Source organism: Anarhichas minor, unplaced genomic scaffold (assembly GCF_050575085.1).
Source record: "Anarhichas minor isolate MPS153535 unplaced genomic scaffold, ASM5057508v1 ptg000003l, whole genome shotgun sequence".
Lineage (NCBI taxonomy): Eukaryota > Metazoa > Chordata > Actinopteri > Perciformes > Anarhichadidae > Anarhichas > Anarhichas minor.
The window spans coordinates 19,720,963-19,790,000 of NW_027466449.1; the positions used below are offsets into that span (position 1 = coordinate 19,720,963).

At 42.4% G+C, this 69,038-nt stretch overlaps 2 protein-coding genes across 5 annotated transcripts; both read left to right on the plus strand.

Moving 5' to 3' along the window:
• Positions 1 to 37,827: 37,827 nt before the first annotated feature.
• hm13 (histocompatibility (minor) 13) lies at positions 37,828 to 53,340 on the plus strand. Of its 3 annotated transcripts, XM_076101904.1 has the most exons (12): positions 37,829 to 38,190; positions 40,439 to 40,474; positions 44,998 to 45,096; positions 45,203 to 45,285; positions 45,995 to 46,083; positions 46,438 to 46,523; positions 46,672 to 46,797; positions 47,742 to 47,799; positions 47,898 to 48,018; positions 48,224 to 48,326; positions 48,815 to 48,900; positions 51,170 to 53,340. In XM_076101904.1, exons 1-12 carry the CDS (start codon positions 37,981 to 37,983, stop codon positions 51,243 to 51,245), a joined length of 1,173 nt encoding a protein of 390 aa, XP_075958019.1. In that variant the 5' UTR covers positions 37,829 to 37,980; the 3' UTR covers positions 51,246 to 53,340. The 3 variants fall into 3 exon arrangements, with proteins under 3 accessions (XP_075958035.1, XP_075958019.1, XP_075958026.1); XM_076101920.1 differs by lacking the exons at positions 40,439 to 40,474; positions 51,170 to 53,340 and adding an exon at positions 50,367 to 50,651 and having other exon boundaries at positions 37,828 to 38,190; XM_076101911.1 differs by lacking the exon at positions 40,439 to 40,474 and having other exon boundaries at positions 37,831 to 38,190.
• A 1,047-nt stretch (positions 53,341 to 54,387) lies between these two features.
• Positions 54,388 to 58,748, plus strand: mrgbp (MRG/MORF4L binding protein). 2 transcript variants are annotated; one of them, XM_076101934.1, is made up of 5 exons: positions 54,388 to 54,658; positions 56,933 to 57,054; positions 57,172 to 57,259; positions 57,440 to 57,514; positions 57,715 to 58,748. In XM_076101934.1, the coding sequence occupies exons 1-5, from the start codon at positions 54,517 to 54,519 to the stop codon at positions 57,954 to 57,956; spliced, it is 669 nt and encodes a 222-aa protein (XP_075958049.1). In that variant the 5' UTR covers positions 54,388 to 54,516; the 3' UTR covers positions 57,957 to 58,748. The 2 variants fall into 2 exon arrangements, with proteins under 2 accessions (XP_075958049.1, XP_075958060.1); XM_076101945.1 differs by having other exon boundaries at positions 54,392 to 54,658; positions 57,178 to 57,259.
• The last annotated feature ends 10,290 nt before the right edge of the window (positions 58,749 to 69,038 follow it).

Genomic DNA, 69,038 nt, shown 5'->3' on the forward strand with positions numbered 1-69,038 from the left:
ATGAATGTCATTTAAAGCAGATGAATGTGAGTCCTGCCTTCATGTCCCTGTGGGAGCAGGCTCATTAAGCCGCTTTGTATAATGTCTGTTGGAGGGAAAATAGCTCTGATGTGTCTTTATGAATGTGGGACTCAATGGACGCCTGCATGTTCATGTTCACACAGCTCTGTGTTGACTTCACCTTCATGCTGAGATTCATTAAGCAACAATACAACTGGTATGCATCCATGTTGTCTGTTATGGTGTCTCTTCACAGCACTTCACTCTGGTCTATTTTCAGGACTGAGTGAGACATTTGTCCTCATTGACATCTACATGACGTGGACTGATGCCCAGAGCTACTGCAGAGAACACCACACAGACCTGGCCAGTGTGAGAAACATGGAAGAGATCCAGAAGGTCCAGAATCTGGTACCCTATGGAGATGTCTGGATCGGCCTTTCCAGAGATGGATGGAAGTGGTCTGATGGAAGTGACTCCTCATTTAGAAACTGGAAAACTAAACCTACTGGTCTCTCTACGACTTGTGCAGCAGCAGATTTTAGTGCCAATGGACAATGGGAGGGCTTGAACTGTGACGTCATGAGAGCGTTCATTTGCTACAGTGGTAAGCTATCATTCACTCAGTGTTTAAATGTGGATTTAGGTTTACTTTATTAGCAAATAGAGTTTAAAAAATACAGAAAAACATCAAAAGTAGAGCAAAATAAAACCATAACTAACAAGTTATGGATAAAAACACATTGAATATGCAGATCAACTGCAGATGATGGAGAGTGATCGCCTCATTGATGTTAGAATGTGAATGCTAACACCATGCTAAGCTAAGCTAAGGTTTTCTTGCATCCGCCATATTTAAAGATTGAGCTGATGGAAAATGACCATACTTTCTATTTTATCATTCAAAGTGTTAAAAATTCAAGGATGCAGATTATTATCAACCAGAAATGTTGTTGTTGTTTTTTAGATGTTCCTGTTTCAACGCAAGTTGCTTCTGTTTCAACGCAAGTTGCTTCTGTTTCAAAGCAAGTTGCTGCTGTTTCAATGCAAGTGATTAAAGTGAGGGTGCAGAAAAGCAGCTCGTCTCTGGATCTGAATGACGCTGTGGTGATGGAGGACCTCTTGAAGAAGGTACATCTTTCTAACATTAAAAACAGAACAACCAGGTGATACATGTGATTGAGTGCACTACTAAGAACAATGTGAATGTGCTGTGTGCAGTGCACACGTGTATACGTCACTATTGAAGGTAGACTTGTGTCCAAAGAACATGCAAACAACAAAGCTGTTCTAGTGGGAACCAGAGTTCTTCTAAAGCAGAGCTTCCACATGAGGACAGTGTGAGAAAGGATGCAGGATGTAAATGAACAGCGTTTAGTGAAGACTTCTTCTCTGTCAGCGACATTCAGGAAGTAAATGTCTTTGTATCTCAGCTCAAACAGAGGCTGAAGGACCAGGGGCTGAATGACGACATCAAGCTGAGCTGGAAGAAGCAGTCGGATGGAAAAGTCTTCCACAAGGAAGAGAAGAAGACAAAGAAGAAGGAGACGTGTCCATATAAAGATGAGCTTTAATGGTGTTTGAATCCACTCTGGTCAGAGGCTTCCTTTATCCTCCTCCTCCTCCTCCTCCTCCTCCTCCTCCTCTTCTTCTTCTTCCTCCTCTCAATCAATGGTAGAAAGTACCAAAGTACCTAAGTACTGACCCTTTGCTGTGATGTAACGTATTTACATTTCATGCTACTTTAGACTGTTACTCCACTACATTGATCTGTCAGCTATAGTTTCTACACTCTTAGAAATAAAGGTTCCAAACAGGTTCTTCCTGAAGGGCTGAGGTTCTACCCAGAACCATTTGCTTCTGAAGAACCTTTTCCTTCTTCAAGAGTTTCTGAAAGCACAGGTGTTAAAAAAAGCCAGAAATGTGGGTTGTGCTGCACCACGTCATCCCCGGTTCTTTATTAACCTCATGAGGAACCCATAGTGAGTTCTAGATGGAACCCCTGGGATAGGAAAGGGTTCCTGGTGGAGACACGCAGGTGGGATCTTGTTTGGACCCTTAGAAGGTGTAAATGTTCTGCATAGAACCTCCAGAGAAGATTTTGGGTGAAACCGTGACACCATATGAGGGTTCTCTGTGGAACCTTTGGGTGGAAACTTTCACATATGGTTCTGGGTAAAACTATTTATGCTTCGTTTTAAGTAGAACTCTCTGAAAAGGTTCCAGGTGGAACCTTTAAAGGTGCATTAATGTTCTACTGGAAACGAGCTGAAGAACCCTCCATGGTTCTAGTTAGCACATTTGTTTCTAAGAGTGTAGCTTCTTTGCACACTAAGATATTTAATATAAAGTGTGTGATGAGCTTATTAAATATGACGCATTGTTTTGTAGAATCTCAACCTGCTGCAGCGTTAAAATGCTACTTACATGTTAATCAGTAATAATGATCCAATAACATGTTTATGATAGTATAGCTCTCTATCAGAGTTTATTCTGCATCATGAGGAGTGTTTCTCTTGATCATGAAGAACTTTGTTGTGTAATTCTAAAATGTAGGACTTGTTATTTGTAGTGTTGTGTGTTCTCGTGGTGATGATGCTTCTTTTGCTTCAATAAAACATTTGAATCAGCTTCCTGTTTCACCACAGTTCTTCATGTACTTCAGGTCCAAATAGAGTGTGATCCTCTAACAGACATAAAGTGTGGGGTCAAAAACAAGCCTCAAGAACAGCTTCAATGCTGCTTTCCTCTTTTGATTTCACTGAAGATATGATTCTATGTTCAAGCAGCACACTGAGTGAAGTCTTTATTACTGAACTGACTTTCCACCTGAACTACAATGAACTGAGCAACATTTCTCTGGTCTCTGCTCCTCATTGTTTTGTTCATCAAGAACAAGAACGCACAAGTTCATTTCTAGAGTAAAAGCAGGTCTACCAAAGAGCAGAGATCAGGGTTCACATCCTCGGTCCTGTCTGTGCTCAGGTTTAGGAAACAAACACCCGGTAGGCCCGTTCAGTAACCTTCACTGTGGAGGCGTCCATGTTTTACCGAGCAGATGCACTGGGACACAATTTTCACCCGAAATATGTTTAAGAATATAAAAATACATTAACTGTAGAATTAAGATAATTCTATCCTTGAGGAAAACTGATTGTAAAATATGAATATATATAAACTGATGAAACTGTTTCTGCAGAATGCCTGAGCCAACTCGTTATTGCTGTGTGTGTGTGTGTGTGTGTGTGTGTGTGACACACACGGCGGGGCTCGTGCTGGACCTGGTTCTGTTCCTCCGGAGCTCCACGTTTTATTCTGTGAACTTCTTCAGAGTCTTTTTTAGTCTCGTGGTGCAGAACCCGGCAGTGAGCAGGAGGCGGACTGACTGAACCCGGATCGAGAACAGCTTCTAGTCCTCCAGCTGCAAACTTCTGGTTTGTGTCTCTGAACCTTTCCTCTCATAAAGGGGTGAGACAGGAGGTCTGTCTCCGTCTGTCTCCGTCTCTACCTGGACCGTCGGTGACCGGCTGCAGGATGTCGGACTCTGCCTCCAGTTTCCTCCACATCGGGGATATCGTGTCCCTGTACGCGGAGGGATCCGTGAACGGCTTCATCAGCACCCTGGGGTGAGTCCTCGTGCACGAGCTGTACCTGTTTAATGTTCCGATAGTTCACATAAAGTCACAGAGGAGACAGTCAGGAAGTGATGCAGCGTTAAACTCAGCATTTATTAAATCAGCTGTTTAATCCTCATTAAAGGCTCATTGCACTTTTATATCAGTCAGAGTCAGTGGACACGTTGTACTTATGTACAATGTATGTACATATACTACTACTACTTTAATAAAAACTTAAATATGTACACAAACTTCATTTTTTTCTATACTTTTCTGGCCTCTTTTATCTGTTCTTTAAACCCAGAAAGTCATGAATTAAAGGCTCATTTCAACATGTTTAGATGCATCTTTAATCTTTGACTCTCAGGAATAAAACTAAATCTGCAGAAGTAAACTGTTATATGATAACTAATCAATAACTTATGATTGGTAATAGATTATGTTCGTCAGTTTCTTACAGTGTCGTCTTTATTTTAAAATAACTAAGATGAGTAACTGATTATTAATAAAATAGTTGCAGCTGATCAATAATTGTTTCATCTGAAGTCGTCTGACGAGTTCTTCATGTTGTGGTTTCTCGGTAATATGTTTTTATGTAACGGCTGACCTGAAGACAGTGTTGTGTGTCTTCACTCGTTGTGACAGACAGAGAGACAGAGATGGAGAGAGAGAGAGAGAGAGAGAGAGAGAGAGACAGAGAGAGAGAGATTAACCTGCTGGTTTCCTTAGAGTCAAATTCTGAGTCATGAACACAAACCTTCAACGTCCTCTGAGGAGGTTGGTCCTCTGAGGTGGTTTGTCCTCTGAGGAGGTCTGTCCTCTGAGGAGGTTGGTCCTCTGAGGAGGTTGGTCCTCTGAGGTGGTCGGTCCTCTGAGGTGGTCGGTCCTCTGAGGTGGTTTGTCCTCTGAGGAGGTCTGTCCTCTGAGGAGGTCGGTCCTCTGAGGAGGTTGGTCCTCTGAGGTGGTCGGTCCTCTGAGGTGGTCGGTCCTCTGAGGTGGTTTGTCCTCTGAGGAGGTCTGTCCTCTGAGGAGGTTGGTCCTCTGAGGTGGTCTGTCCTCTGAGGAGGTTGGTCCTCTGAGGTGGTCTGTCCTCTGAGGAGGTTGGTCCTCTGAGGAGGTTGGTCCTCTGAGGTGGTCTGTCCTCTGAGGAGGTCTGTCCTCTGAGGAGGTTGGTCCTCTGAGGTGGTCTGTCCTCTGAGGAGGTCTGTCCTCTGAGGTGGTCTGTCCTCTGAGGAGGTTGGTGTGCTCACTGTGGTCTGTGGATAGATTGAAGTTGATCGTATCTCTGCTGAGCGTTGAGTCGGTGTCTGTGGTCAGATAGTCAAATATCTGTCGGATGTTTATTTGTTTAACTACAAAGCACTTTAAGCTGTTTTACATAATGAAGGAAAAGAAGAAAATCTGATGAAATAGATTAAATGGCAGAATGAAGATTTAATAAATGAATATGAGTAAATAATCTGAAATGTAACAGAAACGTTTTTATTTAGACTTCTAGAGGCGACTTTGTGTTTGTTTCAGTTTGATTTATTTAACCCTCCTGTTACCTTCAAATGTACTAACACCTTTTATCCTCGGGGTCAATATGACCCCAGCAATTTAAACCTCCAGAAAATTATTATAATTAAAATGATCACCCAAGTTTATGTGTCAGGTACTTTATGTTTGTTTGTAGACTACCCAAATAGCCCTTTAAATAAAACAACACCCCCCCCCCCCCCTTACACATCCAGAACACCTGTTACTATGGAGAAATATGCAGATCACCATAAAATCTCACTGATTGACCTAAAATTGAAAAGAGATATCTTTTTGGTGTTTTAATGGCTTTATATTATTTATAAGTACATATTTTTGTTATCTATAACATTTGGAATGAAAAACAATTTCTGTTATCAAGAATAGTAACATGTATTATGTTCGGGGTCAATTTGACGCCAGGAAAAACAAACACTGTTATGGGGTAGTGTAGTTAGTGGACCCAAACGCACGCACACACAGCAGGTTTACTCCAGCCAAGACTTTATTTAAATGTGCAGGAGGAGTCAAAGAATGAACAAACAAAAACAAAGACTAACTGTCCAGCAAATTAAAGTCACTCCTCTTACTCCACCGGAGTCAGGAGAGAAGCTCAACCGAGGCCGGGACAGATAGCCTCTCTAGTCGGGAGGGAAACTCGACCGCACTCAATACTGGAGGAACAGGACGGCGCGACTGTGTGGAGGCCTGAGGTCCGACGCAGCAAACAGAAGGCAAACATCCCGTATTGCTGCGAGTTCGTCACGCTCTCGTGGGCCCTGCCTTGCTTCTCTGTCATCAAAGCGTATGACACGGGAGAAAACATGGAAGGTGTTCAGCGACATGATGGCTGGAAATATTGCCCGTCCAGTGTCAGCAGCCCAAAGGCTTGCTGTTGCTTCACCTTTTGACTTGTACACAAATGAGCAACCCAATGTAGGTCTGCAAGTGGGTCACATCCAAGTCTTTCCAACTGTCCGCATACACGCGCCTCCCCTCTAAATTTGTCATCTCAAGTATATCCTTTTCGATTGATGGTGTTATGAAGAGCTCAAATGCTGATTGTGTGTCTTGGACATGGCTGACAGCGTATCTGGTGGGCCTGGAACCATTTTGATGACATTAGCAGCACTAAGTCTACCCTGTTGTCCAAGTGGGGAGACAGACCATAATAACTCTCCTTTTTTGGAAGGTAGTGTGTTTGCTGGTGGTTGAGAGACAACAGGAGGGTCAACACTGAGGGTCTCATTCTCATCAGAGGAGGATGCCTCATAATCAGGGTCCTCCTCAACATCATGCTCTGTCTCAGACACATTCTCCTCTATGTCACTTTCATGGTCAAAGAGATGAGACAACACCTCATTGACAGAAAACCTTTCCTTAGAAGTCATTTTCAGTTGAGAGAGAGCAGAAAGAGAGAGCACACAGAGCACCAAGAGAAATGGTTTAGAAGGCTGCTGTGCAAGCTTTTATAGCACTCACAGGCGCTCAGTCTCACAGTAGCCCCTCGCACAGGGACCCCCCACCCCCCACCAAACCCAAATAGATTCAAATGTGTTACTTTGTAGATTATTTGATAATATTGCAGGTGCAGGTGCAGATCTTGTGTCTGTGACAAGGCACCCTCTGACCTGTGGATGACCTTATCTGTTTTATACAGCTAAAACAGCCTGGGGTCAAACTGACCCCAAAGAACACCGATGCGTACAGCAAGTGTACAGGACATTGAAAACATATTATCATATTCATTTGATGTTTACCCAGTTGTCCCCGTTAAATTAGGAAAAGTCATTAAATATGAAGCGAAATAAATGATGTCAATCATTTATTTAGAGACGTTAAACATTGAAATCAATTGAAGTCAAAGTAACAGGAGGGTTTAAATGTGACAAAGCGTCTCTCTTTTCATCCACTTTCTCTGTCTGCTCTCTTTTTATTCTTCACATGTTTACTTAGAGACCAGGTTTCTCTAATCTTCTTCCTCCAATACAGAAAGAAACACGTTTGGAGATGTAGCAGTCGTGATGGAGTCGTGATCAGTCTGTGATGGAAAATACACAAATCCATATTCAAATCTGCTTTTCCTGCAAGAGGGAGGAGGAGGAGGAGGAGGAGGAGGAGGAGGAGGAGGAAAAAACAAACATTTTACAAACATTTAACCTTCTGAGAGAGGACGTAGAAGCAAATCCAAACTACTCAACTTTTAGTCCATTTTAGAGTCACTCTGAACCGTAGAATTGATCATTATTATCCTTTTTTTTAATGACATGCAGCAAAGGTCAGCGATCAGACTGAAACGTGGGACGTTGAGCGTGTAGATATCAGATTATTGACCTTTTTACAGTTTTATTTATGTCTTAAACCAGTTGCTTGTATCCCTGACAAATCTAACCGTAACCCCCCTCACAGGGGACCAGGTGTAGACAGAGGGATTAAGCTACCAGGGCAGCCAATACCTACAACTTACGAAGGCACAGACGAAGTGATTCTCCAGAACGGTAATATTGTTAATCTGAAACTAATCGGTGCTACACATCTGTATCAATTTTGGAAAAAGTAATGGCTGAGGGTTCAGATTATTCAATTTACTCACCAGACGCACTGCCTATGTCTTGTCACACGGAGGACGGGGGGGGGGGGGGGGGGACTAAAATGGGGAGGGTGTTAGACCCTGAAAACCTACCTCACCTGGACTCAATATATACCAGACCAATATAAAAAAACAACTCTAAACCAGGATGGAAAAAAAAGAAAAAGAGGACAGAATATGTATCTTCTCACAAACCCCCTTGCATGCTCTAAAGGGAAAATAAAAAAATAAAAAAACACATACCAACACAGACACAGACTGATAAAGATGGCAAGGAGTGAGATCAGAAAGAAAAAGCCTGCCTAAGAAAACTCCCGCTGATGGGGCCAGAGAGGGCCCTGGGGATTGCAGTCACTCTGTGCGATACCTGCTTTGCAGAAGTAAGGTTAATGGCTAACCTAGTCAGGAAGGATCCCCCTTACCCTCCAGGCAATTACTGCAGAGGAGGATATGTGGGTCTCACAACATGTGATAGACATAGAACACCTGTCTCAAAACAGATGTTGTAACCAGGACGAATTCAATCCTGACCATGACAGAACTACATGATATGCCATCAGTGCACAAAAAGAGATGACAAATGCAGGATAATGTTGACTCCTGTGAAACAGAATAGGGGACGATGAAACCTTATAAAGACACGCAGTAGGTGATTTTATTGCAGACACCTGGCAGCTGTGGAAACACGTAGATAGGCTGTTTAAGTACTATCCTTGCCCCATTATTAGTATTGCCCATATTATTATTATTATTATTATTATTCCGACCTCAGACTCCTCACACTTCACCCCGTAGGAGAAATAGATCAGAATCTCCTCGATAAAGGAGGCTAGACACCCCACTGCCAACTCCCATTGCCCCCGATCAGACTCGGAATGACGAGGACACAAGTGCAGATGCAACACAGTATTTGCAACTCCCTCTCCCGCACCCCCCAGCTCCGGCCCCAGACACCAGGCCCCACAGAGCCGTAACGTGGGAGTGACAGCTATCAGCACAAAATAGGATAAGCAGGCCAAAAAAACACAGAAGTAAAGCTCAAACATTGAGACATTATGACCCACATGTATGGCCAGCAGGGCCCCCCGTGTGGCAGACAAATGAGGGAAAGCCTGTCACTCCCCTCACAGACAGGGTTTCTTACAAACCACTAACACATCAGCTACATGCCATACCAACAGAACACTGTGGGAACTAAACTTCCACATGGTGTTTTTGCAACAGCTCTACACTTCTGAGTTAAACCTGACTAAACCAAACTGCACCAGCTCTGACTGGATAGGCCATGAGCCTCAGTGTGAGATCTTAAAAAAACCTCCACATCTGCATGCATCTAATTGGCAATGGATGACCCTGTTCAGATATGTGGCCGAAGTGACTCCCCTACACGTACAAAATCATGCGTGACTCACATTTGGCTATGAACAAGGCAAATTAGACCTGATGTTAAAATGCACAGACTGTGACCATGCAAATCAAACTCTGACCTACTCTGACATCCAGTACAGCAAATAATGACCCCAAAAAGAGTGCGCCGATCCCTAAACAGTGAGACACAGACACACACATGCAAATACTGTGCGCTACAGTCAGCACCGCTCCGGACAGAGGGATTTAACTGGACTTTGTTTGTTACATATTCAGCCGCTCCCTTGGATGTGACTCAAGGTCAGAGCCTGAACACACACACACAGGACGGTGTCCACTTTGAGCGTTTTTGTGGGTGTCAAATTACAACAATATTAAAGTAAGTGCATGGCATCGGACCCAGCTTCCAGACTGGGAAACAAATCTAGCCTACTGTTTGAAAGATAGCAAGGGTGAAGGGTCAGATATGTGGCCAAAATTGAGAATTAAAGGGAATAAGATGGAAGACATTCAAGAAAAACAAATTAAGAAAAACAATACTCACCTTGTACATAAGGAATTGACTCATCTTCAGGACCCTATACCAATGGTAGGACAGTCCATGTCTATAATAGTTATGATCTTTTATGACAACATATAAAACCATAACTTATGTGTTATGGAAAACATATAATGATTATTTCAATCTTTAAAATATACCTGAGAAAACTTAGTGTCTCCAGTGCAGATAATCTGCAGGTCTTTATTATACAGAGAAACCAGCCTTCCAGGCTAGATAGCAATCACTCTGTTGTTAATCGTGCCAAATTTAGTAGAAAACATAACGCAAATATTTATCCAAAAATATCTACTTGTCCCAACTACAATAATACAGAATTATATGTACATAGTACTTATAGTTTTCTAATAACTGCCTGAATCAGGCTGTGTAGCTGTGACCGTGCAAACCTAAGCTGAATCTAAGAAAAAAACAGTCTAGACCCGTTATTGCAGGCGACGTGCACCTTGTCAGCACTAGATTAAAGAAGGCCCGCACTAAAACCAAGACGGGAGGTAATGGATCAAAGCCAGAGCCCTTTAAAGGACCAGTAGAATTCACTGCAGATTGGAAAGAGTTTTCCGATGAACTCAATTTAAATGCATCTGACTATGAATTCCTGAACGAAGCAGAATTCGTCCAATTAATAAATAATTTAGGCATAGAAGCAAAATAATCTAATTCATATCCCCGGAATCCCTCTGATTCTGAGGAACCAGTACCTGAACCAGTACCTGAACCAGTACCTGAACCAGAGCCTGAGCCCATGGAGCAGGCCCCAGAGAGACCAACTCCAGCTGAGACAACACCCGTCACGCCAGGACGGCATCAGCAGGTTGAGGACACGGAACCAGCTTCAGCAGGACTGTTGCCCGAACCACCGGTTGAACCCTGTTTTCTGGCCTAAAGTGAGATACATGTGATCTGGGAGAGACACCAGAGCATGTGTGGAGCAACGATGGAGTATGAAAACATACAACGAGATGAGAAGGTGTTCCGCCTTGAGCCAAGAAAACATGTTCGATTGATTCCTGCGACCCCAGCCGCCCTCGAGATCGAGAAAGCTGCGTCTGAGGCTTCGGATGTTGGATCACCGCTGTGGACTGAGCTGGTGTGAAATGTTCGCGTTCAGCAGAGATGGACGACATCTGGAAACATGTTCCTGGTTCAACACAAAGGCCTAACGCGCCGCAGACAGTTTGGTAGACAGGATGTTAAGAGATTGTAGAAAAATATGAAAGCATAAAAGTATAACCATCACAATATATAACTTGTTTACACTTTTTATAACCATCGTGAAATATAAACTGTTTTATTGCATATTTAATGTGATTTAACATATAAACTGCTTAGACACTTTATGTAACATAGTCACTTGAGCCTTATAGCTTCTGGTTCTAACAGGACCAAACCAGTTACAACCAGTTACATTCTGTTGCTAACTCTGGTACAAGATGTCTCCTGTATGTGTGACGCATGTGATTAGGGGAGGTACTAGAAATCAGAGTAGCAGAAAAACTGTGAGACTCGGCTTTTTCCCCCAGCGTAGATACTGGGAGACTTCTTTAATAGACCCTTAGGGGTCTTACCCTCTCAGCGGGGACTAGTAGAACCTTTGTGCATTATTAGAAGACCCTTCTGCTGTCTTACCCCCTCAGAGGTAGAATAGAAGACCCTTTGTGAAAAAGAAACCTCACAGCGAGAGCTGACTGAGAGAGCCTGTTTAAATTGTTAAATTTAAATTGTTTACATTTTAAATCTAAATTGTTAAGTTTAAATTGAGCCTGTTTAAATTTAAATTGTTCTATGTGATTACTTTAATAAATCCACATTCTTGCCATCTGTAAGTGACTGGATCCAAACTAGAGACTCTGGTTCTTTAGAACAGTTTGACCCTCTTCCCCTGTCCATCTACCGTGTGATACAGAAGTGATGACGGACTCTACCAGAGGAACTTAAAGGTGAGTATTCTGGGTGAAGACTTGGCAGTGTTTGTCATAAATGGTGAGAAGTTCACAATAAGCAATAGTAAAGTACAGACGTTCTACATAACTATTCATACTGGGTGCTAGGGTTGCATCCTACTGAGAGCGCCTAGGGCGTAGCTGTACAAGACTCTCAGGAAGACAATAATTCCGAAAATCCTAACGATTTAGCTACGGGGTGAGATAACAGGCCTACGGTATTGTTCCGACAGCTCCGTGAGGAACCTGACCCACGCAGATCTGACACATTTCTACACCGTAGGCGCAGCTACGGAAGCAATTCCGGGGTTAAGTGTCTTGCTCAAGGACACATCGACATGCAACTAGCGGAGCCGGGGATCGAACCGCCGATCCTCTGATTGAAGGACGGCCCTGCTCGGTGGTATACAGGCACTACATATGACCCCATAACATAGTTGAAGGTACCAAAACACGCTGAAAGGTCTTCTCTATCATTCCCTATAATGACAGACGTCCCCAGACACATCCATAGAACTCCATGATTCACCAAACTGGGGAAACTCCATTCTAATCGGTAGTTTGGCTGTGGCTGCAGGCGGGGATGTGAAAGCGGCGTCCTCCTCAGCCATACGTCGACCGTCCGGCATTGGCACTGCAGGAGTGGAAAAACTGGCTGGCCTCCAAGATAAATGATTTTTGTTGAGGGCCTTTTTTAGCTCTTGTCCCCACCGTATATCCCTTCACTCCACACAAGCCACTATAGCCTGATCGAGGCCCTGCAGCCTGTCGTCTATATAGCCTTTAGCCTCCTCACCCATTGCCCCAACTGCAGCTCTAAGCCCCTCTTCACGATTGAGTGTGCTATCAACTGCTTCTTTAAGCAGTCTCTAAGGTGTCAACCCTTAACTGGAGGTCCTGAAGCTGTTCTCTAAAAGCCACTGCCTCCCCATTCTCATAGTCATCAGGCTGCTGATGTTCCTCCTCAGTTGGCTCAAGATACATGGATTCCAACCAGCTGGGTAACACTGAGATGTCACTTCGGTTGTGTCTAGTGGTGACATGACGGTAAGGGTCAGCATCAGCAGGTGGGGGGCATCTTGAACTAACTCCAAGTGAGTGGAGTCAATTTCTCCAGATGTCCCTTTATCCACTGCTGCCCCCTGCTGGTTCATGGTGGACATTATGGTGTGCAGGTATGGTTATGCAATCGGGGAATATGTATGCAGTAGGGTTGAGGGTGTGTGTTGTGTGTTGGCTGTGAAAACTGTACCACCAGCTACCATCACCTACACAATAAACACCTAAATACATTCATCCAAAAAAAACCACTTGGTGTAAACAATGCGATTTTGTAAGTGAGAGTGCGCCTCTCACAAAGGTTGAATTTAATTATTCGTAAGGCCACAACACAACTAACTATAACTGGGATACGTTTCCAACTCAAACATTAAAGAAAAAAGAAACTTGCCCTCCAGGTTAAACAGCAAATTAATTATTTAATCCTTCACGTCCCCATACTGACCCCCACTCTGTAACAATTCACCTAATTATATAAACCTAAAAAAGGAAAAGTATGAACGCTACAATTAAAGGGCACGGGCAGATCTGAATTGGTGGTATACAGACATCTGACTGCATAACATGGTTGAAGGTACCAAAACACGCTGAAAGCTCTTCTCTGTTATTCCCTATAATGACAGACCTCCTCAGACACAAAAGAAACCACACGTTAAATATAACAACATATATTAATATAAAGCAAATTCATACGGCATACAGGTTGCAGCACACAAAACAAAAACCGTGAGTCTCCCGCTGTACTCCGGCACAATAAACTAAACATTTACACACTATCCTCAAACCCAGAGTCCCATCAGTTCCAAAAGTTCCTCAAAGTAACGCAAAACAGTCCGATGACAACCAAACAAATCTCCAAAACAAAGTCACCAACAGGTGGAAGCGTGGCGAGACGCCGTGGTTCCTTTGTCCCCAGAACCCACGCTCCCTCACCACCGCCCGTCTAGCTGGTGGTCCTCTGTGCCGTTTCCATTGAAGCCTTCAGCTTCGTAATCCATGAAACTCTTGCTTCGGATCCTTTTTGCCGAGCAATCGCCGGCAAACCGTGTTCTCTGAGTCCACTAAACGGTGCTTACTTCCCTCTGTCTGCGTCACTTCCCCCCCGTCACAATCTATACAAGCCAGGTAAACATAAAATAATGACAATAACAATAACACCTGAATCCCATCCTGTGTAATAAGTACAGGCAACTAATAACATTCATAAGTACAGCACTTTATAGAGGTGAAGGAAAATAAGCCACAGGTTCCTCATTCACAATTGCTGTAGACACAGGCAGACTCCGGCGATCATTACAATGTATTTAATACATACATAAAATAAGCACATTTTATATACGTTTTTTTAAACTCTTAGTAATCAAAGAAAGGAGGATGGACTTTGTCTTTAAGTGAACAGCAGCTTTGGTAAGTGAAGTGCTTTTGTGTTCTACATCTGCAGCAGCGTTACTAGTGTGTTCATTTGTCTATGGTGTCGTTTTTATGATACGGTTCATATTGTTCCCTCTGATGTGAATAATATCTGAATGGCTCGTGCTCTTCAGTGTGCGGATGAATGTGTGTTGTAGCGCTGCAGTGTTGCTGGATTGATTTGTTGCTTTGTTGTCATGTAAATATATGTGACTGGTTCTTGTGAGTTTGTTCTTGTCATGTGACTAAATGCATTGTCCGTTAGTGACGAAGCATCCCGTCATGTATTCATGTATCTGCACTCTGCAGTTAGTGTATTTGTAGGTGTTCAGCTTCATGTAACATTTTATTTCACTTGTCAAATGTTGCAGTGTTATGTCAATATGAGGTGTTTACACAAAACAAATAATAACCGTAGCTGTGGCGTCATGAGGTTATTAGGTGGTTCCACTGTAGTAGGACAGCACTGAAGGCCCAGGTATAAAACACACGGCCCACCACTGGTGAAAACCCAAGGCCACTGAAAGAGATCGAAGTTTTATGCCTCACATTAGACAGCGACCTTACGCAGGTGTCACTGCCTCTCAAAGTTGCTTTTTATTAGAGAAGTTATGAAAAGTGTCAGATGCAGCGTCTATTACCAAACCTGCTTTACTGTCGTTATTAGGCCACCGTAAACTTGTTATGAGAATTATTCCCCAAGGCCGATCATTCACGGTGGACAAACTCCACCATCTCGTTGCCTTAAATGAAGTAGGTCTGATCTAAGATTCTGGTCATTGCTTTGCGATAGTTGGGACAGCTATTGTTTTTCTACAGCAATAATACAGAAACTTCAGTTCACAACCAACTCAGTCTCTTTGATCCTTTGCATGATCTGTTACGGGTGTAGTTAGGACCCAGGAGCAGTACGACAACACCAGGACTGGTATGATTTGAGTTCTTTATTTGCAACACACGACAGGCAGAAGATTCTCTGGAAGAATCCGACAGATTTCTCGTGGTCAAGGACAGAAGGGCTGAGTAAGTTACCAGGGCAGAGGCAAGGCGAGGTAGTCCGGGACAGGCAGGGTCGGCAACAGGGAATCAGTCCAAGGGAGAGTGCGGGAAAGTTGAGCACGAATGCAAAGAAGGATCTGGCAGTGAGTGTGTCTGAGGCAGGGGTTTAAATAGTGAAGAGGCAGAGTGAGCAGGTGAGAGTGATGAGCTGATGAGGTGAGTGTGACGGGCAGGTGCACTGAATGAACTGATTAGGTGAGTGAAAGGTGGATAGAAGTGACAGAGCTGTGACATGATCTTACAATTTCTGATATCACCCTAGATCAGGGGTCACCAACCTTTTTGAAACTGAGAGCTACTTCAAGGGTACCAAGTAGTACGAAGGGCTACTTGTTTGATACAAACGTCCTGAATAACAAAGTTGCACAGATCAGCTTTTAATAATAATAATAATAATAATATGTGTGCAATGACGCTACAATTATTGTTACTGTTATTACTGTTATTTATCTGAGTAATAATCATTCATCTTCTATGTTCTTGCTGGTCAGTTATTTATCATCATCGTGTTTTGAAAGCAAACATCAAAGGACAGTCACATATTATTACATCATTATAATATTAAAGCCTGATATGCAAATAATCGTTCCAGAAGTTTACATGAGCTGCACGTCTACAGTCACCGACTGACAGAGAGGATCAGAGAAGAGACGAGGATGGACAAACTTCTTCTGAGCATCGTCGTGTCAGGCAAGACTTTCATATCTTTTTATTATTTCCCATCTTTAACATTATAATATTGTTTAATAATTTGTCCCTGTGACATTCTTCTTCCCTTCTTTCTTCATCTTTTTTTACTTTAATGTGAAATGATCATTTGCATTCATGAGTAAAGTTATTAAGTTTGAGTTATTTATTCATTAGTGTGTAATATAAGTTGTTTATTAGGAATGGACCGAATGTTGTTGTTGTTTACATTTGAAGCTTCTATTGAGGTTTTCGATTGAAGCGTTGAATGTCTGTTGACATATTTTTTGTGATGTAATCAACCCTAAAAGAAGAAATCCTCAAAATCCACCAGAATAAAGTGATTCATCGGATTGAATGAGTTCATTTAAATCAACTTCCTTTAGAACAGTGGTTCTCAACTGGTCTGGCTGCGGGACCCACCATCAGCTCTTCATGACAAGCCGCGACCCAAATCGAGGAAAATGTTCAACTTCTCAAATGTATTTAATGAAAAGAGCAGTTTGAACCTGATCTGAAAAAGTCCTCTGCAGTCGTCGTGTCTCTTGTGCAGAGAAATTGTTCAAATTGTTCCCCTTCAAAATAAAAGCACAGCATTTTCTTTTCTTTTTTTTTCTTCAGGCAAAGGCCCGCGACCCACTGAAAACGGGTTCTGAAAACCAGAACCCCCTTGATTTCCCAATGACTTGGGAAGAACTGAGCACACAGACAACGTGTCTCCGGCCAAGGAAAGCTTGTGGTCCAGACAGCATCAAAAATGAGATGCTCAAATGCAGCACCCCAGAGATGCAGGGTGCAGTGTTGAAGTTGTTCAACATCATATTACAGTCAGGGTGTTTTCCTGACTCCTGGAGCAAAGGGCTCATTTCACCCATTCATAAGAGTGGAGACAAGTCAGACCCTAGTAACTACCGGGGCATCTGTGTCAGCAGCTGTCTCGGTAAATGATTCTGTAGTATTCTCAATAAAATAAAACTACATTTCCTTGACGAACACTCCATCTTGAGTAAAAATCGAATTGGCTTCCTCCCAAAACACCGGACCACCGACCATGTATATACCCTTCATACTTTAATTAACAAACATGTCCACCAAACAAAAAATGGTAAAATATTTGCTTGTTTTATTGATTTCAAGAAAGCCTTCGATTCTATTTGGCATGAAGGGCTCTACTACAGACTCCTACAGTGTGGGATAGGGGGCAAAGTATATGATCTGGTTAAATCAATGTTTGGAAAATAGATGTGCTGTTAAAATTGGAGACAAACAAACTGAATCCTTCACCTAGAAAAGAGGTGTTCGTCAGGGTTGCAACTTAAGTCCGACTTTATTTAATATATATATAAATGAACTTGGTGTTGAGTTGGATCAATGTGCTGCTCCTGGGCTCTCCCTCCTAGAGAGAGAGGTGAAGTGTCTGCTTTATGCCGATGACCTGGTCCTACTGTCCCCTACTGAACCAGGACTACAGCAACAGCTGGACATAGTGCAACAGTTCTGTCACAACTGGGCCCTGGCAGTAAACATGAAGAAAACCAATGTCAGGATTTTTCAAAAACGCCCCAGATGTCAGGAGAACAAATACCAGTTTACCATAAACACCAACATGATTGAACATAGTATGAGTTATACCTACCTTGGTATAACCAGAACTGCATCAGGGGGTTTCAACATGGCAGTGAATGCACTAAAAGAAAAAGCTCGAAGAGCTCTACACGCAATTAAGAGAAAATTTTATAATTTTCAAATCCCAATAAAAATCTGGCTTAAAATCTTTAACAGTGTCATCCAGCCCATTGTGCTGTATGGTAGTGAAGTATGGGTCCACTCAGTCATCACAGTTATACCCGCTGGACAAACATCCAACTGAGTCTCTACACGCAGAATTCTGCAGACACATTTTACACAGAAACACACCAACAGATGCATGTAGAGCAGAACTAGGCCGATACCCACTGATCATTAACATTCTAAAGAGAGCACTCACATTCTTCAATCACCTTAGATCCAGCCCCCCAGACACCCTCCACTCCAAAGCCCTCCGAACCCAAGAGCTGAGCCCAGAGAAGAGTCCCCTATGTCAGCTGGTGCTGAGACTAGCTGCCTCCTCTCAGACACACGGGGACCAGTCTCTCAACAACACTGCTCTCCAAACACCAACCAGAGTAAAACACATCATGGCGAGATGTAAAGAAGCCTATCTGGAGCACTGGAGAGAGGAAACTGGGGGCCAAAGCAGACTGGAATGGTATCTGGCCCTAGAGAGAGACTATGAATTGGCAGAGTATCTCTACAGTCAGAGATATAAAGCAGAGACAGAACCTCACCAAGTACAGAGAGAGAGAGACACAGAGAGAAAGAGAGAGAGAGGCTCAGTGACCACAAACTGGAGATTGAAACAGGACGACACAAAAAGTCATGGCAACCAAGAGAGAACAGAACATGTGGTCACTGTGGGACCGGTGAGGTTGAGACGGAGATGCACTTCCTCCTAAAATGCAAAACATTCCATAAAATTAGGAACATCTACCTAAACAAATTTGACTCTGTGATCTCAGATTTTAAAAAATCGAGCGATTTCTCAAAATGAAAAGTCCTCCTAGGAGAAGGAGAGAGGGCAGACCTGCTGCCCAGTATGTACTAACATGCCACAACCTGAGGGACAGCAGGTGACGCTTTGGCGATGCCGTCTCTGGGCGTTCATGCCAACGGAGCAGATCTGAGTTTGGGTTGAATTGGGAGAGAGACGGAGAGAGAGAGAGATCTATCTATCCATGGATCTCTCTCTCTCACTTCGCTCCTCCCTTTGCTTCGGTGTCAGAGAGCTGAGGTGGTCTACAGGTAACGTGGGAGCAATGGGGGCTCTGTCTCACACCACTTTATGAGATGTTGCATTAATATTATTGTTATATTGATATTGTTGTGTGTTGATGTTATTGTATGTTTAATTTTTTGATGCTTTGGCAATACTGTTTTTAAACTTTCATGCCAATAAAGCAAAATTTGAATTTGAATTTGAGAGAGAGACAGAGAGAGAGAGAGAGAGAGAGAGAGAGAGAGAGAGAGAGAGAGAGAGAGAGAGGGAGATTTTTTTGATTTTTAGAAAACCTTTATTTTCTTTGAACATGTTTCTTTATCATTTAAAACAGTTAAACAAATAAAGTCCAACAAACATAAATGTGTCTTTGATTGTCAGATCTGACTCTCACTGAGCTCCATCTTTGTTCAGTTCTTTGTCCACTTTGTGAACTATCTTCTTCAGTCTGAAGCCTTCCTGCTGAGTGAGACCTCCTCTGTCCTTGCTCCTCATGTGAGCTCTGGCAGAGCTGGAGAGCTTCTCTTTGTCAGAGAGGTAGTCCTCCACTTTGGCTCCTCTCACGTTCTTACTGCTCCTCAGAAACTCCTTTATTATCTCCACGCTGTAGTCTCTAGAGCTCCTACAGCTGCCAGCACCGCGTTTAGAGGGCTCACTGTCAGCAGCAGCGCCCTCCTCCTGACTGGACTCAGAGTCCTCTTCCATACTGGACTCAGTGTCCTCCTCCAGACTGGACTCACACTCTGCTGCTCCTCCACTTTCTTTCGTTGCAGCTTTCTTCGCCTGTGAGCTTCCTCTGTCTCCTCTCTGTCTCCTCTCTGTCTCCTCTCTGTTTCCTCTTCAGCTGAGGGGCTTTGAGCTGCTCCTCGTCTGCTTCCATGTCCACCTCCCTACCTGTCTCCACCTGTCCTCCAGCACTCTCCCTCACCTGCTGGACCTCACTTGCCCCGTCCTTCACCACCTCCTGTGTCTCACTTGTTTCCTCCACCCTAACCTCCTGTGTCTCACTTGTTTCCTCCACCCTAACCTCCTTTAACCCGCTCGTCCCCTCCTCCCTGCTCTGTTGGACCCCATCTGGCCCGTCCTGTCTGTCTTGCTTGTCCCCTCTGCCCTCTTCAGTACCCATCTGGTTCTGGTTCTGGTTCTGGTCCTTATGAGAGCTGTTTTTCTCAGGACACGTTCTGCTCTGATGACCCACTTTTCCACAGCTGAAACATTTAAAGTCATCAGTTGTTGCATAGATCATGTAGTCAAAGTCGTCTACTCTCACATTGAACACTAGGTTGAGTCCCTTGCTCCTGTTATTCGGGATCAAGAGCAGCTGTCTCCTGTGAGACACCACGTGCTTCAGGAGAGGAGACCTGTACCCAGAGGACACCTTCTTCACCCCAGACACTGTCCTCCCGTGTCTCGATAGTTCTCTGGTTATGTCTTCATCTCTGATGAACGGTGTGACGTTGGACACTGTTACCTTCACAGCCGGTGTGCAGAGAGGGTACACGGGGAAGAAGTTATCGTTGTCAATCACCACTTCCGCATTTCTGATGGTGTCTAAAAAGATGACCACGGCATTGTTCATTCGGGCAGCGGACTTCACGCTGCTGTGGCCGACAAGTTCACCCACAGCCAGGCTGCATTCCTCCACTGACACCGGGAACGTCGGCGGGATCTTTATGCCGTGTTTCCTCGTTAACCCGGTCATGTCCATGGTGGCGTTCAGCAGCCGACAGCTCGCGCTGCTCGACTGAACCACTCACAAAGACCCTAAAACCAGCTAAATGTTCACACAAACACCGTGAGATACACCATCACATCCAACGTTAACTAGTGACGGAGAAATACCGGAAACATCAGTGTTAACCGCTCTCAGACACGCTCCGTCAACTCCGTGCTCCTTCCACTCAGAGAGAGAGAGAGAGACAGATAGAGAGAGAGGGAGAGACGAAACACTTTTTACATGATTTATCATAATTGCATTCAGTCACGTGAGGGTACTAATTGTTCCAGAACATGTTTTCTGACACCTTCTGGGCTCATTACCTACAGATATTTGAAATAAACGTGCAAAGGACCTTATTTACAATAAAAACTACAGCTCTCGTTAATTAAATTACATTTCAGTTTTGTGCTGTTGGACTCTTCATGTTTCTGCTGCACTCGATCTGCTCCCAGTGTTTGTTCCGCCCTCCTGAACACCTGCAGGCGCTGCTGTGGTTCTGCACCTGGAAGTGTCTCAGAACAACTTGTTCCACCAACGAAGAAGACACGTTGTTTTCCTCCCTGCAGAGATCGTCTATATTTGTGAAGATGTTTCACACGTCACCCAAACAAACTGTTTGAGACACAGGTGGTGCTGAGATTGCATTGACACAGAGGTGGAAGTATTCAGATACTTAGTAGAATAAATGAGAAATATGCAGAATGGCTATAATAATATATTTTATAATTATTGATGCATAAACATGTTCGTCACTGTAATTTAGCAGCTGTTAAATGTGGAGCTCATTTCAACACATCGGTTAACAGTAATATGTAGCCATAAATCATCATTTATTATATTTCTATGAATTTTTTGAATTGGTAAAGTAACTAAAGTTATAAAATAAGTGAAGTATAAAGTGTAATACTTCCCTCTGAGGTTTAGTGGAGAAGACGTATAAAGTAGACCAACATGGAAGTACAGGCATCGAGTGAATTATCATGACTTTATTACTATCAGCACTTGGTGTCATTCCACCACTTCTATTGACAGAAATATAAAACATGTTTGATGGCATGTTGTCATCTTCCAGATGAGCACAAGGTGGCACCAGTTCACTCCAGTTGCTTCACTGGTTTCAGCTTCACAGAGCTGAAGATTTGCTTTGTCCATTGATATTAAACTAAATATCTTTCAACACTGTTTTCTGACATTTAATGGACCAATCAATTCCTTTGCTTACCTAAAACAAATAATCAGCAGCTGGATTGATGAGGAAAAATGTCAGTTACAGCCCAAAATGAAATAGATTCCTATATGTTCACACATTTCCAGTCTGTTCTCTGGACGTGGATCACTGTCTGGTCTGGATCACGTCTGGTCTGGATCACTGTCTGGTCTGGATCGGCCTCCAAACAGGACAGGGACAGACCAGTTCCAGGTGTTTCCCTCTGGGTGGCGCTACAGAGCAGTTTCTACCTGCAGGTCGTCACTTTACTCAGTCGAATTGTGTCAATAACCCTCCAACACTAAAACATCTACATAACTACAAACTATGAACTTTATATTTACAGTTTCGTTCTATTCAATATTCATTTCTTTGCACTATATTCTATTTGTTTACAATTTACAGAAACACATAAACGTCTCATAAATGTGCTGTTAAACCTTTGGTCTCGGAAACAAATAGTAGTTTTTTGTGGTAATGAGGCAACTGTAAACCTAATAAATAAAGGTCGCTCTTCTATTCGCGTTACCAATCGATTCGTCAGACAACTAACTTGGTCATGCGTCATGGGTAATTTCACTCTCCGTGCAGCGCACCTTCCTGGCCTTATATAATAATAATTATAATATAATTTCTGGCTCTTTGTCCTGATTTAAATTCAGGAGTTCACAATCCTCTGCCCCCATGCCACACCTCAAAGCCTGCATTGCCCAGCCTTCTCCCAAACTTTCCTAGCCTAGAAGGTCCTCTTCAGTCCTTCATGAATTCAGCATCCCGTTACATGCGTCTTGGACTGGCAAAATCTACAAAACAAATGTACGACTCTGCATGGTCCTATTTTACTGCTTTCTGCGCAACTTTCTCTGTTCCCGTCATGCCTGTAAACTTTCCGATGATTCGTGCTTTTATTGTGCACTGTTTTGAGTCCCGGAAAATCCAACCTTCTTCCATCAAAGCAATTATTGCAGGTATTCAGTTTCATTTAAGATGTGCAGATCCCTCAGTTTGTAGCCTGCTCGGGAACTCCTTCATTCGCCTCCTGTTCAACGGCTTAAAGAAAGAGCATCCAGGAAGCAACGATAAGCTTTTCATTACCTTTAGCACACAAACTGGTGTCTCAATTGAGGCTGGGGTGTTTTGGATTATGCATAGATTCATGACTGGAGACCTGGGTTCCTCCGGTGTGGTGAATTCGCAACCAGTTCGGACTCTTTCGATCCTTTGCATGATCTTACTATTTCATACATCATCATAGATGCTCGCATGTACTCCATCTACCTCAAACATTCAAAAACTGACAGGGAAGGTAAAGGTTCGAACGTCGTTATCTCACTAACCAACACTGCATTCTGTCCTCTATCTTCAATAACCCGGTACCTGCAACGGCGTCCCGGTGCAATGCAAGACGAACCCTTGTTTCTGACCGACAAAGAAAAGCCACGTCAAGGTCTTGCTTTACCACCCGACTCCGTCTCCTCTGCAAACGAGGTGGACATCTGCCTCCAGCTATACACTTCGCACCCCTTCCTCATCGGAGCAGCTACCTCTGCAGCCGCTCTGGTCCCAGCATCTACACTGGAACCTACGGGTCGCTGGTCCTCAGCAGCTTATGAACGTTGCGTTCGCCTGGGAGTCACAGACGTTGGTCATTCTGTACACATGACATCTATCGCACTTCTGTCCATCCTGATAGAGGATCCTCCTCTGTTGCTCTCCCAAAGGTCTGTTCCTCTTTTCTCTCCGTTAAAGGTTTTTTTTGGGGGATGTTGTTCCTGTTCCGATGTGAGGGTCCTGGGACATGTCACATGTGTACAGATTGAAAAGCCCTCTGAGGCAGATTTGTGATTTTGGGCTATACAAAAATGAATTGAATTGAATATAACTGCAGTTCAAAAAGCTATGAGCGCTACCTTAGAGACTACAAACCCCAATGCACGATAATAAATGAAAATAATAAGTTCCTGGCTGGGTTTCACTGCAACCACTGCAACCAATGACCTCTTTTGGGATGCATGCTTGCTCCTTTTTATTCTTAATGTAGCAGAAGGGAGCTTTTATCACTCGCTGGGCCTCGGTGTCATCCCTTTAATTACAAGGCCATCGCTAGCCAATCACGGTGGCCGGGCATCATATAAATGCGACGGGGATTCCCTTAGCTGCCCCCTGACGTCAAACGCGTTTCCCGCTTCCGGTCTGCCGGACTTCGGCCGCTGTTGCAGGTATGCAAGAATGCTGCTGCATTGTTTGTTAGTCGTGCTGTTTCGATATTACATTGGCTTTCTGTGATTTCATAGACTATCTCTGGGGCTCCCCTCGTCCTGCACAGGTGACTCACCTGCGGTTCTGTCAGTGAGTCTCTATTAGGTCCTGATTTGATGGTATTATGGTGTCATAACACTATATAACCGCGTCTTGCTTATATAGCAGCCGGTAGCAGCGCTACATGCCCTCCTCCCCCCTTCTGGAGCCGACGAATATTGCCTGATCGATAAGTGGTTTTATTTTTCTAGTTTATATACTTTGGTGTTAATTATTATTCTATTAATTTGATGTCATCCCGTATCACAGGGGACCTTTGGTTGGGTTCGAGCGGAACGCTGCCAGAAAGCGGCTACAGCTAACCCTGCTCACGTTTAAGGACGCCGCTGTTTTGCTTACCGCTGTTTTGTCTATGCCCGCATTGCCTTTGGCTGTGTTGGAAGAACGGCTCTGGCCTACTGGGTTTCGTCTACCCTGCTGTGCTGCGTCGCCCCCGGTCCCGTGCTGTTTGACGTCAGCATCACCCTTGTTTTAATGGAGAAAAACATATTTTTAGCTTGAGCCATTCTATGTGTATTCTGACAAGGGATGTTAAGGCCCACTCTGACCTTTAGTTTATATAAATTGGGTTACTGATCCCCCCCCCCCCCCCCTGGCTGATCAGTTAACCAGAGTTATTTTGGTTGTTTTGTCTTTTCTTATTTTTTCCTTTTGTTTGTTTTCCTTTGAGAACCAGAGCCTTTTGTAATTATGTTCCTTTGTCCCTGTAGGAGCTGCTAAGCCAAGGTGGTGGGGTTGGTGCCTCCGGGTGTTGGTGTCTCTCTTCGTGTGCTGTGTGGTTTGGTGTGCCCCTGGTTCGGAACCCTCACGTGTGGTGGTGTGTGTGAGTGTTGTGTGATCGGGGTGCCTCCTCTTTTGGGATCCTCACCTGCACTGGTCTACCTCGCCACTGGTAAGCCGCAGCCCTACACCTCTCTTTTAAATGAATGTATATGGCTTATTTTTAGTATTTTGTGTTTAACCTTATCTGGGAACCACTGTTGTGTAATAATAAAGATTGTTTTTGTATTGGAACCACGTCTCATGCTAATCTGTATAATGAACCTGAGTGTCCTATGAATCCTTGATACTGTGTGGGCAAAACTTAATCTTTAGGTGAAATTCCTACGGTGGCGTTGTTGTGCTCTGACTGTTGGTTAATGTCCACGTGAACTTTAAACCACATCCCACCTTTGTCTCGCCACATTAACATAATGTTTGCTGAGGTCTGCAGCAGTCTTGCTGCTAGATATAGATATTTCACATAACTGTAGGATGGCCTCGTTTAGGATAGAAAAGAGTCGACTCATCCCCTTCTTGTACACAGCGTTGATGTTGGTCTTCCAGTTCAGTTTGTTGTCGATGGAGACCCCCAGGTACTTGTACTCCTCCACCATGTCCACATCCTCTCCCAGAACTCTCAGCGGTTGTGGAGCCGTCGTCTTCCTCCTGAAGTCGACCACCATCTCTCTGGTCTTGGCCATGTTCAGAAGCAGGTGATTTCTACCGGCCCACTCTACAAAGTCATCCACTACTGCCCTGTACTCCTCCTCCCGTCCATCCCTTATACACCCGACCACTGCAGAGTCATCAGAGAACTTCTGCAGATGGCATGACACAGAATTGTAATGGAAGTCAATAGTGTACAAGGTGAACAGGAAGGGAGACAGAACAGTTCCCTGTGGGGCTCCAGTATCACTGACCACCACATCAGACAGCACACTGCCCAGTCGGACAAACTGTGGTCTGCCCGTGAGGTATCAGTGATCCAGGAGACGGTGGACACGTCAAACCCCACCACCCACAGCTTCTCACTCAGCAGCAGTGGTTGGATGGTGTTGAATGCACTGGAGAAATCAAAGAAAGTGATTCTCATAGAGCCACCGGTTCCATCCAGGTGCGACTGAGCTCGTTGCAGCAGGTAGATGATGGCGTTGTTCACTCCCACATGAGGCTGGTACGCAAATTGCAGAGGGTCCAGTGATGATTTCACCTGCGGTCGGAGGTGGGCCAAGACCAGCCTCTCCAGCACTTCCTCCTGCTTCAGGCTCAGGTTGTATAGGTGTTGAAGGACATTAGACAGCTGGATGGCGCAGGTCTTCAGGACCCTGGGGCTGATGCCATCAGGTCCCGCAGCCTTTCCTTGATGGAGTCGCTCCAGCTGTCTTCTCACCTGGCCAGTCGTCAAAGAGAGGGGGGGGGGTGGTCATAGTGTCAGTGGTGGAAGAGCCCTTTGATGTGGAGGGCCCTGAGTCCATGCAGCTCACCAGAGGGGGGAGGGGGGGAGGCAGCTGAGGTGTTTGGGAGGTGTGGTGTGTAGAGGAGATAGATGAGGGCTCTGAGCTAAACCTATCGAAGAAACAGTTTAGCTCGTTGGCCCTCTCCAGGGAGCCCCTTGGTTGTCTCCCTCCAACCCTGAAGCTGGTTATCTGCTTCATTCCAGTCCACACCTCCTTCACGTTGTTCTGCTGGAGTTTGGCCTCCAGCTTCCTCCTGTAGGAGTCCTTGCACTCCGTGAGCTTCACCTTCAGGTCGCGCCGGACTCTCCTGAGCTCGTCCCTGTCCCCAGACCTGAAAGCTGCTTTCTTCTTATTAAGAAGAGCTTTCAGGTCACTGGTGATCCATGGCTTGTTGTTGGGGAAGCAGTGTACAGTCCGGGATGGAATGGTGGTTTGTTCACAGAATTTGATATATTCTGTGATACAGTCCGCCACGCTGTTGATGTCCTCCCCATGTGGTCCACACAGCACATCCCAATCCGTTGACTCAAAGCAGTCCTGCAGGGCATCATTAGCCTCCTGAGACCACCTCCTCACAGTCCTGGTGGTCACAGGCAGCCTCTGTACCAGAGGAACATACCTGGGTGTTAACAGGATCAGGTTGTGATCAGACCTGCCAAGGGGGGTGGAAGGGCAGTGGCACTGTATGCATCCTTTGCATTAGCATACAGTAGGTCCAGAGTTTTATTGTTCCTTGTGGGGCAGTCAACATACTGGTGAAAAGTTGGCAGGGCTTTATCCAGAGTGGTGTGATTAAAGTATCCAGTAATTGCCAAAAATGCACCTGGATGTTGAATCTGCAGTCCAGACACAGTGGAGTGGATGGTGTCCACTGCTGTCACAGCGGCAGCTGATGGGGGGGGATGTACACAGCGACAACAATGGCGGACGAGAACTCCCTCGGCAAATAGTATGGACGCATCCATACAACGTCTCTGTCCGCCCGAACAATCCTGAAGCCGCGCACCGACGCACTGTGGTCCGGGAAATCCGCGTGCAGCCATGTCTCCGTGAAACACATGACACTGCACTCACGGAAGTCCCTCTCGGTCTTTACCAGCGCGCCGAGCTCGTCCGTCTTATTTGCCAAAGACCTCACATTCCCCACTAGTATTGCCGGTACTGAAGGTTTGTACCTCCTCCTCTTCGCCCTCTGTTTGGCTCCAGATCTGCAGCCCCGGCGTCTTCTCCGTAGCTCCGCAGGGATCACAGGCCTGGCGCCGGGCAGCAGCCGCAGCTCACTCAGCGCGATCAGCTGATCACAGGAGTGAACAATGGCCCCGCTCATTGTGTGTGGCTCTCCGTTACACAGAGAGAGAAAAGTAACAGAAAGCCATGAAAAAAGTTACGGTCCGTTGTCTGACCGTAAAAACCAAACGTAAAGAAAAAAACTAAAACAAGAGAGGAAAGAGTGAAAAAAGACTAAAATTAAAACACACACAGGGAGCTGCTGCCGCTGGCACGGCGCCATTTTGGCACGGCGCCATTTTGTTTAGGATGCATGCTTGCGCCCTTAATCTTAAAATAATGTCTACTGAGGTCTGCAGCATGCTCGCTGTTACACATAGCTTTTCCATAGTCCGGCTGATGCTTAGCATGGACGTCATACCAGACTTGGTGTTGGGTTCCGTTGTTTTGGGGGTTGGTGCTCGGTGCTCCCTGTTTTGGCTCGGTAGCTGCTGGCTAATCCGGGGAGCATTCAAAGAGCGGAGCCATCAGCGCCAAGTTTAACTGTATTTCCATTTGTTGCAATAAATGGTTAAACAATCTATGACGAGTGTTCCTGACTGAACTGATGTAAATATTGTCAGTATATGTCAGGATATTGTAAGATGATTATTGTTTGTGTTTTTAATATTTAGTAAAGTTTTTTATGTTGAAACGCTGAAGATGTTGTCGTTGTATGAAGCCTGTTCTATTGCTGAAGAACACACATTCACCAGCAGGTGGCAACATCGAGCCAACACCATGAGAGAGTGAAAAACAACCTGTATATTAAATCACCATATGTCAACAGTTTTACAAAACATGATGTTGTTTTATACATGTGATTATATAACATGAAGAAGAACAGCTGCCACTTCATACAGCTTCACCTCCCATCTGCCCATCACAACCGTCAGGTGAAAACTATACAACTTACAGACGTGAATGAGTTTCATGTTTCGAGGCCAAATGTATTAAAATCAGATAATAAAATAATCTCAGACAGAAACATTAATAAAACTGATCAATAAGCGTAGACCTAAACATCTCAATTTAAATTTATATCAGAACAAATATAACATTTATTCACAATCGTGGTGCTTCTCAAACTGAACTGCTGAACGGTGCTTCATACATTTAATGTAAAAGCATCAATCGATGATATGAGTCACTGATTCTATCTGATCACATGCAATCCTTTTCACTTATTCGTGGTTCATTGTTATTCATTTATTTTCTGTTTAATAGTTTAGTTATGTAGTGAGTTCTTTATTAACATTTCATTAATAAAGAACTTGATCATTTGATGTGTGTATATTAAATAATAGTTTCCTGCACATCATGTGAAGAACTCCGTAGCAATCCTGAAATTAAGATTTAATTAATTAATATCAAATTTAGAATTTTTTTCTATTCCTCCAAAAATGGGTGGCGACCTAAATTGAATCTAATGTTAAAATGATATTAGTTAAACTAATGGTGTCGTATCACTGAAGCTAAGTACTTATGATTCATAATAAAGTTATTAATAAACATTACATATTTTAATATTAATGTTATTTACAAAACTGATACAAGCAATAACGCTACAATTATTGTTATTATTATTATTTATCTGAGTAATAATCATTCATCTTCTATGTTCTTGCTGGTCAGTTATTTATCATCGTGTTTTGAAAGCAAACATCAAAGGACAGTCAGATATTATTACATCATTATAATATTAAAGCCTGATATGCAAATAATCGTCCCAGAAGTTTACATGAGCTGCACGTCTACAGTCACCGACTGACAGAGAGGATCAGAGAAGAGACGAGGATGGACAAACTTCTTCTGAGCATCGTCGTGTCAGGCAAGACTTTCATATCTTTTTATTATTTTCCATCTTTAACATTATAAAACTGTTTAATAATTAGTCCCTGTGACATTCTTCTTCCCTTCTTTCTTCATCTTTTTTTACTTTAATGTAAAATGATCATTTGCATTCATGAGTGAAGTTATTAAGTTTGCGTTATTTATTTATTAGTGTGTTGTGTTGGGAACGAAAAGGAGCATGTTTGAGTTATCAGCATATAAAAAAAACTATATTATTGACATCAAGGCAAGTTTATTTGTGTAGCAGATTTCAACAACAAGGTAATTCAAAGTGCTTCACATAAAACCATTAAAAGCATCAAAACATAAGGCAAAAGAAAAGGAGATTTAAAAACAATGAAGAACAATCATTGAAACATTAAAACACTAAAAAGCAGTGTAAGAAATAAAATACAGCAGTGAAATGCAGAAATACAGAAATTGATTAATATCCTTGAATCTGGTTAAATTAAAGGCAGCAAACAGAAAAGTCTTCAATCTCGATTTAAAGGATCAATAGAATTATTAATGTCAGTAAGATTATTAACGATTATTAATAACAACGGGGCACCACCCTGCGAACAGAGACCAATAACCAAACGATAACCTAAGTCTCATAATTAGTGTTCACTCACAATGTCAACAGTCTGAGTACTATTACACATTCAGAGTGAAAGTGAAGGTTTAAGTTCGAGCAGCAGACCACATATCAGATATAATCACAATACACATGCACAAAGTAATCACAGACAGCTGCTCTCTAAAGTATAAGAGTTTATTAAGTTCTAATAATAATGATCCAGTCAAATAATATCTAAAACTAACAACAAAACTATACATGTCTCAGGCAAGACTTTCATATCTTTTTATTATTTTCCATCTTTAACATTATAAAACTGTTTAATAATTTGTCCCTGTGACATTCTTCTTCCCTTCTTTCTTCATCTTTTTTTGCTTTAATGTGAAACGATCATTTGCATTAGTGAGTAAAGTTATTAATATTAAATGTAATCAATATGCTGTTTGTCAATCCAGGGCTGTGTGCCGTCTCATCACCTGCTGAACGTCGCTACCATTTTGTTTATGACCTGAAGAACATGACTGAAGCACAGCGTCACTGCAGAGAGACATACAGCGACCTGGCCACCATACGGGACATGGAGGACGTGAACACCCTGAACACAATGGTGCATTCAAGCCAAATGGTGGACAACAGCTCTGTGAGTAATATTATATCAGTGACAGGAGGTCTGACAGTTTCACATTCACACAAAGTCTGCAGATGAACTGTACTGAAGTGTGTACTTGTACTTTACTTGAGTATTTAAGTTCAATGCTGTTTATTAATACATTTCAGAGGGACATTTATGTGACAGAGTTACAGATTAAGATTTTACAAACAAAACATGATTTAATGCAACATACTGATAATCTCTACTTTATATTTACAGCATTAATATCTCATCAAACAAATATCATCCATGTAAAGATATAGAGGAGTAATGATGTCATTGTTTGCACTGTTAGCATCGTTAGCTTCTAGCAGCCAGCTCAGCCGTCACCACGTTGCGAGACGCTTAGTCCATTATGAACAGCAGGAGTGATTACAGGAAGTAAAACCTGTTTCAATGTTGTTACAACCCGGCCCCAAGGCTGTAACATAAGGGAGACAAGACGGGTGGAAAAAGTAATAAATAGACATTTATTTAACGAACAACTAACCAAACAAACAATCAATCAAATGAAGCGGCAGCCGTGTCAGCCCAGGCGAGTCAGAGAGGAGAACGATCCTGGTTCAGATGTGGTTTATAGCCATCACCTCAGCTGGGGCTCATTAGCTGCTGATCCACATCCTGAAAGACAAAGACACACAGGACATAGACCCCTAGTGGACGGGAGGGGTCGTCACAATGTTCATATTAGCACCTGAATATTGTTTTAAGACAGACTTGAAAAGATTGGAAAGTAAAAATATCTAAAAGTCTATTTCTTTATATCACAATGAAATATTGCTTTCAGCGAGCCTGGATAGGACTGTACAATGACGTGGACAGCTGGAGCTGGAGGTGGTCACTGTCAAACACAAGTTTCTACAAACATGGGGAGACAGCGTTCACACGATGGTGGCCTGGAAGCCCGGACAACGCCGGTGGTGCAGAACACTGTACATTTATGAGTGGAAATGGGTACTGGTACGACTTCTCTTGTGATGCACACTTCAAGCCAGTCTGCGTCGATGTCGGAGGTGAGAATATTAAAGCTACTACGAGAAACAGTCATCTTGTGTTGATTCTGTTGGTCCCTGTGGACATAAGTGGTAGTGTTTCAGAGCACCAGAGTCCTTTTAGAAAACCTCATTTTACTGAAGCAGGGTCTGACAGTCGGTCCCGATCAGTTCTGGTTCTCCCGTGCTCCCCTTCCCGCCCAGCAATACGGTCTGGGTCTGTCCACGGTGGACTGGTCTCTGCTGGAGGATCTGGGTCTGTCCACGGTGGACCGGTCTCTGCTGGAGGATCTGGGTCTGTCCGCGGTGGACCGGTCTCTGCTGGAGGATCTGGGTCTGTCCACGGTGGACCGGTCTCTGCTGGAGTCTGAGCTGAAGGAGGTTCTGGTGAACCTGCATGAGTTCATCTGGTTTCACCAGAATCCGACCCGGTGGCTCCGATGACGAGCATTAAGAGTAACTCTATAGAAACAGACCATCTTCTCTCTGATGGTCTCTTTACTGATGGAGGTCTGATAGAGGATCAGGACTACACTGTTTCAGAACCAGTTAAAAGTTGCTCATGGTAACTTGAACTAGTCTCGGGCTACATGAATGTCATTTAAAGCAAATGAATGTGAGTCCTGCCTTCATGTCCCTGTGGGAGCAGGCTCATTAAGCCGCTTTGTATAATGTCTGTTGGAGGGAAAATAGCTCTGATGTGTCTTTATGAATGTGGGACTCAATGGACGCCTGCATGTTCATGTTCACACAGCTCTGTGTTGACTTCACCTTCATGCTGAGATTCATTAAGCAACAATACAACTGGTAGCATCCATGTTGTCTGTTATGGTGTCTCTTCACAGCACTGCACTCTGGTCTATTTTTAGGACTGAGTGAGACATTTGTCCTCAATAACAACACCATGACGTGGACTGAGGCCCAGAGCTACTGCAGAGAACACCACACAGACCTGGCCAGTGTGAGAAACATGGTAGAGAACCAGGAGGTCCTGAATCTGGTACCCTCCTCAGGAGAAGCAGTCTGGATCGGCCTTTTCAGAGATGGATGGAAGTGGTCTGATGGAAGTGACTCTTCATTTAGAAACTGGAAAACTACACCTAAAGGTCTCTCTGAGACTTGTGCAGCAGCAGATTTTAGTACCAATGGACGATGGGAGGACCTGAACTGTGACGTCACGAGAGCGTTCATTTGCTACAGTGGTAAGCTATCATTCACTCAGTGTTTAAATGTGGATTTAGGTTTACTTTATTAGCAAATAGAGTTTAAAAAATACAGAAACATCAAAGTAGAGCAAAATATATCCATAACTATAAAGTTATGGATAAAAATACATTGAATATGCAGATCAACTGCGGATGATGGAGAGTGATCGCCTCATTGATGCTAGAATGCTAACGCTAACACCATGCTAAGCTAAGCTAAGGTTTTCTTGCACCAGCCATATTTAAAGATTGAGCTGATGGAGAATTACCATACTTTCTATTCTATCATTCAAAGTGTTAAAAATTCAAGGATGCAGATTATCATCAACCAGAAATGTTGTGACTGATGAAGTTTGTTGGTTTTTTAGTTCCTGTTTCAATGAAAGTGATTAAAGTGAGGGTGCAGAAAAGCAGCTCGTCTCTGGATCTGAATGACGCTGTGGTGATGGAGGACCTCTTGAAGAAGGTACATCTTTCTAACATTAAAAACAGAACAACCAGGTGATGCATGTGATTGAGTGGACTACTAAGAACAATGTGAATGTGCTGTGTGCAGTGCACACGTGTATACGTCACTATTGAAGGTAGACTTGTGTCCAAAGAACATGCAAACAACAAAGCTGTTCTAGTGGGAACCAGAGTTGTTCTAAAGCAGAGCTTCCACATGAGGACAGTGTGAGAAAGGATGCAGGATGTAAATGAACAGCGTTTAGTGAAGACTTCTTCTCTGTCAGCGACATTCAGGAAGTAAATGTCTTTGTATCTCAGCTCAAACAGAGGCTGAAGGACCAGGGGCTGAATGACGACATCAAGCTGAGCTGGAAGAAGCAGTCGGATGGAAAAGTCTTCCACAAGGAAGAGAAGAAGACAAAGAAGAAGGAGACGTGTCCATATAAAGATGAGCTTTAATGGTGTTTGAATCCACTCTGGTCAGAGGCTTCCTTTATCCTCCTCCTCCTCCTCCTCCTCCTCTTCTTCTTCCTCTTCCTCCTCTCAATCAATGGTAGAAAGTACCAAAGTACCTAAGTACTGACCCTTTGCTGTGAAGTAACGTATTTACATTTCATGCTACTTTAGACTGTTACTCCACTACATTGATCTGTCAGCTATAGGTTCTACACTCTTAGAAATAAAGGTTCCAAACAGGTTCTTCCTGAAGGGCTGAGGTTCTACCCAGAACCATTTGCTTCTGAAGAACCGATTCCTTCTTCAAGGGTTTCTGAAAGCACAGGTGTTAAAAAAAGCCAGAAATGTGTGTTGTGCTGCACCACGTCATCCCCGGTTCTTTATAAACCTCATGAGGAACCCATAGTGAGATCTAGATGGAACCCTTGGGATACAAAAGGGTTCCTGATGGAGACACGCAGGTGGGATCTTGTTTGGACCCTTAGAAGGTGTAAATGTTCTGCATAGAACCTCCAGAGAATATTTTGGGTGAAACCGTGACACCATATGAGGGTTCTCTGTGGAACCTTTGGGTGGAAACTTTCACATATGGTTCTGGGTAAAACTATTTATGCTTCGTTTTAGGTAGAACCCTCTGAAAGGGTTCCAGGTGGAACTTTTAGGAAAGGTTCTACCTGGAAACGAGCTGAAGAACCCTCCATGGTTCTAGTTAGCACATTTGTTTCTAAGAGTGTAGCTTCTTTGCACACTAAGATATTTAATATAAAGTGTGTGATGAGCTTATTAAATATGACGCATTGTTTTGTAGAATCTCAACCTGCTGCAGCGTTAAAATGCTACTTACATGTTAATCAGTAATAATGATCCAATAACATGTTTATGATAGTATAGCTCTCTATCAGAGTTTATTCTGCATCATGAGGAGTGTTTCTCTTGATCATGAAGAACTTTGTTGTGTAATTCTAAAATGTAGGACTTGTTATTTGTAGTGTTGTGTGTTCTCGTGGTGATGATGCTTCTTCTGCTTCAATAAAACATTTGAATCAGCTTCCTGTTTCACCACAGTTCTTCATGTACTTCAGGTCCAAATAGAGTGTGATCCTCTAACAGACATAAAGTGTGGGGTCAAAAACAAGCCTCAAGAACAGCTTCAATGCTGCTTTCCTCTTTTGATTTCACTGAAGATATGATTCTATGTTCAAGCAGCACACTGAGTGAAGTCTTTATTACTGAACTGACTTTCCACCTGAACTACAATGAACTGAGCAACATTTCTCTGGTCTCTGCTCCTCATTGTTTTGTTCATCAAGAACAAGAACGCACAAGTTCATTTCTAGAGTAAAAGCAGGTCTACCAAAGAGCAGAGATCAGGGTTCACATCCTCGGTCCTGTCTGTGCTCAGGTTTAGGAAACAAACACCCGGTAGGCCCGTTCAGTGATCCTTCACTGTGGAGGCGTCCATGTTTTACCGAGCAGATGCACTGGGACACAATTTTCACCCGAAATATGTTTAAGAATATAAAAATACATTAACTGTAGAATTAAGATAATTCTATCCTTGAGGAAAACTGATTGTAAAATATGAATATATATAAACTGATGAAACTGTTTCTGCAGAATGCCTGAACCGACTAGATACTGTAGTACTTGTACATGTACTTGTATCTCTGTTAGGTGTGTATGTGTGTGTGTGTGTGTGTGTGTATGTGTGTGTGTGTGTGTGTATGTGTGTATGTGTGTGTGTGTGTGTGTGTGTGTGTGAGATGGGGCTACTATAAATACAGAAACATATTCAAATGATTATTTTGAGTTCTATATTTTCTAGTGTCACTCCTGTATCTTTGAATTTTCCTCTGACCAATTTGCATGAAGTCAACTGAGTTACTGTACGTGTTGCGTGTTGCGTGTTCAAAGAGCCATTTCAACAGCACACATTCAAATAAACTGAAAGCAAACAAAGACAAACACACTCTTCTGCTGCACACGGCAAGTGTTTTGCATGTTTTATAATAATATTTTTAGTACATTGATATTTCCTTGTAGCTACAAAACTCTTATCACAACACGAGGAAGATGCACTTCAGTTATGTTATAACTAATGCAAACTGAACACAAGTTAGACTTTATGTTCATAACATCCAGACATGTCTGGGTACAGAGCTAAAGCACCCTTTCTATTCTTACCAGTGCAGCTGTTCTGATAGATAATAAACTGGATGAACTCAAGAAGAAGATGACTTCTCAATGTGACACTAAGAACTACAACGTTATGGTTTTCACAGAGATTTAGTTTGACCCCCCCAATCCTGGACCTGGTCTTACAAAAAAGTTACTCCTCATTTTTCGTGTGTTGTCGTATGAAAGTCAAGCAACACGTGTCAATTTCTGCTCGTTACAAGAATACAGTCTTTTCAAAATAAACTTGTCTTTACACAAAACTACTTAGTTCGGTTACATTGCATCGGTTACACGCTCCTGCAGATTCCTGATCTACAACATCAGGAGGATTCCCTTCCTCACTGAGGAGACGGTGCAGGTGCTCATCCAGGCTCTGGTCATCTCCCGCCTGGACTACTGCAACTCACTACTTGCCGGAGCCCCGGCGCTGGCCATCAGACCTCTGGAGCTTGTCCAGAAAGCTGCAGCTCGCCTGGTGTTCAATCGCCCCAAGTTCTCCCACACAACTTGCCTTCTCCGTTCTCTACACTGGCTCCCTGTAAGAGCCCGCATCCAGTTTAAGACTCTGGTGCTAGCCTACAGGGCAGTGAAAGGAACAGCTCCTTCCTATCTCCAGGCCATGGTCAAGCCCTACACCCCCGCCTGACTACTTCGCTCTGCTACCTCGGGGCGACTGGTTGCCCCGTCGCTCAGAGGTCCCTGCGGCCGATCGATCCTGTCCTGGCCCCCCAGTGGTGGAATGAACTCCCCACTGACGTCAGGACGGCAGAGTCGCTGCCCATCTTTCATCAGGCTGAAGACTCACCTCTTCAAGAAGGCCTAGTAGGCCTAGTAAGCTCAGGGTAGGCCCGGCCTACCCTGAGCTTACTTACTTAGCATCTATTGTATTCATACTAGCTTGTTGCACTTATTGTATTCATATTAGTTTGTGGCACTTATTGCATTCGTTTGTTTCTGCACTGTACGTTGGCTCTGGTTTATGCTCTTAGATGCTTGTTTAAAAAAGGAGATGCACTTATGACTTCTGGTGACTAGTAGTTCTCTCGAAAACCGATGTTGAATACACTGATTGTAAGTCGCTTTGGATAAAAGCGTCTGCTAAATGACTGTAATGTAATTTAATGTTTAGACAACACAGTATACAGTAATATTCTACCACAGTATTATATTTTATTATATTTAGTGCTGGGCAAGTTAACGTGTTATCGCGTTAATAACGCATTAATTAATTAACGCCGACAATTATTTTATCGCGAATTAACGCATTTTTACATTTTTTTAATTTTGAAAGTGCCTTGCTCACTGGCAGCAGTGGAGGAAGTCTTCAGACTACTGGATGCAGCGTGTGGGAGAAGTTTAGATAAACAAAAGCAAGACAAGCTAACAGATGCTACAGAGAAGTGGAGACAAACTGCCGGTTAGTGTTGTGGAAGATGTCGGTCTGAGGAATGTTCTCACGGTGCATTCGTGTCAAGAATGAGCTAAGAAAGTTAGCTGGAATATTAACGTGAGACAACATCCGGTTTCTTCAAACGAACATCCGGTTTTCAGAATAAGATGCCAACAAAGTATGAATTATATTCACATTAAGTATAAAACATGCTACCTGCATCTCGTGAGTTAAAGGGAAAATACACCTAAATTGTGCGTAAAGTGTCTTTATTAAAGTCAGCACACTGAGCACAGATAGTGAAGAGATATCTGCTGCTGTGTAAAATAACCTTATTTGTTTAAAGTGTTTGCAAACCAAATGTTATTGCCCTTTTGTTCATATAGCAGTACTTTTAAAATAAAAGTGCACAATACACTACTTTTGAATTCATTATTGAACTTTGCCATAACAATGCGATGAATCGCAAAAATTGTAATCGTTGCCCAGCACTAATTATATTATATACACAGTATATTTTCCCAGTACAGATATATATATTTATATATATATATTCTGTAGTCCTGTATTATAACCTCTTCACTATTCTATGTCTTATGTCTTGGATTATTATTTTTACTTTAATTGTCCTTGTTTACATTTTGTAGTCTGAGAAGTGCACGGATGACAGATACAGAACGTGTCGGTGATGTCTACGGTGGCCGGAAACAGCGGCAGAGTGAGACCTCTTCGTCCCCCTCCGCCGCCTCCTCTCTCTGCTCTGTGTTTTAGGAAACGTGGCCTTACTGCAGCATCACCGTTGTATATGTATGAGAAACACACCTCCACCCGTCTGTCAGTCTATCTGCCGCCGCGTCAGTACTACCCTGTCTCTAAAGAAGAAGAACCATGGCTGAGACGGAACAAGCCCCTGATCCCTCCGCCGTCCTGGACGCCCTGAACGCCACGGACTCCAATGGGACCCAGGCGCTCAACGCTACGGTTAAGTTCGTCGCCTCTCCGGAGGGCACGGCGCTGGCATACGGCGGTCTGGTGTTCATGGCGCTGCTGCCCATCTTCTTCGGAGCCCTGCGGTCCGTCACCTGCTCCAAATCTAAGGTAACTTAGAACGGACCTCGGTGATGCGGTTTCACTTCGGCCCCGTCGGTCGTTAGCTTCCACCGTTAGCTGAACACCGGCTAGTTCAGCTAACGGCTAGCTAGTTCAGCTAACGGCTAGCTAGCTCAGCTAACGGCTAGTTAACGGCTCGATGCCGTCTCAAACGTCTTAAATATATTTTCCTCAAACTAAAATCTTTCAAAAGCCCAGGCTACAGACGTATGAAGCTTTATATCTATTAAACATATTCATTACTTTGATTTAAATTTACCAGAAATAAAGGTAGAACTGATATTACAGCTGTTAGCATTTTTTTAACCGTTATTTTCAGGTAACTGACATATTTCATTTCAACTTGTTGCACACAAATATTCTCTGTTGTGGAGTTTTATTTTAGGGTCTTCTTATAGGGGCCCCCAAAACAAAACTATTATTGATTTGTCTCGTGTACCCAGGTGTTTGTTTACACTGCTGTTTACCTGTCGTCACACTGTTTACCTGTAGTCTCACTGTTTACCTGTAGTCTCACTGTTTACCTGTAGTCTCACTGTTTACCTGTAGTCTCACTGTTTACCTGTCGTCACACTGTTTACCTGACTGAGGAGCCAGGCCTGAAAACAGTCACGTGGACAAGTGTAGACGTGTGTTTGAGTGACGTGTACCAGAGTGGATTTATTTGCACTCTTTTGGGGTTTGGTTTTTTTGGTGCACATGCGCAGTTGAGCTTTAGGTAACTGTTAAAACAACCCAAACCGTCCCACATCCTCTCTGCAGCCCGGAAGTGATGATGTTTCACTAACATGACGTCTGGTCGACAGTGGTGGAAAAGTACATTTACTCAAATACTGTACTTGAGTATAATTGAAGGTACTTGTACTTTATGTAACTTTCAACTTCAGCTTTCATTACTTTGCAGATCATGACGTGTAAAAATGAGCTCCGGCCGCAACCTAAAATTATAATCGATTATCAGCGTAATGAGTACCCTGACTTTTTGTACTTTAAGTATATTTTGATGCTAAATACTTTTGTGTTTGAATGAAGGACTTTTACCTGTAACAGTTGTAACACTGTAGTATTGCTACTTTTTGACTGAACCAGTCTGTCTAGTCCTGATCCTCTATGAAGACCATCAGAGCTCTGATGGTCTTGTTTACTGATGGAGGTCTTCATAGAGGATCAGGACTAGACTGGTTCAGGACCAGTTAAAAGTTCACTTTTAAGTGAAAGTAGCATCACTTCTTCCTCCACCTTCTTAAAGAGGACAAATATCACTTCACCTCAAAATGTTTTAATAAATGTAACAACAAACACCTTAAAGTCTCTCATGTATTCATGGATTTAATGCAGCATTAATAGGATTTACATTGGCAGTAATCAGACCATCATTTATCTGAAGGATGTTTGACTGTAGCCTTTAACTTCTGAAGTATCATTAAATAGAAATGAGCTGATGATTATTATTGTCTTGTAAATCAAACAGTTTGCTGAAAGGATAGTTTGAAGAGTAAGGCCATCCTAAAATCCACCTGTTTGGAGTAGATTGTGTTTTCACCACAGAGCTGAAGTTGATCAAATGACACAGTTACACGTTTCAATACATTTGATTTAAATGCTTTTTTTTTTATGTATGAAGAGGGCCGTGTTCCAGCTGACCTAATTACATTTCATTTGAATCCACTAGTTTACAGATTGCTGCCAGCGTTAGAAGTTGAATTAGCTGCTAACTCATTTTCACTGCCAGCTGCATGTCAGTGATGGTGGTTTTGTTTCCACCTCGTGAGTCGGTTGGTGAGTCATCGTGGTAACATGTGTAGCAGGAAACTACCACCGAGGACGTTCACAGGACTTTAACAGCCGTTTATTTGGTTGCCATTGATTTAACAGATAGCTTGGATGTACGGTGGCCAGCGGGGACCAAATTTGAGAAAATACCAAAATAAAAAAAATGGGTATTGTTGTCTCAGGTGTACCTGGGTTTGAATCCAGCTCCTGAACCTTGTTATTCTTCATCTTCTCTCCTCCTCTTCATCCTTCCTGTCTCTCTCTCTCTTCTGTCGGCCATCTTTATAATAACACCTTTAAGCATTCAAACTGTTTCGCTCTCAGAATTCAACAATGACCATTTGTTTCCTGTTGATTTTTGGGCCCTGCTTCCTGTCATCCTTGTTTGCCGATCTGATTCCTCTCTCTCCCTGTCTGTGCACATCTGTCTGTCCATCCATTCCGTCTGTCTGTCCGTCTGTAGGAGCTCGGAGAAAATGAATACGATTCTGGGTTCAGAGTGAGTATGAGAGCCGCTTGTTCACAGCACTAACATCAGTGAATGCACCAACACTGAAGGAGTTTACCATGGAGTTCACTTACTGTCAGTGAGTCAGGAGGGGTCTGTACACTACCTGCTCAGGTACTCTGTTCTCTACCTGCTCAGGTACTCTGTTCTCTACCTGCTCAGGTACTCTGTTCTCTACCTGCTCAGGTACTCTGTTCTCTACCTGCTCAGGTACTCTGTTCTCTACCTGCTCAGGTACTCTGTTCTCTACCTGCTCAGGTACTCTGTTCTCTACCTGCTCAGGTACTCTGTTCTCTACCTGCTCAGGTACTCTGTTCTCTACCTGCTCAGGTACTCTGTTCTCTACCTGCTCAGGTACTCTGTTCTCTACCTGCTCAGGTACTCTGTTCTCTACCTGCTCAGGTACTCTGTTCTCTACCTGCTCAGGTACTCTGTTCTCTACCTGCTCAGGTACTCTGTTCTCTACCTGCTCAGGTACTCTGTTCTCTACCTGCTCAGGTACTCTGTTCTCTACCTGCTCAGGTACTCTGTTCTCTACCTGCTCAGGTACTCTGTTCTCTACCTGCTCAGGTACTCTGTTCTCTACCTGCTCAGGTACTCTGTTCTCTACCTGCTCAGGTACTCTGTACACTACCTGCTCAGGTACTCTGTACACTACCTGCTCAGGTACTCTGTACACTACCTGCTCAGGTACTCTGTACACTACCTGCTCAGGTACTCTGTACACTACCTGCTCAGGTACTCTGTACTCTACCTGCTCAGGTACTCTGTACTCTACCTGCTCAGGTACTCTGTACTCTACCTGCTCAGGTACTCTGTACTCTACCTGCTCAGGTACTCTGTACTCTACCTGCTCAGGTACTCTGTACTCTACCTGCTCAGGTACTCTGTACACTACCTGCTCAGGTACACTACCTGCTCAGGTACTCTGTACACTACCTGCTCAGGTACACTACCTGCTCAGGTACTCTGTACACTACCTGCTCAGGTACTCTGTACACTACCTGCTCAGGTACTCTGTACACTACCTGCTCAGGTACTCTGTACACTACCTGCTCAGGTACTCTGTACACTACCTGCTCAGGTACTCTGTACTCTACCTGCTCAGGTACTCTGTACACTGTTCAGGTACTCTGTACACTGTTCAGGTACTCTGTACTCTACCTGCCCAGGTACTCTGTTCACTACCTGTTCAGGTACTCTACCTGCCCAGGTACTCTGTTCACTACCTGTTCAGGTAGTGGAGCGTTTAGCATCTAAAGAAACAGATATTTCACTCATACTTTATAGTTCGTTTAAACTATTTGATGCAGTTTTCAAACACAAACCTGTATTTTTACTGGTGTGTCACATAATTCACGAGGGTTTGACAGAACAAGTAATTGAAGACAGTGCTCTCCTTTTTAGTGCTGCAGCAAGGATCCTCTTCCTCCTTCTGTCCTTGTCTCCTCTTTCCTTTTATCATTTCTCATATCCGTTTCTTTCCTCCTCTCCACTGTCCCACTTTCTCTCTCTGGGGGGAGTAGAAGGAGGAGAATATATAGGAGGAGGAGACTCTCTGGGAGTAGAGTGTTAAATTAAAGTGACTCTGCCTGCTTTTATTCTCGGTCTTCTTCAGACTGTTGTGATTGATTTGAGGAGACTTCTGACTCTAACGATCTGTATTTGTTCCCTGCGCTGTCCTGACGTATTGTGGCTACACATATCTCACCATGGAGTGTTGCGTAAATGTCACACTCAGGTTTTATTCTGATTAAAACACCTGTGACATGCTGATAATCCTGTTTTATCATCTTTGAGCATGTGTACGGCTCATTCAGAATGAGGTTTTTAATGCAGTTTGTAGCACACTCGTCTCTCTGCTGTTTACGATCAGCTCTGTCTGTGTGTGGAGAAACACACTGTTACGTCCCTTCTCTGTTGTCCAGGGGAAGGATTTAGGGACGAACACAAAATAACCCAAATGAAAACCAACTAGCTCGTGTACCATAAACAACATTTATTGTGCTCACTGACAGTGAAAGATGAGCGAGTCTCACACAAGATTTGGGAGAGGATGGGACAGGTGTGGCCGTGCCAAACAACTGAAACAAAGATAACAGAACTTGGCCTAACTAACCTGAAATCAACAAACAAAATGGCTTCTCTAACTTATCTAAATGTGCTTGACCAAAACCCAAATACAGATGAGGCACCGACCAATAAACCTAGTGTATCTAGACACAGAAAATCCTACGTGTGTGCCAATGTACAGGGTACCCCAGACTCACCTACTGTCCGCAACCTCTCACCACAAACACGAACACGTTCAGTTCTCAGGATTGACATAAACAGTGTGAAATGAAGTCCCCCTGAACGCCGAGGCTTCCTGCCTTTTATCTGTGGCTCTCCCTCCACCGATTGGCACCAGCCTGCCGCTGGTGCCAATCACCAATCAGGACAACTGGCCCCCACAGGTGGAATCCAATCGCCTGATTGATCTGTTAGGAGAACTGAGAGAGAGAGAGAAAAAAAGGAAGGGCAGGAGGGGAGAAAACACAACACGTAACACCACCTACTGTTACATTATGAAGAACGTGGATATCAACAGTCTGGTTTTCTTTTTTTTATATCTCAACGACGACCTTTTTCAATAAGTAGTTAGTCGTGTAAACAGATTAGTAGGATGATTGTCCTTATTTCAGAATAAAACTGAATATTTTCTGCATAGTGTTATTATTACCGATAGGAATGATGGTTCCAAAAGCTAAAAAAGGAGTGACATAGAGACGCCGTATACGTCTCTGGTAGAGACCTGTCAATCACAGTGTAGCCCCGCCCTAAAGCATCCCCTGCTTTATGGTCTGTTTGACTCTAAATGGACCATAATGTACTAAATGAACATCATGCTGTATTGAAGAAGACTTGAAACTAGAGATTGAGACCATAAACTCATGTTTACAATGTTTACTGAGGTAATAAATCAAGAGAGAAGTAGAGTCATTTTCTCATAGACTTCTATACAACCAGAGGAGTCGCGCCCTGGTGGACACTATAGAGAATGCAGCTTTAACACATGAAGCTTTGACTTCACTCTAAAGACCTGGAGGTTCTAGTTTGTGCTCATATCAGGATTGAACTTAGTCTAACTGACTGATATGGAGTTTGTATTGTTTTGAGGTAACTCGTTTTTTAACCTTAACACTGAAAGCTACAACATCCCTCTCTCTAGAGCACAGGTGTCAAACTCAAGGCCCGCGGGCCGAATCCGGCCGCCACGTCGTTTTATGTGGCCCGCGAATCCGCCAGCAAAAAAAACTAAGTTACAATTATTATTATTATTATTATTATTATTTTATTTTTTTTAATTTTGGAAAAGAAATTTAAAGTTAGACTTGGAAATAAAAGTATCCCCATGGTCGAAATTATGAGATATAAAGTTGAAATTCTGAGATAGCATGTTGTCTGTGTACCGACATTAAAACTATCACAACAGGTGGACAGGAGAGGCAACAGCCCGTAAAGAGGTTTTCCAACAAGTGATTGAGTGAGTTGAAAAAGATCGAAAAATAATCCCAAAATGTCCACGAAGAGAAAAATTGATGCAGAGGCAAGAAAATGTAATTTAAGATGGGAAAGTGAAAACATGTCTGTGCTTCAAGGAGAAAAACGGGTCTGTCTTCTGTGTTATGATGCGTGTCGGTGATGAAGGATACAATTCACGTCGGCATTTTGACACCAAACACAGAGCTAAATTTAGCCTCCAAGAAAAACATCAAATTGTCCAAGAATTAAAAGGCAGAGTGCAATCACAGCAGAATATATTTACAGAAGCTACAGCCCAGTGCTGCTAAAGGTATGTGAGCAGGTGAGCTCCGACCAGATACAGACTTTTACAAATGTCAGTTTGTGAAGAAACACCATCGCAGACCGAGTTCAGGAACTAGCAGCAATCTAACAACACAGCTAGCTAAGAGACGAGCAGGTACTCGTCTTCTTCATTAGCTGTTGATGAAAGCACAGACAACACGGACACAGAGCATCTATCAGTGTTTATAAGACCTGATCTCAGTGAGGAGCTCTTGGATGTAGCTGCCATGCACGGGATGACGGCGGGGACATTAGTGATGCAGAGAGGTGACAAAAATAGCTTTGAACAAAGTTAATGTAATAACTTGTGTTTGATGATATTTGTCTTTGTTATTTTCTTTAATAGTTTGATCTTTGATAGAGTAATGTGGGTTTATTAACCCTAAATTAAAATGATTTAAGTTATAATAACAGAAATGTGCTTAAATATCATTTTAAATTTATATAACTGCATGTACAATATTTTTACACTTGAATAAACAATAATCAAATGCAGAGAGAGTTATTTAACAATATGTTAGGAGTAGTTACAGTTATACAGTCTTACAGTTACAACCGGCCCTTTGAGGGAAACATGATGCTGATGTGGCCCAGAGTGAAGATGAGTTTGACACCCCTGCTGTAGAGTGAAACACTTAGCTCTCTGTATTTATCTCTCCTCCCAGAATGCATCAGACATGCCTGAAACGATCACCGGTCGAGACGCAGCGAGGTTTCCCATCATCGCCAGCTGTACTCTGTTTGGGCTCTACCTCTTCTTCAAGGTAACAACAGGGTTTCCTCACCCTTACTCCAGGGGCCTCATGCAGAGAGAGTTTGGACGAACGCGTCCACAACACTCAGTAACGTGTGACGTGTGTTCTGATGCAGGTATTCTCACAAGAGTACATCAACATGCTGCTGTCGGTCTACTTCTTCGGCCTGGGCGTCCTGGCTCTGTCTCACACCATGAGGTAAAGCAACACACTGATGTAGGAGAAGAGAAATACCAAAAACAAGCAATGTCAATTCATTGTACGGGTGGGTGGTAAAAATCAACACAGCATGGAATCGCAATATTTTGATGTTTTGTATCAATATGTGTTTAAGAAAGAGAGTCTTGCCGCTCACCTGAAGTTGCTGTAAACTTTTCAGAGAGAACCAACACACAATGTGGGAGCATTTTAGAAATGTTTCTAGTTTTTTACCATCAGAAAGTGTGAAAAAGGGTTTTACTGTCATCGCTGTCGACCTCGATTAACCCTCTGAACACCTAAGCAGTTTCGGGGCGTCTTTCGCTCCTTCACATGTTTCTCTCTGTGGTCTTGATGTTCTCTGTAACATAAAGTTCTGCTCCTCTATGGAAACAGAACCACCATGATATAAGCAGAGAGAACTAGAACATGTCCATAGTGCAGAAGAAGAAGAAACCATTTTTATTGTCATATACACATACACGAAATTTGACCTCTGCATTTGACCCATCCCTGTATATAGGGAGCAGTGGGCTGCCAATGACAGGCGCCCGGGGAATAACAGTGTCGTGATATCGTATTGGAACTTATTGCGATATCGTATTGTGACTTAGGTATTGTGATAATATATTGTGACATAGCTGTCGTGATGATGTTGTAACGTATTGAAGTAGGTGATTAACTCTTTGCTCTTGTTTCTGTCTCTCAGTCCTCTGATGTCCAGAATCTTTCCCGAGTCTTTCTCAAACAAACAGTACCAGCTGCTCTTCACTCAGGGCTCCGAAGAGTCCAGAGAAGGTGAGAGAGCCTGTTTACTGAGGAGACGTTGTGTTTTATCGTCACATCTGCTGCTGCTGATTACATCTGCACCGATCAATCGCCTACCTGACTGTTATGTCATGTAGTTTGTGTAGAAGAAGACGTAAAGCTCCCAATTTGTAACATCTGCAAGTCCAAAATAATCTGTGGAGGAGCCACATTAAAAACATTTGGAACAACTTTGAGATTTGTTTGAGTGAGAGAACGTCTTGTAATGTAATAATCAACGTTTCGTTATGAACTTGCAGATGAATTTTCAATTTTACCCTGAAAGAAAAGTGACAAAGATTTAGTGTGCTGACCAATAACATCAATCTCTCCGTCTCTCTGCAGAAATAGTGAACTATGAGTTTGACACCAAGAACCTGATTTGTCTGATCATCAGCACCGTGGTGGGAGTCTGGTACCTGGTGAAAAAGGTAACGTCTCACCAGTTCACAGGAGAGTTAAGGGTTAAACATCATCGGCTGTTATTGTTAACTGTCCTGATGATGTCACAGACAGGCAGAGAGCTGATGTCATATTTGTGTTTTTCTCACCACAAGTACTGTTTCTATGATGTCACAGCACTGGATAGCCAATAACCTGTTTGGTTTGGCGTTCGCCCTGAACGGAGTGGAGCTGCTCCACCTGAACAACGTCAGTACCGGCTGCATCCTGCTGGGGGGGCTGTTTGTCTACGACGTCTTCTGGGTGAGACGATTTATTTTTTTAACACACATTCAGTTAAATAAATACATATTGTAATCTATTTTATTGAGTTGCCTTTTAGCGAATGAGTTAATTTAAGTTCTCCCTGGTAAGCAGTGATGCTGTGTACACTGTATGTGTATGACTTTTATTGTGAAAGGTTATGCTCTCACTCTAGCTCTTAACGACCCGTGCAATACACACCCATTATAAAATCTGAAACAGACCCAAGATTTTCCTGAAACTTAATCTGTGACTTCATGAAAACTGTGCTAGCTATCAAAATGTCCCTTTGGCTCAATAAAGTGCAGCGTTTTGTCTACGTTTTAAACTTTTAATCATATTTCTACGTTAATGTACGGCTCGTCAATATGGGCCCAAAGTTAAGTGTTTTTTTTAGCTCTCTTCACACGGAAACCCCATTCAAGTCAATGGGGAAATTTTGCTCAGTTTTTTGGGATTTGTGGGAAAACCGCTGGGCGAATCTCTCCGAAAAATAGATACCACACTATTCCCGATCAGGCCACACGTTTTGATGTATTTTTCACGCCGCTGTTGGCAACGCTGTGTGAGGAGAAGCGTGCCCAACTTTTGGATAAAGATTATTATTAAGCCCGCAGGATTACAGTCAGTGTGGCTTTGTAGCACAAAGGCAGTTTTACTGCCTTTGTGCTACAAAGCCACACTGAATAAATCAGCACCAGCTTTATTCATGTTTGCCCCAAAACAACTTTAACAGACCTAAAAGACACCTGAATCTCTTAATTTAACAGGATCTGTAAGACAAATTAAATCAAATTGTGAGTAGAAATTATGGATTTTTGCTTTTATACATCACTTTAAGTCCCACAAATGTACTTTAAGGACTTGTATAAAGATGAGCCCAGATAACCCAGCAGCACCTGAACGCACCACGACATCTGTGTTCTGATTGGTTCTCTCTGCAGGTATTTGGGACCAACGTCATGGTGACAGTTGCCAGGTCCTTTGAGGCACCGATCAAATGTGAGTACGTGAGATCGGTGGTCGGAGTGTAAATGTTCGTCTCCGAGTGACGGAGACATCTGCTGGACGCGTGGTTTACTCGTCTCCTCTCTCCTCAGTGGTGTTTCCTCAGGATTTGTTGGAGAGAGGACTTGATGCCAGTAACTTTGCCATGTTGGGTCTGGGAGACATCGTCATCCCGGGAATCTTCATCGCTCTGCTGCTGCGCTTTGACGTCAGGTAACGCCCACCTTCTTCTCTCGTCGTCTCTCGTCATCTCTTTTCGTCTCTCTTCTTCTCTCGTCTCTCCTTCTCTCGTCTCTCCTTCTTTCGTCTCTTCTTTGCTCTTCGTCTCTCTTCGTCGTCTCTCTTCGACTTGTCTCTTCTCTTCTCGAGGTAGATATGAGGTTTTAACGTTTCCTTATGATCCTATTTCTTCCTGCAGCCTGAAGAAGAACAGCAGGACGTATTTCTACTCCAGCTTCCTGGCCTACATCTTTGGACTGGGCCTCACCATCTTCGTCATGCACACCTTCAAACACGCACAGGTGCGAGGCAGAGGTCACCTGTACATGTTTCGCGTGTTATATTAATGTAGGAAAAGAAACAGGGAGTCTCTACATGTTATAAATATTAAACTATTTACATGTTTTAGCCTCTCCTCTGCTCTGTTCAGCAGCCTGAAGTTAATTTGCCCTCTGTCTGTCTGTCTGTCTGTCTCTCTCTACCTGTCTGTCTGTCTGTCTCTACCTGTCTGTCTGTCTGTCTGTCTGTCTGTCTGTCTGTCTCTCTCTACCTGTCTGTCTGTCTGTCTCTACCTGTCTGTCTGTCTGTCTGTCTGTCTGTCTGTCTGTCTGTCTGTCTGTCTCTCTCTACCTGTCTGTCTGTCTCTCTCTACCTGTCTGTCTGTCTGTCTCTACCTGTCTGTCTGTCTCTCTCTACCTGTCTCTCTGTCTATCTGTCTGTCTGTCTGTCTGTCTCTCTACCTGTCTGTCTGTCTGTCTGTCTGTCTGTCTCTCTACCTGTCTGTCTGCAGCCCGCTCTGCTCTACCTGGTCCCGTCCTGCGTGGGCTTCCCCGTCGTCGTGGCTCTGCTCAAAGGAGAACTCACGGAGATGTTCAGGTGAGTCACAATGATAATCATTAAGACTTCAAGTGAGTGAGTCAGCATTTTCTCAAATATCTAAAAATGTAAACATAATGTAAATATTAAAAATCCATTTGAAGTACTGAATAGAATTGATGAGTTATTCCCGATGTTGTGATGTGTGGTGACCCACATTTAATGGTCCACGTCTCACAGCTGATTGGTCGGTTTAGTGATCACATGGTTTGATCCTTTCTGCTCTGTGATTGGACGGCAGAATAAACATCTGAGAACAGAAACCGGACCGACCGCTTCTGTCATTTGAGTGAAATGTGATTATAAAACTGGAAGAGGAACGTTTCAGACGACATCAATTATCAAAAATACAGAACACAAGAAAATAAAGATAGAAAATAAAAGATGGCGGCAAGAAATGTTTTCGTCTCCTTCGTCAGACTAAAATCCTCACGAACCAAAAACCCAAAACTGATTTACAGAAACAATCCATCTGTTCATCTGTCAAAAATGTGAGTTTTTGGGATTATGAGAAGTGGAAACGTTGCATCACATTTCTGTGAGCTTGTAATGTTCAGACTGTCAGACTCGTCTCTTCATCATCATCCTCCTCTTTTCTCCATCCTCTCCTCCTCAGCTCTCTTCCTCCTTTTTCTTGCCATGATCTCTCCTCCTCAGCTCCGTCACCACCTCCTCTCTTCTGTCTCTGTCCGTCTCATTCGCTCCTCTCTCGTCCTCTCCTTTGTCCTCTTCTCTCATCCTCTTGTCTTTTGTCCTCTGTCCTCGCCTTTGTCCTCTGTCCTCGCCTCTGTCCTCTCATCCTCGCCTCTGTCCTCTCATCCTCGCCTTTGTCCTCTCGTCCTCTCCTTTGTTCTCATGTCCTCTCGTACTCTCCTTTGTCCTCTCGTACTCTCCTTTGTCCTCTCGTACTCTCCTTTGTCCTCTCGTACTCTCCTTTGTCCTCATGTACTCTCCTTTGTCCTCATGTACTCTCCTTTGTCCTCATGTACTCTCCTTTGTCCTCATGTACTCTCCTTTGTCCTCTTCTCTCGTCCTCTGTCCTCTCCTTTGTCCCCTCTCCTCTGTCCTCTCCTTTGTCCCCTGTCCTCTCCTCTGTCCTCTCCTTTGTCGTCTGACCTCTCTTCCTCTGTCCTGTCCTCTCTTCCTCTGTCCTGTCCTCTCGTCCTCTGTCCTGTCCTCTCGTCCTCTTTTCCTCTGTCCTCTCGGCCTCTTCACTCGTCCTCTGTCCTCTCCTTTCTCCTCTCCTCTGTCCCCTCCTCTCGTCCTCTCCTCTATCCTCTGTCCTCTCATCTCTCATATTTTAGCATGAGATGTCTTTAGTAGCTCTAAACTTTAGAGTTTAAGATTCAAACATTCTCTCTCTCTCTTTCTCCCCCCCCCCCCCTCATCTTTTCTTTCATTTTCATCACCTTTCTTCTTCTTCTTCTTTTCTGTCGTGACCCCCCCCCCCCCCCCCCCCCGGTCAGCTATGAGTCATCAGAGGAGCTCCTCCCCGTCTCTCCTCGGCTCACTTCCTTCCCAACCGTCAGCGGCTCGCCCGCCAGCCTGGCTAGCTCCATGGATGCCTTCTCCATGGCAACAAGCTCCTCCCCCCGTCACAGACGTTTATGGCCCACCCCCATGTAGAGGCCCCGCCCCTCTCTCTATGACCCCCACCCCCACACACACACACACACACACCCTCTCCTGTCTCCCCTGGCCAGGTAATCAGCCCGATGAAAATCATCTCAATACATTCATTAGAAATAATTACATGTATTTAATTTTCATTGTGCAAAAGTGACATTTTAAATGTATATATATCTATATATTATGATTTATATTTATATTAAATAAAATAATAATTAAAATATTTAATTTTAGATTTCTAGTTTTGTAAATAAAGAACATTTTTAAACTACGGAGAGAATTCTCACGGATCAGATACGATTCATTTAAATGTTTCACAATAAAAGCTTCCTTGTTCTGAGATGAATCCACTGGAGTGCCGCAGGGCTTTTATTTTGAAACAGTGTTGAGTTTGTGTTCACGGCTAAATGCCGGAATCAAAAATTTGAGCTTCAAAACTAAAATATGAATTATTAATAAATGCGTTTCTAATATATAAATAAAGCAGATGTTATAGTTTGTATTATTTTATGGTTTGTTTTAATGAATGAATGAATGAATGAATAAAGTTCTGCTGATTGATAATGAAGACAACTGTTCTGATGATGATTTTGTTTCTTCCTCCTCTTCCTCCCCTTCTTCTTTCTCTTCCTCCTCTCAGGTATGAGGAGACTCCTCCTGAAGACACAGACTCGGAGGTTAAAGAGGACTCGGAGACAGAGAAGAAGGACCAATAGCCCCCCCGCCCCCCCAACACTTCTCATCCAGCCTGCTGCCACCAAGTCATCTCCCTGAAGCCCCTCCCACCAGTGAGGGGGGCGTAGCTAATGTTGTTTGTCTCTGAAGGAAGATTAGGAGATTAGGTTGTTTTTGGTGACAACGGAGCGGATGATTCTTCTCTCAGCTGCTCTCACAGGAACCTTCATCCCACCGAGTGTCGTCTTGGTTCTACGTTTCATAAAGTTTAACTAAATGTGTTTAATCTGAATGAGCACCTGGAAGCATCATGAACCTCATCCTCGTGTGTTTGCAGCTCGTCGGCTCCGATGGACCAGAAACCGTTAGTGTGTTCAGACCAAACGCAGAGACGAGTTTTACACTCGCGTTCTTCAAATCCCACTTTTCTGTGGCGCTAATGTTCGTGCCGGCTGTCGTTGAGTTCAACCAACAGTTTCCAAATTGACCGTATGGTCCGATGGCTTCTTCTTCTTCTTGTGTAGATCCAAAGCTCCATGTGTTAAAGCTGCATTCTCTCTACTGTCCATCAGGGGGCGACTCTTTAAGGGAAACGCGGGTGCGCTAGTTTGTTAGCTTTGCGTTTGGTCTGAACGCACCGTTTCAGGCTCGCACTGTTTGAAGGAGCGTGTTGGTTTAAACAATTAGAAAAGACCTCCGAGTGAAACACGCTTTGTGTTTTAAAGCCTCCAAACGAGCCACGTCGTCCTTCCTATAAATCCTGTCCAGTGAATCTGAGCTCGTACCGCACGCTTTCCTTACTTCCTGCTTTTATTTTGACGCTGCTCATTCTGCCTTCTGCTTTCTCACATCAGTGTTTTCAGTCTTGTTTTACTTTGTTTTACTTTGTTTCTTGTTGAAGGCCAGAACTTTGAGAGGACGGATCCCTGATGGACAGGTTGTATAACGTTCTGGCCTGTGAGGAGTAAAGGGAGGAGGAGGCAGGACTGAACCCCCTGCGCTGATCATCTTCCAGTCCTCATTCTCAGATCTTATTGGTGGAGAGGCTGCGAGGGGGTGGGGCCCCGTGGCCCCTCTCATCCAATAGGCTGTGAGAATGAGGGAGCTTCGTTTTTTTTCTTCCAAAAAGCATTCCCAGTTTTGATTTAATTGTAATTTTTATTATTATTATTAGCTTAGAAAGCCATGAAATCAGAGGCGGATTTGATAAATTACCTAAAACCCTTTTTGTCATGAAAAACATTTCTGGACTGAAACAAATGTGAAGCTCAATAAATTCACCTGAAGCTGATTTCTGTCACTTGGACTTATCCTGCACACCTGTAGGCGACGCATCAACGATCCAAGTCAGAATACGTAACACAAATGTCAACAGTTATAGCTAGAAGTCGTGTATCTGATGTTCATGGACTACTTCAGCAGTTTCACAGCACTTCTGTAACGTGTGACTCAAAAGAGGCGTAAAATACAACATAATCAAAAATGAAGCAGCTGAGGACGAGATGTCCCGCATACAGCTCAAGTTACAAAAGCTTCTGGAAAATACATTTCCCATAATGCACAGTAGACACTAAAGGGGTTTTAGTTTCAGAATTTCAAAATAAAAGTTCAAATTTAGATTGCAAAAGTTGTAAATTTGAGAGAAAAGTCTTCTTGGATTTTAAATATAAATGTAACTCTTCAAAGTAAAGACTATCACATTTTAGATAACTTTATATTCATTTGACAGGTTTTTTTTAATGGCATTTGAGGAAATAATTTTAATTTAAAGTCTCTTTAGGACACCGTGCATTATTCACAAAGGTTTGGTGTGTTTTCATAAAATCTCTTTAGCTTCTGGGATGCTGAGGAAGAGAAAACCCTCCGACTGGTCGTGTTCAGCCTCTCGTTCTCGATGTTGCTTTGTTAAGAGATGCACCGTTTTGTATTTTGATGTAAAACATAAGCAGAAATAGAAGTTTCACGCTCATATTCACCTCAGTGACGGTCAGTAGCCCCTCATCGTTTTAAATGGACCTGTAACCTTTTTCTTTGTCTTTCTCTGGTTGACTTTGTGCAGGACGTTACGGCTCCGGCTATCTATTTTATTTGCAATAAACCTTTTTGGTGTTTTGATCACCGTATTGAGAAGCATAACTCTGAGTCAGTCTGGTTCTTTGATGCTTGAATCCAGTGTTTCTATCTTCCATCACCAGCAGAACTCAAATGTTTTAAATAGCTCTTCTTAATCTTCTTACTTTGAGACTGTTTCGATGTTTTTCTTCAGTATAACCGAGATTTAAAGTAAAGTGTTTAGAGAACAACAGGGGAGCTAGAACAGATCCCTGAGGAACTCCACGATTAACATGTATGACACATCATACAATAGCTATAATAGTTTTAATATATGCAACTGAATATCTAATTATGGTATTTAACCTCTATACTGAATAAATTAAAATACGCTGTGGTCGATATGACACGGTTTTCTTAAGATAAAAAAGAAAGTGTCCAAGATTTAGAAAACATTCTTGATACATCTTTGAAATATATTTTATTTTATCTAACTGCTCAAAATTCTAATTTAAATTGAAGATGAATGCAAAATAGGAAGTTAGTACAAAGTTTACATTCAAACAGTTTCACATTCCTCACTATACCTTCTGCAAAACAAACACGTTCAAGTCTCTGGACTCGGGCATATGTAGCGTAAAATATGTAGTTTAAGGAAAATGCAATGGATCAATCAGCCAAGTGTGACGGTGTAATAACACTCGATGCATTGCTTACTTATTTGTTCATTATTTGTTTATTTAGATGTAAGTGTGTTGACCTTTTGACATTAGGCTTTTATTCTGAAAACAGATTAAAAGTACAACATAATTCTAGCTTGCTTTATCCTTTCGTTCAACAATTAGTTTATTTACTTCATTGTTTTGTAGTTTTAGGGGTAAAAGTAATTTTTCTGACATATTTCTGCGCTCAAGATAAGACAAACTTATTCTGAAGTAATGTTTTGCTAATTTAGTCATTTGTTTATTTAGATGCAAAATTACGCGTTAACCTTTTGACATTAGTTCCGTTTTTTAAATAAAAGCCTATTATTTATTTTTGCTGCGTAAATGGTCTTCCATAGTTGAAGACATTTATTCTGAAAATTAAAAAAGACTACCCGGATGTGGTCACTCGTACTTCCTGCTGCCGGTGGAGGCGGAACTAAAGTGGAGAGAGACTCTTGTGTCCACAGCGGTTACTAGCTCGCTGCTAGCGCTGTTAGCTTCTTCCTGCCTGTGTATGTATGTGTGTGTGTGTCTTTAGCTCTTTTAGTTTAAAATGGGAGAAGCAGACGTGACGCTGAATCAACCCGACGAGAAGCCTCCAGACTCCGGCCTGGGTCCCGGAGAGGACTCGGTGGTCTGGAGCCACGAGGTGGAGGTCTGTCTGTTTCACGCGATGATCGGACACAAACCCGTCGGTAAGAAAGGAAGCTAACGTTCGTTAGCCTGTTAGCTTCAAGGAGCCGTTAATAACGGCCGTTTTGACCCACAGTTAAGTTTCTCAAACTGAGGGTCGCGGACTCTTCTTTGACTCTTAAAGGGGGTCCAGAAAAATATACATTTTAGTATTTGTGGTAGTTGTAGATGTTTAATGTGACGTCATTTAGTTTGAACTGATTACAAACCACAACAGATCTTATTCGTATACATTAAGATTATAGCTGACGTTACTTATACAACCGAAGATATCCAAAAGTACTGTGATCCTTAACTCAAGCAAAAGTACAAATACCTCCATTACTATAAAAGTCCTGCTTTTCAAAATGTGTTCTTGAGTAAAAGTTTAGAAGTATTTACTGAAAGTATTAAAGTAAAAGTACTCATGATGCAGAATGGGTCCTTTCAAAGTGTTGTATTATTAATATATTCTATTTTTGTCACTAACAAACACATTTAGTGCAGAATTACAGTTATAATAAAAAATACACACGTTGAATTTCTTTGATAAACACTGGAATCTAAATATCCCACATGTTTCAAGTGGAGACTATCTATCCATCTATCGATCTATCGATCTATCGATCCAAACTATACAGCTTGAAGGTACTGTTTGATTTGACACTCCTGTTTTGGTGTTATCTCTCTTTTTTTTTTCCTGTTAAAGAAAAAAAATAAAGGTTTTACGTGTTTTGTTTGTTCTTTCTGTTGGAAGGAAAAATGAAGTATTTATTTATTTATTTGTGGTACATTCCTTCTTCCTCGATGGAGGTTGGTTCTCGACCGATCGATCGATCGATCGATCGATCGATCGATAGATATAGTCAGAGTGTCTCCTCCTTGTTGTCACATGACTGTTGGTCTCAGATCAATCAATCATGACTTCATAGTTTCACAACTTAGTGTTTCTACACAATCTGGTTAAAGTGAACTCTTTATTAGAGGAGACATTTATAATGAGAACACGAGGAATAAAAGGTAGAACCCAGAACCCACTGGTGGAATAAAAAAAGCATGTTTTCTTTAACCTCCTGCACCCCGCGAGGACGCCGGCGTCCTCGATCCCCTCCCCTTCCGTTCGTACGGCTTGCTTCCGCAAAATACGTCACAAAACATGACCGTGTTTGGTATCCCAGCATGCCCCAAATCCTCATCTTTGCAAAGAAAACATCGATTTTCTTTCATTTCTTATGGATTTTGTCACAAAAGGAGCCCAAACACACACTGTCCAAAGTCACCATAACCGCTGCAAGTCGGATCTTGCAGCATTTCGACGGAAAAAGACACATTACAGACCCGACAATGTGCTAGCGGATCTTACCATGGAACTAGTGCCTTCAGAAAACGCTAGTCCTTAAAGTACAAACCTTGACTGTTTCTTACGTAAGCCGTAAACCAACGTATAACCTTAGTGTAACTGAGCTACCGGCATACTCGATCGTGCGCTCGGTCGCAGCCATTACGCACAGCAAGTCCGCTACTCACACACCACGTCTTCGACCATATATACATAGTTTTTGCAATTTGCAAAGGCTAAAAATAAAATAATATAATATCAAAATATAAAGGGAGAAACACCTTTAGTGTGTCAGAATATCATTTGGTCACCATGTGTCCATTTGGGTCTCCGAATATCCTTTTAGAGCTCCGCCTGGATCTCTTCATGGAAGAAACACTGTAGAATGGTCATACTTTGTCCAATCTTCTTCAAATTTGAGGCAGTTGTTCACTGATAGTGTAGTTACAGCCCTATACTGTCACTTACCTGTACAGATACAGCCACAGGCAGTTATTTATACTGAAAGACACTTTATTTTTGGGGGGACAAAAATCTTCAATTTTTACTGACTTTAAAGGCCTGATCTGTATGACCTACAGGTGTTCTGACACTTCCACAAGGAACCTTATGGGGTTTTCTTTCTAGAAAGACCTCATTGATGCATATAGTCAGAGTGGTTCAGAAGCTACAGCCATTTTAATTTGGGTATGTCATTTTAGGCGGTTTTGCTCCAAAATAGGGTGGAGTTGGAAAAGGTTTAAACAATCGTCAAAACTACACCGTTCATCAGTCAGAAGCTGTAAAATACGTCATTATTGTCAGATTTGCATCTTTCCGACTGTCATTGAACACATGTTCCATCAGAAACGTTTATCACACTGTGTAGTCTGGACCCAGTGAGTGTAACTGCCTCTCTCTTCCCCCTCTCTCCCTCTCTCCCTCCCCCCCCCCCCCCTCTCTCTCTCTCTCTCTCCAGGAGTGAACCGTCACTTCCACATGATCTGCATCAGAGACAAGTTCAGTCAGAACATCGGCCGGCAGGTTTCCTCCTCCGTCATCTGGGATCATCTGGGGACCATGTACGACATGCAGGCCCTGGTGAGGACACACACACACACACACACACACACACACATATGTCTGAGCATCAGCTGACCGAGCTCATCATCTGTGTGTGTGTGTGTGTGTGTGTGTGTGTGTGTGTGTGTGTGTGAGATGCAGCACGAGTCAGAGATCCTGCCGTTTCCAAACACAGAGAAGAGCTTCTCTCTGCCTGATGACATCATCCAGGAGGTGAAAGAAGGTGAGAGGTGTGAAGTGAACTGTGAGGAGACAAACTAGGAGACAACCTCCAGTGAAGTCAAAGCTTCGTGTTAAAGCTGCATTCTCTCTAGTGTCCACCAGGGGGCGACTCCTCTGGTTGTATAGAAGTCTATGAGAAAATGCCTCTACTTCTCTAAAAACCATTTCTCTGTTTGTTCAGGGAAGCTGGGCTCAGAGGAGGAGACCAAAGAAGAGTTCAGGATGGAGAGAGAACCTCCAGCTACACATGAAGAAGGTGCAACTAGTATTTACGTGTTTGTTTACCTCATGAGTTTGTTTGTTTCAGGTCATACTGTTTCTTATCATGTAACTTCCTGTCAAACGTCACAGAACACAACAAGAGGTTTGGTTGGAAACATGAAAATGTTTTATACGTTTTAATACTTAAAATGTTTGGTGTTGATGCCACTTCCTGTCTGTCCCTCTCGTCTCCAGGCAGCAACTCGTCGGTGAAGATGTCGGAGCGAACGAGCAGCAGTCGGGACAAGGAGAGAGAGCGGGACAAGGAGAAAGGAGGGAGTGAAGGAGGAACTGCAGGAGGAGGAGGTGGAGGAGGAGGAGCAGGTGGAGGAGGTGGTAAGGAGGCCGAGAAGAGGAAGAGGAGTCGAGCGGCCGAGAAGCTGCTGTCGTCCTCCAACCCGGCGAGTCCGGGAGGAGCCAAGAGGAGACGCACCTGAGAGGTGGACAGACAGAGACAGAGAGAGAGAGAGACGGCTGCAGTCAGAGTGACAGAAAAATATGAAGAAGAAGAAGAATCTGCCGTCACTGGAGTCAAACCTGCGAGCTGCGTGTCACGTGACCGCCTGATGGCCGCGCTGCGAAACAGGCCGGAGGAGGAGGAGGAGGAGGAGGAGGAGGAGGTGGAGGAGGTTGTGGATGAGCTTGCAGCGTCTTTTCATTGTGTTGTTTTAGTTTGACTCTGTGAGACTCAGATGTCTCGTGTTCTGTACGTGTCTCTAACAAAGAGGATCAGAACCACAGAGATCCTCTTTATTTATTATTCTTTTTATTCCACTCATTCTTCTTCTTCTACCCAAGTCAAAACCAGGCGCCTACATTACCCACAATGCAACTCGACCGCTGACAATTCACGCAGAGGTTTTGTGTTCTTAGAGATGCGACGGATCATAAATCTCACCACAAAATACAAAAAGGAGTAAATATAACTTTTTTTCCCACTGATACTAGTTATTGATTATTAATGATCCATATTAACAGATACAGATCCCTTTGATGTTTATTAGAGCAGCTGGTCTACGAGGATCCAGACTGTTTATCTTCTTGCCATCGTCCCAAAAATCATTTCAACGCTCTGAGGTCTGTAAACCATCAAAAATACTAAATGTTATACTTTTACTTTGTTACTTGTTTACTTTCATAGTTTTTTTTCTTCATAAAAACACAATTCAAATGATTAGGAAATAAAAGATTGTATTTATATTGATAAATAAATCTCATTATTATCTTTACTGATGTATAATAATGTTCTTAGAGCTCGTGTTAGGAAGTTAAACATCATAATTCATCTCTAATATATATTTTATATTCATAAACATCTCATTCAAACTACTAGATTTATTCTAGTTTATCACCAAAACTACATTTTACAGATGACATGTGAACACATCATGATAACGTTATAATGTACCTTCAGCCAGTACTCATGTTCACTGAGCAGAGCCTGAAGGCATCATCATGTAACTGAAGTGCACCTCCGTTGGTTAGCCGTTAGCGGTGCTGCTAACGTTACTAGCTCTCCTCCTGTTGGTTAGCCGTTAGCGGTGCTGCTAACGTTACTAGCTCTCCTCCTGTTGGTGAGCCGTTAGCGGTGCTGCTAACGTTACTAGCTCTCCTCCTGTTGATTAGCCGTTAGCGGTGCTGCTAACGTTACTAGCTCTCCTGTTGGTTAGCCGTTAGCGGTGCTGCTAATGTTACTAGCTCTCCTCCTGTTGCTTTAAACACTGATTGGTTGTTTACAATGAAACATTATCAGAGATCAGAGACTAGAAACACATGTTCTACTGAGTCAGTAAAACTTTATTTACACTGTGACGGTTAACGTTGCGTCGGTCCGTTACACCTCTGCTAGTTAGCGGTTAGCGTAGCCTGGAGATGAGCAGCAGGTCTCACTTCTCTTTAACTCGTCTGGATTTCTTTACTTTTCCTGTAAACTTGTCGTCTTTAACCGACTGCTGAATCAAGCACCCGTCTCCGATGTGATCGGCCGATTGGATGCTCGTTGTTGGAGGTTATCGCCTTTATTCCGACGCTTCTGACAGGTTTAAACTCCGCCCACCAGGTCGTGAAAGTGAAACTTAGGGTTTGTGAGTTGAAACAAAAAGATCCATGTTTGGGTTTTTTGGTAACTTTAGCACTAAGTACGTAAGTAACAAAACAAAAAAAAGTACAGGAGACACCAACAGTGGTCTCCAGGGTGAAAGTCCCGCCTCAATTCCATCCAAACTACCACGACCACTAGAGGGCGACGTCATCGTCTGTAACCGTCTCTGTGAGGGAAGCGGCCGACTCGAGTGACATCACTCGAGGACGTTTATCAAACCCCCGCTGAGCTGGTCTACATCCTGGTACTTTGGTCTCTGTGGCTGCGTGCAGACGAGTTGACTCCTCCCACCTGAGCTGTAGAAGAAATCATGAAACTCGATGTTTTATTGACGGCTGACATTTGATCTTTGTGTTGAAGGTCCTTCTGCTTTTATTATCGTTTTATTCGACAGGTTTTAAAGAGACGGTTTGAGATTTTTGTCTTTTTATTGTTCGACTGTTCAACTTAAGGCAATAAGTCGCATTGTTTTATTTCTCCTAAATGGATTTTGTACGTATTTTTGAGTATTTTTGTGTTTCTTTTCTTCTTATTTCGTGCAGTCTGATGCCGACAGTCACATGACTGCGGAGTCTCAAACAGGAAGTGATCGGTTTCATCTTCAGACCGCCAAAATATAACATTTCTTTTTGGTTTTTCATTGTTAATTTATTGATGTTTGAGGCTGTTTGTGTCATTAAAGATGAACTCGGATCAGTTTCGTCTCCTCTCGTTCCTCAACGGACAAAACCTGGAAAATAACTAAGTACATTTACTCCAGTACAGTTTTGATGTACTTGTACTTTGCTTCAATTTCTGTGCTACTTTATACTTATATAAGTACTTCACTACAGCATTAGTGACTTTACAGACAAACATTTAAATATAAAACATACAATCGTTTAAGAAGATGTTGATTTACTGCTTTATTATGAAGCAAGAAAGAGTTATTTTAAAATGCAAAGCAAAGGGTTGTTGTTAATTAACTTAAATATTTCATAGATATTATTTATATTTTTTGTGCTCCATGTTGAGTTTGATTTTTTAGTATTGTTCTAAATTATGTTAGTTACTTTTTTATTATTGTACTATTTATATATATATATATATATATAGAGAGAGAGAGAGAGAGAGTTTTTCTGTGGCCTCTTGACGTCTTCTCAAATATTTCTCTTTTTTTATTTTTTTCATTATCGAGGTTTTATTGATGTTTGTGCAAAATAATATATGATCGGATCTAATTGTCGGGTTGTATTTCAGCCTCAGACTCTAATTATTCTCATTTCTTTGTTCATGTGAATCCTCCGGTCTTCATACGTTAGCTCAGGTTTTAGGACGAGCTTCAGGATACTTTAGTTTATTACATTTATTGATTACAGAGAGAAAAAGTGAGAATTATTAACAGAACAGATGTAGATGTTAAATGTTGGACTTTTATTGTGAAGGTTAAATCAACAGAACTTTAATTGTCCTGTTAGAGCTGCAGTGTGTCCTCGTGGACACCAGGGGGCACCGTCATCCTGCTGCTGAGCTTCACTTCCGGTTCTTCATCAGCACCAGAAAATCCTCTTCAGAAAAACATGTTTTTATTCATGAGTAAACATGGCCTCCGTGTCAAAATGGTTTGACAGGAAACTTAAAAATAATTTAAGTTTAATAGAAAACAATCATCCATTAATCTTCCTCGATTCATAGATTGGTCAATAAAATATCAGATTGTGAAGAAAAATTATTGGATTTTTATTTGGATAATTATTGAGTATTTCTTTCATTTCAAAAACATATTTCATTACACATATATATATATATATATATATATGTTTTTTCATCGTACATTTTTCAGTGTATGAGTCTTGACGTTTGCAGTACTTTTTATTATTTTCCTCATGCTATGTTTATTTTTTTGTATGTGTGATATTTACTGCCATCTCTTTCTTTATGAAGCAATAATCAACCAATGAGTGGCAATGAAATAAAACTCTTTACGCTTCCTTCTGTGTGAAATTAAAAAGAAAATACTTAAATGATTGTGTTGTCATCACAATTGCTGCCCATGAATTAGATGTCGGCCTACTGATCGATTAGTCCTTTAATTAAAGCTTTAATTCTTATTTAATTGTCTTTTATTGTCTCTTAATTCACTTTTCCTTTCATCAGTAACGAGTGGTGAAACAGCGCCCCCCTCAGTTCTCCATGCTGGTGAACGGCGGTCTGAGTTAGTGGTGAACACCGGTACTACACCCGCAGACAGAGAGGGGCGGAACGAGGCGCCAGGTGAAGTTCATCACCTTTAATTAGTGTCAACAGAGTCAGACGGTCACGTGACCGCTGCTGCTGACAAACTGAGACCTGGTGGACTTTAATGAGAAGTTTAAACCCTTTAAAACCAAACAAAGTGATTCAAAGTGACCGACAGGGAGAAGAAGAAACGGCTTCAGTGGAATGTTAAACAACGTGAGTAAAACGTTTGTCTGCTGCTTTCTGAGGAGGTTTTGATTGTGTTCTCTGTGAGACTTTATCTCTTCAGCTTCACACATGTATCTGTTTATTACTCGTTCAGTCTCCTGCTGACTGTTTGTCTGAAATGAGTCATTATCTCTTTTAAATAACTCGAATACTGTTGTGTTAGTTTGTCTGGCCTTCTTAAATAATACCTAAAGGTCTATTGTGGAGGATTTACTGACATCTAGTGGTGAGGTGGAGGACTGCAGACGTGGATGTCTCTGTGTACAGTCAGCGTTTGGTTTGTCCCTTCTGGGCTCCTGTAGAAAGGGATGCAACTATAAATGATTATACACTCCGTAGTTCATTACTGTAAAGCACGTGACCCATGTGAGTCATACATCAATGATATGTAAACTTTTTATTCTTGATATGAACATAAATCTGTTTGTAATTTGATGTCGTAAACCACCACGATCAAGAACTCTTATTTTTAAAAACAAACACCAAACTAACTTTCTGTGTAATTGTAAGATTTAACGTTTGATTGTTGGTTATTAATCTCGTGTTGTGCAAGGATCTGTGGTTGATAATAATAAAATAATAATAAAGGTTATCAGCACTTATCAAGATGAGCAGCAATAACAAAGTGCTTTACAATGCAGATATATTTCAATATATGAAATTACAAACCATCCGAACATGTTCTGTAAACTACAAGTCGCCTACAAATCAGATCTAACAGGAAGTGAATATTCCTGTGACTTTCTCTGTTTTTTTTTAAAGGAGGCTGTTTAACAGTTTGACCTCAGTGTTTTTCTCCTCCGACCTCTGCAGCCTGATCTCGTCCACTTTCCAGGCGAGTCGCAGCTCATCTCAAACGGGTCTATTGGTGCTGCCTGGTGGGAGAAAAATGAGAAAAGAAGTAGAAGAGAAAGAAATAGAGGAGGAGAGGGAAAGAAAGAGGAGAAGCTTAAGCAGGACGAGTGTCAATCCAGAGTCTGTGAGAGCTGTCGGTCTGACTGAGAGGAAAACAGAACCAACGAGTGTGAGAACGAACGACAGAACCGCTGCATGAATATTCATCGACCGCCGACTGTTCCCAGACTGTGTGTGTGTGTGTCGGTGTTAAACATTCACCATACCAACAGTGGACTGGCGAGCAGACGGGGTACATTTTTTAGGTCCACTGTTGCCCGTACTTTAAATTATTCTAAAATCTTGTTGTGAATTTTTCTTCGTTAATTCCAACACTCGGCGGGCCTTCACGGTGTGCGAGTGTTTAAGGTCAGACTCAGCACTGCCCCCTGCAGGCTGCAGCAGGGAGTTTATAGAACCGTTAAGACGCTCCTCCATAATGTGAATGTTTTGCAGGCTTTTAGACTGTAAAGTGGTTAATCAACAGGCTACAAACTGAAGGAACAAATCTCCCAAAACATGTTTCTCATTATCTTTTTGTGAAAACAAAATGGCTCAACTTTAGTGGATGGACTAGTTGAAGCTCCACACTATAAATGGCTTCAAAGAAGGTATTTTAGAAAACAATCAGGATTAAGTTAAAAATAATAGGGCCAGAAGAAAATCTTATTCTGGAAACGCGTCACATACAACTTTTTTTTAGAACTTTTACAACTTTTTCTACTGAAAGATTCTCAAACAACCACAAACATCTCTAGTAAAGAATGATTCAAAACAGCCCGACTCAAGCGGTGAAGTTATTAAAGGAAAAATACAAAATCAGATGTAATCCACAGGATGAATGTAGTCTTATTTAAAATGTTTACTCCACTTCAAACAGATCACAATTTAGAAAATAAACAGTCTGCTCACTGGAGTGATATCATTTTAAAAATCCTCATTTGATTCAAAGCGATACATATGATTAATTATACATATCTAATGATAGTGGACTCCTTGATAAATATATGAATTCTTGACATTTATTCTAAAGATCAGATAAGATCAACTAATCCTTTATTTGTCCCACATTGGGTACATTTGCAGTATTACAGTAGCAAAGTAGAAACGAGTATAATAAATAAGTTGCATATAACTGAGTTACGTAATTTAATTACAAAATAAATGTAATTGTAATCAGTGTGTTACTGAGACAAAACAAGTAATTCAATTACAGTTACTAATCAAAATGTTGGGGATTACAAAGGGGTTACATCCAAATGTATTGTTTTTAGGTAAAAAGCTTATGTAGAATTTCTAATTCAAGTTATATTGGAAAACTTTAAATAAAAGTTTGACAGTAATCAGTGACCACATTTAGATGCACCCTTATTCCAAAAAGGACAATATTCCTTTCAAGCTGTTTACATGGCTAATACAAATTAATGTTCCACTAATATACCATTTACATGCAGCCGTTTACATTCAGATTAACAAAACGACCCCATGGTTCATCTTCATCACTACTGAATCCCACGTCAACGTCCTCTTCTGTGTTTGACCGGTCGACGTCCGAACACGTTCATCACGTATAATATGTAAAAGTGGAACATCAGGAGCTAAAAGATGTGTTTCTCAGTGTGTTCCAGAGGTGGAGGACTTGTTGGACCGCTTTCATTCCTTCGAACACCTTGAAAAGATATTTGTTCATATCCAGAAATCTGTTGATGTCCAAGTCCTTCATGATGTTTCTCCTTCTTTTCTTCTGGACATCATCTCTACTCCAGCTTTACCAACTGTTGGCTAGTTGGTTTGTGTTCAACACACACAGCTGCTGGTAAACAGGAGAGAGACGTAAAAACCTCATAGAACATCAACATATCACACATATTTTCATCTGAAGAGGTTTCATCCAGAATAACATCAATTTCAGAATATCCAAACGGAATAAGATGTTTACATGAACCATATCAAATTCGGATAATGTTCGTATTCAGACTAATGGAATATGAGTGAGCATAGAAACGTAGTCAGTGTTGGGTTCTGATGTGAAGTTTACACTACCTGGTTTAAGTTGATGTTTTTAGGACTTTTCAGTTTTATTGCTGCTTTAAACATTTATTAGAAAATAAATCAAAGAGTTATGCAATTTAACCTGTTACATTACATATTACATTGTTATCAGTGTAACTAATAATCTGTAACCTTCCCAACACTGGACATCGTCTTGTTTTACAAGTCCCTTCTTGGCAATTAAAAATGTTGTTTTTTTGTTTTTTCTAAATGATATAAAAATAGTGGTCCACACTTGAAGAGTGTAGAATCATGGTCCACTGTTGGTGATGTAGGACTCTGTGTGTGTGTGTGTGTGTTTTCACAGTGCTGCCTCTACCATGTTTATTCATAAATCATCTCATGTTTATTCATACTGGATTATGTAAACAAGTAAGTAGCCGTATTCACAAACACACACACACTAGTCATTCTGGTCAACCATTAAAACACACACACGTGTGTGTGTGTGTGTGTGTGTGTGTGTGTGTGAACCGGACCTAAACCTGAACTAGGTTCAGGTTTAGGTCCGTGTTTGTTTGCTTCGTCATTAACAGAAAATTATTTAGTTGTGTTTTTCACGATAGTGAACAAATTTAACAGCAAATAATAAATATTTGCTGGATTTCTTTACCGTCTAGAACAGGGGTCACCAACCTTTTTGAAACTGAGAGCTACTTCAAGGGTACTGAGCAGTACGAAGGGCTACTTGTTTGATACAAACTTCATTAATAATAAAGTTGCACAGATCACCTTTTAACAATAATAATATATGTGAAGAGTCTGATCACATGTCAATGTTAATTATTCCTCACAATAATTATTAACAATGATTGTGTATTTTGTTCAAAATCGCACCTGTTACATTTTTGTAAAAATTATCATTTCTAAAAAAAATTAGGAAATCATTAACTGTCATATCTTCAAATCATGACTTATTTGTACTAACCACTACCTTCGTAACATTTTTGAACAAATCATGAACTCTGTCCCATGTTTATACAAATGATCTGTTATGTAGAACAAAAAAAATCAACTCTCTCACATTTTTAAATTAATCCTATTACATTAGTACTAATCACCACATTTTGGGAAGTCTGGGTCAACTTTGCATTGCGCAATGAAGCCTGCATGACGGCCTGTAGTCTGTAGTCACTGACACCAGCTTTTTTTTTGGTACCTTTTTCTCCACGAAGAAACTAGTAAAAAGTCTCGTCTATAGCTGAAGGGGGGATCCAACCCTCCGAGGCACGCGAGCGTCTTTGGTCGCCTGCGTTCAAACCTCTAGTCTGGGCCTTTTCGATCGTACTGCGTTGCCTCGCCTCTACCCCCGCCACCCACGAGTTGTTGCCCCGCGGCCTGTTCCGAGGACTGACTGACCTGACGACGGTGTGCGATCGCGGCGGGGGCGGTGCGTCCGGTGCCAACGGGAAGCGCCCGCCATTCGGAACCTGAAAACCTAGTGCGGTGCGGCGGCCTCTTCCTTTTAAAATCTACATGAATGCAAGCGTTTTTGATTCAAAAAGAACAGAAACTACAATTTTTAGACGGAGCTCCATGGTGACTAGTGCTATTTTTAGAACATGCCTTGCGGGCGACTCACGTGTTGGCTACCTCTGGTCTATAATAATAAACAGAATATCTTTTGCGTTTTCACTGTTGATTGGACCAAACAAGCTCTATTAATATGTTAACGTAGACTGTGGGAGAGGATATTTTACAGACCAAATGATTGCTTGATGGACACAAATACAACTGGAAGATTAATTGAGAATGTTAATAATCGTCAGTTGCAGCTCTGCCTTCGTCTTTATTATGAACTCCAGAAGTTCTTTCTCAGATTCATAACTTTGACCTCATCATTCCAGCAGCTTTACATTTTAAAATCGTTATTTTAGAGCTGAAATTATGAATTGAGTCATAAATCGAGTGTTTAGTTTTGTATTTTCTGTGTCACATGAGAGTAAATTAAAAGGTTTTGTGTTTCACTTCCTTTTTTATGAGTGGGTCCAACCTTTTGCATAGTTTTTCACGGTGTGTTTTGACTTCATGAAAGTTGATTGTAATATTTTGGTCGCCCGTCAGCGTTCTAGTGTCACTTCTGGTTTACAAAAAACAACAAGATGGTGACGGCCAAACTCGAGGACTTCAAAACAGTCAGTCACATTAACTACGTCCACTTCTTATATACATCTATGATGGAGATGTGTAAAACAGTCTGCTCAAAGTTGAATACCTCTATGCAGCAGAGAGTTTAGGACAGAAATAGCGAATAGTGCAATGATGATATTCAAATAGTCCAGAGTCCTGAAAAAGTCTCATCAATGTCTTGCTTTAGCTTTAACAGTATTGACTTTGTAGAACAGCTGCTGTGGTTGTTCGTTTAAAGCCGTTTGTGCAAACTTGTGTGGGCGTCGTTGACCTTTTTTACATCCGTCGAAAAGTTCAACCTCCTCTGCAGGACGAGCTTGTGATGTTTTCACACGGGATGGTTTCTGAAACATCCTCCTACTACTTCTGCTCTTTACCCTTCCTCCATCTAACTCCATCTTTTTCTCTGTCTATCTGTCGGACTCTTGTCTGTTCATCCTCTCCTGCAGACTAGCAATGCTGTGTTTAGTCTTTTGAAGTGGAGGTGCATCTCTCCCAAACAATCAGAGACAAGACTGTAACAGATGGGGAATTGAACTGAAACTGAAGAGGGAAAAAACTGAGAGTGAAGAAGAAAGTGTAGTGTAGATGAAAGGAGGAGCTGGAGAACCTGAGTGTGATGGAACGTCTCGAGTCATAAATTATTCTCCCGGTAAGTTTCCTCTGGGACGTTTACAGATTCACTTAGGACTTCATATTCCAGTCAGGACATCGCAGAACATTAGCAGCTCCTCTGCTGCACAAACCCTCTGCCCTCAGCTCCCGCTCACAGCCGTGTGGAGGACGACGAAAAGACGGTGAGTGACCGTTGACCTCCAGCAGCTGATCATCAGGGAAAACCAACAGAAACAAAAGTCTTATGAGAAGATGGATATGGGCTTTATTTGCATTCAGTTTACTTGTTTGATTAAACTGCATAAGTACTTTCATAACCCACAGTGAACCTGCATTCTCTCTAGTGTCCACCAGGGGGCGACTCCTCTGGTTGTATAGAAGTCTATGAGAAAATGACTCTACTTCTCTCTTGATTTATTACCTCAGTAAACATTGTAAACATGAGTTTATGGTCTCAATCTCTAGTTTCAAGTCTTCTTCAATACAGCATGATGTTCATTTAGTACATTATGGTCCATTTAGAGTCAAACAGACCATAAAGCAGGGTATGCTTTAGGGCGGGGCTACACAGTGATTGACAGGTCTCTACCAGAGACGTATACGCCGTCTCTACGTCACTCCTCCTCAGTCCAGATATGGTCACTTCCTGTTCACTGGTTGAGAAAGCACATCATGGCGACGGCCTAAACGCTGAACTCAAGTCTTCAGAACTTCCAGAAACCAATGAGAGACGTCACCATGACTACGTCCACTTCTTATATACAGTCTGTGATTTGACTGAATTGCAAAGTGAACTAGTTACCATCTTCACTTAAATAACGGCCGGGTCATAAAAACGGTTGCTGTGTGTGTGTGTGTGTGTGTGTGTGTGTGTGTGTGTGTGTGTGTTAATATCTGCCTACCTGTATCTAGCAGATCGCAGAAGCTACATTTGAAGTAACGTCACTGAATTCTGCCGATCAGAAGACTAAAATATGATCAAATATAATTATCAAAATTTTACAACTTAAATCTGCATGAATTGATTTTCACTTCAGCATCAGTTGTTCGAAGCATGAAGCAGCCTTCATCTGTAAGTCAATGATGGTCCCATATTCTCTCTCTTTTGGTCTCCACCTCCTGATATCAGCCTGTTTGATGGAAACGGCTGTAAACTGAACAGAACAGAGCTTCAAAAACCACAACGATGACCGAAAAGAGACTAAAAGTCTTGGTAGAGATGAGGGGATAATTCTAAGCATGCTAACATAAAATACATATATGCAGCTTTAAATATCCATAA

Excerpts from the sequence above, each read along its gene's own strand:
- mrgbp (XM_076101934.1), top strand. The coding sequence starts at position 54,517 with ATGGGAGAAGCAGACGTGACGCTGAATCAACCCGACGAGAAGCCTCCA. Across the intron at positions 57,260-57,439 it reads CATCCAGGAGGTGAAAGAAG|GGAAGCTGGGCTCAGAGGAG; the intron begins GTGAGAGGTGTG and ends CTGTTTGTTCAG. Across the intron at positions 57,515-57,714 it reads TCCAGCTACACATGAAGAAG|GCAGCAACTCGTCGGTGAAG; the intron begins GTGCAACTAGTA and ends TCTCGTCTCCAG.
- hm13 (XM_076101920.1), top strand. The coding sequence starts at position 37,981 with ATGGCTGAGACGGAACAAGCCCCTGATCCCTCCGCCGTCCTGGACGCC. Across the intron at positions 38,191-44,997 it reads TCACCTGCTCCAAATCTAAG|AATGCATCAGACATGCCTGA; the intron begins GTAACTTAGAAC and ends CTCTCCTCCCAG. Across the intron at positions 48,019-48,223 it reads CTGCTGCGCTTTGACGTCAG|CCTGAAGAAGAACAGCAGGA; the intron begins GTAACGCCCACC and ends TTCTTCCTGCAG.